General features: G+C 40.8%; 1 protein-coding gene across 1 annotated transcript; it reads left to right on the top strand.

The window, feature by feature from the left end:
• The first annotated feature begins 47,252 nt into the window (after positions 1-47,252).
• Positions 47,253-71,817, top strand: LOC147886864 (glucose-6-phosphate 1-dehydrogenase, cytoplasmic isoform-like). The gene is made up of 16 exons (XM_087394908.1): positions 47,253-47,824; positions 48,825-49,023; positions 49,131-49,216; positions 61,378-61,447; positions 61,568-61,754; positions 69,275-69,423; positions 69,530-69,598; positions 69,704-69,762; positions 69,947-69,983; positions 70,073-70,144; positions 70,243-70,390; positions 70,591-70,686; positions 70,797-70,867; positions 71,043-71,158; positions 71,252-71,297; positions 71,412-71,817. Exons 2-16 carry the CDS (start codon positions 48,847-48,849, stop codon positions 71,589-71,591), a joined length of 1,563 nt encoding a protein of 520 aa, XP_087251034.1. The 5' UTR covers positions 47,253-47,824; positions 48,825-48,846; the 3' UTR covers positions 71,592-71,817.
• Positions 71,818-72,089: the final 272 nt, after the last annotated feature.

The following is a 72,089-nucleotide window of genomic DNA, read 5'->3' as shown; positions in this document are numbered from 1 at the left end:
ATTTCCACATCCCTCATGGGTGCCTTATGCATCTTCTTCTCATTGAAGACCACATCATGACTATGTATGATCTTCTTTGCTTCTGGATCCCAGAGACGATAGCCCATCTCTCCACTTTCACCATAACCCAAAAAGATGCATTTCCTAAACTTAGGATCTAGCTTCTTTTGAAGCTCTTTTGGCACATGTGCATATGCCTCACACCCAAATATACGCAAATGAGAGTAAGAGGGCTTCTTGCCACTCCATGCCTCTTCAGGAATACCACCATCCAAACTCTTACTAGGTGATCTATTGATCACATGCACTGCAGTCTTCATTGCCTCAGCCCAAAAACCACCAGAAAGACTTGCATTGGAAAGCATGCATTGCAACCTTTCTTGAATGGTACAGTTCATCTTTTCTGCAACTGGATTTTGCTTTGGTGTACGAGGGGATGTGAGCTCCCTCTTAATCCCATGTGTTCATAGAAATGCTGAAAGTCATGAGAGAGGTACTCTCCACCATTGTCAGTCCATAGGCATTTAAGTGTTCTACCTGACTGATTCTCAACCAAGGCCAGCCATTTCTGAAATACCTGGAACACATCACTCTTCCGAGCTATAGCATAAGCCCACACTTTCCTAGTTGCATCATCAATGAATGTCACATAGTATTCAGGCCCGCCTAATGATCGTGTAGGCATGGGACCACATACCTCTGAATGCACCAAATCAATCATTTCAAACTCTTTCTTTCCCCTTCTTTTATGGGCTGATTTAGTCTGCTTCCCATAGAGACAGTGCTCACAAAATTCAAAATTAGAGAAACTCAAATGCGGTACATAACCCAAATGGCATAAGAGTTTCATTCCATTCTGGCTCATGTGCCCCAACCTGCAATGCCACAAAGAAGTGCTTGGCTGCTCGGTTATTGCTAATACATGATCAAATACCCCTAATACATGTAAGGGATACAAAGTCCCACACTTGGCACCCCTGGCCAAAAGCATAGAGCCCTTTTGAATTTTCCAACTCTGAAAGCCAAAAGTGGTGTGAAAACTAGCATCATCTAGCTGACCCACTGAAATAAGACTCTTGGTTAGCTTAGGCGCATGTCTCACATGTTTCAAAACAAATGCAGACCCATTTGCAAAAGAAAACTTTATGTCACCTGCTCCCACGATGTCACATGCATAGTCATTTCCAAGATGCACACAACCTGTCTTTCCACTGTCATAAGTGGAGAACCATTCCATATGGGGAGTAACATGGAATGAAGCACCAGAATCCAAAATCCAATCCTCGGAATATGCATCATCTGAAGTGGTAAGCAATTCTGCAGATAAACTAGACATGAAGAGAACGTCATTGTCACTATCATGTGTGGCTGCATTGATCTCCTCGATCTTCACTTTTCCTTTGTCCTCCCTTGGACTCTCTTCCTTTTGATTTGCACCCCAATTTGCATTCTTTTTCTTATCCTTTCGCTCTCTTTTCAGCTTGTAGCAATCCTTTTTCATATGGCCCTTCTTGCCACAATGGTAACACTCAATGTTCCCTGCCCTAGATTTGCTACGTGACTTCCCTCTTTCTTGGGACTTCCCCCTGAACTGTGATCTACCCCTTTGCACATTTAAGGCTGCATCCTACTTGTTGCCATCCATAGACTTCCGTCTAATCTCCTCAGCCAACAAGCTACCCACAACATCATCAAATTTCAGTACTCCACTAGGTGCAGAGTTACTGACAGCTGTATGGAAGGATCCCATGAGGATGGCAATGAACATAAGAGAAATATTGCCTTAGTCTCTGCATCAAAATTCATTTTCTGAACCTGAAGCTGGCTGAAAATAATATTGAATTCATTCAAGTGAGAAGCAATGGAGACCCCTTCCTTCATCTGCAGCTCAAACAACCTCTTCATGAGGTAAACTTTATTAGAGGCAGTTTCCTTCTCATAAGTGGCACACAGTTTCTTCCACAAATCTTCTGTAGTCTGCTCATTTACTACTGTGAAATAAACTGACTCTGCAAGATGAAGTCTAATAGTAGACTTTGCTAATGCATCCAACTCATTCCAATCATCCTCAGACACATCCACAGGCTTAGCTTCAATACCTGCCAAGGGTTTAATCTGCTTCTTTTGAATAAGCACATCCCTTATTTGTTCTTTTCACAAAGAAAAGTTTGTCCCATCAAACTTTTTAATGCTGAAAAACTCCTTTTCAGACATGGAAGAGGATGCCATGATGCAAATGAAACAAAATCCCAAATGCTAGTGCGTGCAAGAGAGAATCACACCAAATACCAGGTGCACCCAAATGTGTATGCCACAATAGAGTGAAATATCACCAAAACTCAAAGCTCAAAGCATCAAAAGATGCATCTGACTCATGTGCATATACTATGCATCCATATGAGCAAATCTAGCCCAAAAGAAAATGCCAATAAGTGCCAAATGACTCAAGCATAAACACCGTCCATTGGCATATGCATCAATAATATCTCATCCAAGAGAGCATAGCACTATCAGTGCATCACCTGCAATGTGTCAAAGCTATCCCTCAGCATAAAATAGCATCCATGTGCAAAGCGTCCATAAAAAATAGCATCCCACAAGGCAATTTGGGCCTATCAGCGCATCCAATAAGGACCGCAATGCATCCAAATGGCCTATGAATCATCCACTGCAACCCAATACATAACACGAATGAGTGCACGCTGCTCAAACTGCAACCAGAGTGATTTGCATAAGGTATGCTCAAGAAATCATAGTCCCACGGTAATGACCACTACTGAAAATAGAACCTGAGATGCCTCAAAACATGGGCGCCATTGCATAATCGGACTCAGCAAGAAAATCTGCAAATATCTCTCTTCTACCAGAACTCCAAAATCCCAACCGATGAGTGAGAAATGGGAGTCAACACTTATCCACTGCCATGTGGCATAAATCTAAGGTTTCAAAACCTTAGAATGAAAAATGCATAACAGAGAGACGAAATCGAATACACAGAGATCTATAACTCTGAAAATCCTCCACCGAATCGTGCAAGAACTGACAAGTAGGGGTTTTTGGGCATCCGGAACACAATGGGACAAACGGTTTTGGAAACCGTGGTCTCAATCACTGGGTCCAACACACAGACTGAAAAACATTTTTGGAAACAGAGCTATTTGTAAACTCCACTGGAGTGTGAATGATGAGCAACATAGAATTTTTAGGACCTCCTGAGTCCACTGGAACTGACAGATCTGCAAATGGTTGCTCCAAACTTGAGCTCCAACGCCCGGGCAAAAAACGCAGAAACTGACATAGTTAGTCAGAAATCCAATGAAATGATCCCAGATTCAAGAATGAAGGTGTTTCCAAGCTCTTGAAGTGAAGTGCACACCAAAAGCAAGCAATATTTGCCTCTACAAGTCAATACGGAGTCTCTGTCCTTTCCTACCCAGCACACTCCATCCAGACTGCAACCTGCCTGAAGACTACTACTACTGCCAGATCTCCAGGTTACCTAGAGTGCAAAGTTCAAGCTAGAGAAAGAGTAGGAGATTTACCAGTGCAACTCCATCAGCATGGAAAAGGAAAAAAAAGGTCAGAATTCTAGATTGGTTTCAATGTTTTTTAACATATATTTCTTCCATCCATTGGATTTTTGATGTCCAAATGTCTTCACTCAGCTCCATCCTTCTTGTTACATTTTCAATTTATACTATCCAAGAATGTGGTAAATCACCAAGGAATTAGATTGGAGATGAATATGAATAGAAACTAGAAATTTGCAACAAAATGCGAGGAGAGTGGTTTATAATTCTCTAAATAGCCCATATCACATTTTGCTACAAATTAATGTTGTTGACACATTCCTCATGAAAAGTTTCACTCAGCTCCATTATTTCTCTTCCATATGAGATCATAGTGTCCAGGAATCACTGAGATGAACCAAGTGCTTGATTTGACATGCACATGAACAGAACTTGAGAATTTGCAACAAAATGCGAGGAGAGTGGTTTATATATCTCTAAATAGCCCATATCGCATTTTGCTGCAAATTCCTGTTGTTGACACATTCCTCATGAAAAGTTTCACTCAGCTCCAGCATTTCTCTTGCATATGAGATCATAGTGTCCAGGAATCACTGAGATGAACCTAGTGTTTGATTTGACATGCACATGAACAGAACTGGAGAATTTGCAACAAAATGTGAGGAGAGTGCTTTATATATTCCAAATGGTCTCCCATCGCGTTTTGCTGCAAATTCCTGTGTCTGATTTGGTTCTCACTTCTACCTCATTAATTTGCTATCTTTAGCCCTGTGGAAATCTTTCTTGATGATGAGAAATGTTTTTGCTTTGGAACAGCTGGCTCCCAGGCCCCACCTTTTAAGAGGAAGCTGGACTTTTCTGCTGCTATTATTAGACCACAGCAATCACCAGGTGAGTCATGAGTTGTCATGAAGGAATTATCTAGTGATATACAATGCATTCACTGATTGCATATGTCAACATATAGAATTCATAGTATATAAGTTTTTGAACAGGCAAAAAGAAGAGACTGGAGTGCTGATTCTTCCATCAAAAAACAAATGGAACCAGAAGAGGACAATTCTCCAGATTTGCTCCTATTTGAGTTTCTTCATAAATGCAAGGCTCAGAGTAACTTCCATATATATCACAGTATTTTCAACATGGAGTTCACAATGAGCTCTGTACTGGAGCAGCACAAAGATTTTCTTTTAGACTATTGGGATACCTTCAAAGTGTAAAGAATAAGGGAGAGAGATAGGAGACTCAAGTTCAGCTTTCTTCACAACACACAAAAGAGAGAGGACACAAGGTTGGAGGGTGAAGCCTTTCTTCACTTTTGCACACAACAATCATACAATAGAAGAGGGAAATACCCTATATGTCAAACCCTAGAATACGTGGTTCATATGTGAACCCAAACCAAAAACATACGTGGTAGTCTAACTACACCACGAGTACAACTAACATAGGCGGTGACATAAATGATAGTCATCTAGGAGATATATCGGGGGTAGAGCTTGATATCTCAACACTCCCCCTCAAGCTCAAATCCATCTCACGTACACCAAGCAAGCTCCTAAATCTGCGAAGCTTCTCGATACCCAATGCCTTCGTAAAAATATCAGCCACCTGCTCCTCAGTGCTGACATAGACAAGATCAATCTCACCAGCTAGAACCTTCTCTCTCACAAAGTGATAATGCACCTCAATGTGCTTCGTTCTAGCATGATAAACTGGGTTATTAGCAAGCATAATGCTGCTAATGTTGTCACAACGAATGACAACTGTTGCGTGAATTGATTGTCCCATATCTGCAAGTAGCTTCCGTAACCAAGCTACCTCACATGCAGCCATTGCTGCACCCCCCTGTACTCAGCCTCTGTGCTCGACAAGGCAACTGTTGGCTGCTTCTTGCTGCTCCAACTGATGGCACCACTCCCAAGGGAAAACATAAAACCACTAGTAGATCTCCTGTCTGAGACACTACCAGCCTAGTCAGCATCTGTGTATCCATGTACCTGTAATGCACACCCAGCTTCATAAAATAGTCCATAATGCAATGTGGACTTCACATACCGCAGTATGCACCTAGCCGCATCCAAATGTGGCTTCCTCGGTGCCTGCATAAACTGACTCACCAGCCCCACAGCATAGCTCAAATCTGGTCTGGTTATAGTCATGTAAATCAAGCTACCTACTATGCGCCTGTACATAGTAATATCTTCAAGAAGCTCACCTGTCTCTGCATTGAGCTTCACATTCTGCTCCAATGGAACAGAGATAGGCTTACAGCCTGTCATCCCATATTTGGACAGCATGTCCAAACCGTATTGCCTTTGCAACAGCCATATCCCACTCGGGGATCTAATAACCTCAATGCCCAAGAAGTAACGCAGCTCTCCCAAATCCTTCATCTCAAATTTATGCTTCAACAGCAGCTTCACTTCATTAATGTCTGCATCACTATCACCTGTAATAATCAAGTCATCAACATAGATGACTACAAGCACAATCCCTCTGTTTGTCCTTTTCACATAAAGTGAAAAATCTGAATTGGAAATCTGAAATCCAATAGTGACAAGATATTGCCCTATCTTGTCTGACCATGCCCTCGGCGCCTGTTTTAAGCCATACAAGGCTTTGTGCAACCTGCATACAAAATCGGGGTGTGAATTATCCTCATAACCTTCTGGCTGCATCATATAAACCTCTTCCTGCAAATCACCATGCAAGAAGGCATTTTTCACATCCATCTGATGCAAAGACCATCCCTTTGCAGCAGCCATAGCAATTACTGCTCTCACGGTTGCCATCCTTGCAACTGGGCTGAAAGTTTCCTCATAGTCAATTCAATATGTCTGCGCAAAACCTTTGGCAACCAATCTTGCCTTGTACCTGCTAACAGACCCATCAGCATTGTGCTTTACTTTGTAAACCCACTTGCAGCCAATAGCCTTCTTATCATGAGGCAAAGGCATCAAATCCCAAGTGTGGTTTGCATCCAAGGCAGCCATCTCTTCATCCATAGCTGCTTCCCAATTTTTATGCCCTACTGCATCCTCAAAACATGTGGGCTTTGGCTCCTCTAGAACCTTGACCATATAAGCATAGTGATGTGCTGTATACCCATCATATCTCAGCCTGTCAACTGGATACTTAATACGAGTGGACCTCCGTACAACTGGATCAGTTGCAAGAGTCTTCAAATCATGCCTGCTTTTCCTTGCACCAGGTGTAACAACAGAAGGAATTCCAAGTTCCTCATCAAGGCTCATTTCAGAGCCGCTTGACTCTCCATCAACATGAGAGCTACCAGCAGACACATCAAACACTGGAGCATGGTCTACTTTTTCTTTTCCCTTATGTGATACCTGCACAACACTATCAGGGCTACCATGTGACGATTCACTAGATCTCAATCTCCCTGTCCATGCATTAGATCCACTAGTAGAGGACTCTCTGGGTCCACTCAAGGCTTGAGATTGCTGCTTTGCATTTATTGCAGCATTCCCATTTCCTGCATCTGCATCTCCTACCATAATAGTTGGTGCATACCAGCTGCTCATTTCATCAAAAACAACATCTCTGCTCACTTGCATTTTGCGGGTGGAAGGGTTATAACAGCGATACCCTTTCTGGTGCAGAGCATATCCAATAAAGATGCATTTTTCTGCCTTTGGATCCAGCTTTGTTCTCTTCTCATCAGGAACATGAACATAAGCTATGCAACCAAATACCTTCAAGTGAGAAATATCTGGTTTTTGGCCTGTATACATTTCTTCAGGCGTCATGCCATGGACAGCTGCAGTGGGGGTTCTGTTCATAATATAAATAGCAGTTGCTACTGCTTCAGCCCAAAAATAATCAGGCATGTTTTTCTCATTTAGGATCGCCCGTCCTACTTCTGCAATATGCCTGTTCTTCCTTTCTGCAACCCCATTCTGCTGAGGGGTAGACCTGCATGAGTACTTCCTTTGAATTCCCTGTTCTTTCAGATATTCACAAAATTCTTCTGAAAAGTACTCTCCCCCTCCATCAGATCTTAGCACTTTAATATGCACACCTTTCTCTTTTTCAACCATGGCCTTAAAAGCCTTGAAATGGCTGAACACTTCACTTTTGTGCTTCATAAAATAAATCCACACCTTCCTAGTGTAGTCATCAATAAACGTCACATAATAATGGCATCCACCAATAGAAGCAGTTTTGGTTGTCCAAACATCTAAATGGATCACTTCCAAAGGTCTTCTGCTCACCTTAGCATTCTTGGGAAATGCATGTCTGGCCTGCTTACCCATTTGGCATGCTTCACATACCTTTTGCATTCCCTCAACTCTAAATTTAGGCAAACCTGCAACAATGTTTTTCGTTTGCATAGATTTCAGCCTTTGTATATTCACGTGCCCAATGCGCTTGTGCCATATCTCAATATCTGCAATGACACCTCTCCCATGCGCAAACATAGCAGCTTTCACCTCAGGCATATCAACATCCAAGGTGAACATTCTACCATTTTTGTTGCCTTTCGCAACCAAGCGGCACTTATTTTTCAAGTCCTCAACAAAGCATCCATCAGGATTAAATCTAACCTGCAGACCTTGCTCAACCATCTGGCCAACTGAAACCAGGATCTTAGTGATTTTTGGAACATGAAGTACATCTGCCAAGTACTTCGTTTTGCCATCCTGCATAGCCAATGGCACTTTACCAACCTGCGTAATTGGGTGCGCAGTATCATCACCTGTTTCAACATAACCTGGCTTATCCAAATTTCTAACATCATGAAACCACTCACCATGACTGGTCATGTGGTTAGAGGTACCTGAATCAACATAGCAAACATCATTGCAAGCTGCAGCATCTCCTGACATGGAGTTAACCATATGCTACATCACAAAAAGGTGCTCATTTCTGTCGTCACCATGCCCACTTGATGATGCATAGTTGCTTTGCTGCAACTTCCCACTTTTGATGTCATTCTGCTTTTTATAGCATGTATTCTCCTTGTGTCCAGGCTTTCCACAATAATAGCATTCTGTGCTGCTATTTACTTGCTGGTTCCTTTGCCATGAACCACGGCCTCTTTGGCTCCCCCTGCCTCTAGAACTACCACGTCCTCCTCCATAGGATTGGTTTTCCTGTTGTTGCTGTTGGTTCTGATTTCCTGCACGGCCACCAAAACGGCCTCTTCCTCTACCCCTGCCTCTACCTGTATTCGAGTAGAAAGCAGTCTCTTGAGAAGTTGAGGTGGCTGAACCACCATTCCTTTGCTCTTCACTCAGCAAGAGAGCAATAAGTTCCTGAAAATCAGGAAATGTTTCACGGACTCCAATGGATGTCCGAAACTGTGCATAATCTTTCCCAAGACCATTCAAGGTCACGGACACTAAGTCCTCATCATCAACAGGTGCTCCAATGGAGGCAAGAGAATCTGCAAGGCCTTTCACCTTCAAGGAATACTCATTTATATTCATATTTTTCCTTTGCACATTGTGCAACTCCTGCTTTAGCTGCATCTTTCGTGCTTTGGTATTTGTGCTATACAGCTTCACCAATGTATCCCATGCCTCCTTAGGCGTCTCTACATCCTGTATATGCACAATCATAGAATCTGAAATGCTAACAGATAGCCAATACAAGCATTTTCTAGCTTTTTCATGCCATTCCTTAAAGGCCTTCAATTCAGCAGGAGTGGGAGCGGCACCCAAAACTGGTTCTGCAGTTTCACCACTGATGTAATCCCAAACTCCCTTTCCCATAAGGAAGTTTGTCATCCTGAACTTCCATGCTTGGAAGTTGTTCTTGTCAAGCTTCTCACTGACAATGGTAGACAGATTCTCAGACATTTTACAAATCACGAATTGCAACAGCAACCTGTAACACAGCAAATGCCTCACAAGGGCAAATAGCAAAACTTCTGCAAAAAGCCTCACAGGGGCAGATCTGCAACACTGACGAAAGTGGTATTTCACCACACAGTCACTTCCTAGTGACGATTTTGCATCAACAGGCAACAGGCATGAATCTGCAACTCCCAATATCTCTGCACACAGGCATACGATGCAATTTCTGTGGCACCTTTCCACCGACTAGCCGCGCAGTGGTCGCACAGCGAAAAACAGGGCCTTTTTCTGAGTGCCTGCGAAGAACTTCCGCCTTCAAAACGGGCCCCGAAACGGCCTCAAATCAAAAAAATAAAGTCACCGAGGGCTTTGCCCGTTTCCGCAGCATATACTGCGCTCTCGCCACACCGCGAAGGGCCTCTCAATCTGAAACAGTGCACTCCTGCACTTTTGGCTGTGCTACCTGCAGAGATTTGCTCCCAAGCTTGAAATAGGAAAGCAACACTGGTCCTCTTACCAGGACACAACAAACTTGGCTTGCTTTCTTGAGCTCCTTACCAAGAACAAGGCTCTGATACCATGTAAAGAATAAGGGAGAGAGATAGGAGACTCAAGTTCAGCTTTCTTCACAACACACAAAAGAGAGAGGACACAAGGTTGGAGGGTGAAGCCTTTCTTCACTTTTGCACACAACAATCATACAATAGAAGAGGGAAATACCCTATACGTCAAACCCTAGAATACGTGGTTCATATGTGAACCCAAACCAAAAACATACGTGGTAGTCTAACTACACCACGAGTACAACTAACATAGGCGGTGACATAAATGATAGTCATCCAGGAGATATATCGGGGGTAGAGCTTGAGATACAAGCAGAAGTCAAAGTATTTGATTTGAAGTACCTTCTCATTTTCATTAGCAACAAGCAGTTCATCTTTCCAAAGATTTATCTCTCTCCCCTCTTGTCCAGCCTCTTCTTTAGGCTTTTCTGTGTATAGTGCTGAGAGATTCATAGCTTCTTGTGTGAGCTGGAAGGCAGCTTCATATGGCTCTTGGAACTTTTCAGCCTCTTTGAAACAAAATGAAAGGGCCTCTACAGGATCAAAAATTGTTTCCAAAGCCAGTAGTGAATGGTCATCCTCTATGCCAACCTCCTTGTCAAGCCTTGAAGCCTGGGTAATAAGGGAAATGGCATAGTCCTCCCTCAAATTGAACATAAACTCTATATCATGGAGGAAAACATAATCCTTTCCACCAATCAACACACCTGGAAGCATGGGCACTGCATAGTTGCTGCTCTGAACATCAAAATCTTCAACTGGCTCTACTCCCCTCAGAGTTTTTGTCCTCAGTTGAACAAGGTCAAGAGCAGCCACTTGCAGCCCCTCATCCTGAAGGTTGATATCTTCTTCTTGCTCTGCCATTTCTGTGACCAAAGAAACATCCTCCTTTTCCTCTGCTTCAGATGTGTCTTCTTCTTCTATTTCCTGCCCTTGTTCATCCAAAGACTCCTGACTGAAGACAATGTACATAAGAAATGCCATGCTTTCCTCCAGCACTCTGCACTTTCTGGTGTGCAAAGTACAGTTGAATTTATATTGATCAGGCAGGCTGTCAAATCTTCTGTTCACATGGTACCTCAGCCTGTCATTGGAGACAATATGATTTATATGCACAAAAACCTTTTCTCCTTCCACAATTCTTCCTGCCTCTGTCAGTTCTTTGTGTTTGTTTTTGTAGGTTGTGTATTGTCTCACTCCAATCCTTTGATATGTGGCAGCTACAAATTGAGGATGACACATTCCTCCAGAGATCAAGTGGAAGCAGGTAGGTTGGGTTTCGCAAAATGTCAGGCCTAGCTCATTATATTCATGATCTAGGCAGTGCCAAGATCTTGATTTACCATAGGCAGTTGAGCAACAATGGAGAAGCCATTGTTTACTTCTTAAAATGTTTGTCCAGGGCTTTAGGTGGACATGTTCTTTCATGGCAAAAGGAAAAGATCATTTTGATAGAGAGGTTGTCTGCCATAGATATATTTGGAGATTATGTGAATAAGCAGGCCTCTAGGGCCACTTACTTTTTGTCTTACACTTCTTATGCATTAGCATGTGGTGTTAAGGAGCCCAAATATCTGGAGGGCTATGGAAAACACCAGCTCGTAAGGTTTCGAGAGCCACCCATGATTGCATCAGGCCACACAGTCCAAGAAGAGGAATAGGTGGAGAGAGCTGAAGAAAAGGATAAACAGATAGTCGACATCAAGCCAATAAAGAAGAAAAAGACTCCAATCAAGATCAAAAAGAGAGTTCCGATCGGCAGGCCTTGGGAGAAATAGGATTTAGTCATCAAATATAGCACAAACATTATATTAAATTTGAACTGATTTGTACAAAGTCTTTGATATCTGGTATGATCTTGTATAAATGATTAATAAGTTGATGATGAAATGATCTGTACATTTACATAGAGTGGTGTCGTTAAATATTAAACGAACAATATATTGAAATTGTGAACAAATTGTATTAAGTTTAGATCATATGTTTCACAAAAGAAATACTTTTCATGCATAACACCAAGAGTCACTTGTTCCACTAAAAAAATTTCTATTGAATGAGTTTGAAAACATGTGGACATAACACCAATAAGTTACAAATGAGTCCTGTTCATGTTTACTTGTCCATTTATGGTTTCTAAATATCTTCGATTCCCTCCATTGTCTATGTCTCTCTGCTGCAATTGAATTGTCTAGAGCTTGTCTTCGTCTTTGCTTTTGGGCTAGAAGAAAAGCAAGCTTGATTTTGGAGCTAGCAACTTTTCTTTTAGCATGCAACCTCTGTAGTATGCCTCGATAAAACCATTGGAAGACTTCCTTTAGACTATTTGCCTTCTGACTCCCTCCATAGTGTTGTGTGTGTCTAAAAAATGCATTACGTGCCATGTAGTGAGACTTCTCCATGACTTGGGTAGACCAAATAGCTGGGCATCCATACTTTTTGACAAAATAGGGAAGGTGGTTTTATATGATATGCTATAAGACATAAGAATGCATAGTAAGTAATAAAAAAAAGAGGATCACACTTAAGTAAAAGAAAAAGACGGAACCTTACCATGTAGTGAGTTATATTGCAGGCTGTCCACGCGTCTTTCATTGAATTCCCAAAATGTTTAATTGCCTCCTCAAAGTTCTTGTAATCACTCTTTGTCCATGTTACTTTGTCACAGAACATGAAGAGTTCATCAAGAGACCTCCACACCTCTGCCTTCCTGTTTCGTGCTTCCCCATCTGCCTCATGATCTTTCACAGCATTATGGACTTGCTTCCACAATCCATAATTAATCTTTTAAACTGTTCTACCTTTCCTTACTTGCTTACTGTGTTTGGGTCGAGACAAGAATCTTCTTTCCTTAACACCACCAATAGAGGGCTTGATTGGTACCTCCTTGCCATTGGTAGACTTTTTAAAATCCTTTGTGATTTGAACATCTCCTCCATGCAGTATATCGGATAACACTTTTTCCAATGCTTGAAGAGCATCCTTTCTATTTTTTTTGGGACGGAGTTTCCAAGCAAATCCAATATATAAAAATACCAATTTCTCAATAATTTGACATAGACCATGCAATGTGCAGATGTGAACATTACATAGTGGAATGTCCAGAATGGCCTTGAAGTTAGGGTCAACTTTATCTCTATTAGGTGCTCTCTTCCACCATTTTGAATCCATTACTTGAGCTGATTCTTTGCAGTAAAGACAAGGAGACTTTGAGTTGCCTCCTTTACTAATGTTATACATGCACTTAAGTGTTTTAAGATCCCCGGCCATGTGCCAGTCTACTTGAAAATCACCTTTTCCTGCAACATGGAGATTCTTGCCTTGCACTTGTCTTTTGATTATTCTTGGTATTTCTGTGTGGTGAAACACCCAATCTAGTGTTTCATGGTCTTTGGTCTTCACCTGCCAGATTATAGAAAACAAAAGTATTACTATAACAGATTTGAAAACAATGACCAAAATCAAGTATAAAACAAAAGGGCTTGAAAAATCAGTACAAGACCATGAATTAGACACGGATTCCGAATCGGGAGACTCAACTCGCGAACGAGAAACTGTCTAAGTCTTAAGCGACCGAGAAGTTCATCACCAGGGTGAAGAATCTGCGTGATCAGATGACTACGATTGGCATCACCATCAAAGAAGAACGGAGTAAAGAAAGAGTCCAGCAACAGTGCACAGGTAGTACTAGTAGAGCTATTCGTAGCAATTGAGGAGATTTTCATGGACGCAGTTCATGTACCTGTGGATGAACCTTGGATCATTGACAGTGGTGCATCATGCCACATGACTAGTCGAAAGGATTGGTATACCTCTCTATAGCCGGTAGGGAATGACATCCTGGTAGCAGTCGGCAATGATGCAAAATGTCTAGCAAAAGGAAAGGTACGATTGCTCTTAAGTCAGATGGAGTTATGAAACAGTTGTCCGATGTTCTTTATGTGCCAGATATCAAGAGGAACTTGTCCGTTTCTGCGATCATGGATCGGGACCTCAAAGTTTAATTCGATAAGAATGGAGCACAGATCTTGGATCTTCAAGGGAAGGTCATTGGTAAAGGTACACGGTGCAACAACGTCTACGAACTCTCAGCTTTTAGTGCTCGAGCCGATGTGAAGAACACTAAGTTGTGGCATGAGAGTTTTGGTCATCTAAAGCTTAGTTCTTTGAAGGAGATGCATAAAAGTGGAATGATTGCAAACCTACCAGAAATTTCAGATCTGCCCGATGTATGTGAAGCTTGCATGATGGGCAAGCAGCATTGGCAGCCCTTTCCTAAAGAGGCCATCAGGGCAAAGGCTCCTCTAGAGCTCATTCACACGGACCTCTACAGAAAGATGGAGATGGAAGCTTTGGGTGGTTCCTACTACTTCATGATGCTGATCGACGACTACAGTAGAAGGATATGGATATACTTCCTGAAGACTAAAGATGAGGCTTTTAGTAAGTTCAAGGAATGGCATGTAATGGTCGAGAAAGAATCGGGGAGGAAGGTGAAGAAATTGAGATCAGACAGAGGTGGAGAGTTCACATCAACTAAATTCGAGAGTTATTGCAAAAGTCATGGGATCAAGAGGTAGAAACCCCCGCCACATACATCACAACAAAATGGAGTAGCAGAACACAAGATGCGCGTCATCTGTGAACTGGGCAGGAGTATGATGAAAGGGAAAGATTTGCCAAAGTATTTCTGGGCTGAAGCATGTAACACTATAGTTTACATTCTGAATCGTAGCTACACAAAGGCTGTGAATGGTATGACTCCACTGCAAGCCTTTTCTGGTAAGAAACCTTCAGCTGCACCTTTTCTAGTAAGAAACCTTCAGCTGCACATTTTAGAGTTTTTGGATGTGACTGTTTTTTGCATGTCCCTGATGCTAAGAGGACCAAATGGGAACCGAAGAGCCGGAAGTGTATTTTCTTAGGCTACAGTGAAGAGGAAAAGGGTTACCGTCTCTATAACCCTGATACCAAGAAGGTAATTGTAAGTCGCGATGTGGTCTTCTCAGAATAGCTGCATCAATTGGAGGAGGATGCTTCCTTCCCAGACAACCAGGACTAGGATATCCATCCAGTACCATCACCAATAGTAGACCAAACTCCCTCAATGGTGCTTGGGAGGATTCAAGATAAAGAAGATGAAGAAGAGCCTGCATAACCACAACGGCAATGGCCATTCTCGAAGTGGGTAAAGTAGCTTTTGGATGACAGAGAACCTCCAACCATTGAGGAGGAACCATCCAAACACCGCCGGTCCAAGAGATTAGAGGAGCAAAGAAGGACGCAGGAACACTTGGTCAACTACACTTTGATGACTGAGGTGATCCATGCTGATGAACCCAAGTGTCTTGAAGAGGCACAGGGTGATGATAGGTGGATGGAGCCTATGCAGTCGGAGTATGGCTCCATAATGAAGAAAAACACTTGGGACCTTGTGGATCGACCACCAAAACGCAAGGTAATCGGAACCAAGTGGGTGTACAAGACCAAGTACAAGCCGAATGGCACATTGGATAAGTACAAGGCTTGGATCGTGGCAAAAGGATTCGCACAGGTACATGGTTTTGATTATCATGATACTTTTTCTCCCACATCTCGACTGACCACAATCCGCAGTGTTTTGGCCTTAGCAACACAAGGAAGTTGGCTCGTATTTTAGATGGATGTAAAATCTGCCTTTCTGAATGGAGATCTCAAGGAGGAGGTATACGTGGAACAACTAGCAGGTTTTGAGATCCCCGGTTCAGAAGGAAAAGTCTGTAAACTGAAGAAGGCACTTTACAAGCTGAAACAGGCCCCACGAGCGTGGTACCAGCGAATTGATGACTACTTTCTACAAAACAGGTTTAGGAGGAGCCCATCTGATGCAAATTTGTATATCTTGAGAGAAGGAGGTAGGTGTATGATCATGGTCCTTTATGTGGATGACCTTGTCATAACAGGGAACCATGAAGAGAAGATCTTGCAGACAAAGCATTTGCTAGGAAGAGAGTTTGAAATGACACAGACCTCGGACTGATGCATTTCTATTTTGGGATTGAAGTTTATGGCAAGAGCCGAAACAGATCTTCATTTCATAGCTGAAGTATGCTGGAGAGATACTGAAGGCATTTGGCATGGCTGAGTGCAAGACAGTTGGTACCCCTATGGAGGTTGACGTGAAGCTCTCAAACGAGGATTCATCACCATTGGTGGATGAAGCGAAGTACAGAAGGCTTGTGGGCAGCTTGATTTACTTGTGCAACACACGACCGGACATTAGCTTTTTGACTGGTGTACTAAGCAGGTTTTCCAATAAGCCCCGAGAGAACCATTGGAGGGTAGGGATGCGGGTGCTGAAATACATCAAAGGCACACTTGATTATGGCATCACCTATACCAAGGGCAACATCTTGACCGATTCTGTGACTTGGAATGGGCAAGAGACGTGGACAGCAGGAGGTCAGTGACAGGTTATTGTTTCTCACTTGGATCTGGAGCTGTGTCATGGGTCAGCAAGAAGCAACCTATAGTTGCTCTTTGTTCTACCGAGGCTGAGTACAGATCAACATGCTTTGCTTCTTGCAAGGCAGTGTGGTTGAGGAGGATTTTGGGGGACATGGGTGCAGTGCAGAACAAGCCTACGCAGTTATCATATGACAATCAGAGTTGCATGGCGATTGCAAAGAACCCTGTGTTCCACTTTCACACAAAACACATTGAGATTCAGTATCACTTTGTACGCGAGCTCATCATGGATAGAGAGGTCGACTTGGTGTACTGTCTGGCTACAGAGAATGCTGCGGACATCTTCACGAAGGCTCTGGGAAGAGACTTGCTGGAGAGGCATCTTCATCGACTCGACATTGGTCCAAAAAAGTAAGTTCACTTGTGGGTGGACAGAGCATTTCTCGTGTAACTATGCGGGAACCAGCTAATTCTACTTGTAAGCCCCCCATATAAGGAGAAGGCATTTGAGTAGCTCAGTTATCCGATAGGTCCTGATTTGGACACCACATGGGGGCCATGTGTGGCCTGATGGCTGGACGGAGTTGGCACACTGCCAACTAGGCTACATGCAAGTGCAGGAAGGCATCCCATGATTGACCGCACTGAGGGTAGACAGAGCATTTCTTGGGGCAGCCCACTTTCGGGTTGCGAGGCCTATTTGGAGCCCCAGATGATCTCGGATGGCTGTGGGCCAAACGGAGACCATAGGTTAGTTGCTCTATTTTACACACCGGTTCTATCGTGTGGTCGATGGCCTATTTCGGCCCCCAGTCGACCATTTTGGGCGAACTGGGTCGATCACCCAATTGAGCCCAATTGACTACGACTAGTGGCTATATAAGAGCAAGCCCGTGAAGCCCATATCATCACTAGCTACAGCAACCCTAATTCCTTAGCATCCAGCCTCCGTCCTCTACTGTTTCTAGATCGACATCGAAGCTTCTTTAAAAGGAGCGCACGGCTGGGAGGCAGCACCATCTATTGTATCCATTCTACAGTAATCAAATTTTTTATTCTCCATACTATCTGTTTTCTCTCTTGTGTATGAGATCCTATTATCTGTTGAGCACAGACGTATTGTTTTCTTATAGAAATAACATCACCCCCACTAAGAAGATCCAAGGAAATATCTTCCACCAATGAGTCCATCTCATCATCCACAACATCTGCATCATGCACATCAGTAGTCGTGTCTTCTGTGCTAGCAGGAACATCCATCTCTGATTTATCCCCACTTTGATCTCCCGCCTCCAGTTCCTCTTGAACCTTTCTGGTCCTCTTTTCCCCTTTTTTTAAGGAGGTGTCTGGGATTTCTCTTTGCCCCTCCCTCTCATCTTGGTAGGGCTCACACTTTCTCCTGTTTCCATCTGCACACACGAAGCTCGGTTATGTTAGTCAAATAGTATAATAACACGGGTATACCAGTAACATCTCATAGTAACATCCATGTTAATTCGTAAGTATACTAACTATATGTGAGTAAAGTAAGTAGACTACTGACTAGTCACTATTTTGTTAGTGTGGATTTGTTAGTATTGTGACATCTAACACTACTCTGATATATCATAACTACATATGTAAGTATAACTAGTTAATATACTATTTATAGTCCACTAACATATACGTAACCACTAGAATATATTTACATCTAAGAAATATACAAACATACAACTAACATATACACAGCTCAGACTAGTTAATAGACTAGTAAAAGTTTACTAATATATAACTAGTTATAGCTATAATGTACTAAGCTGAAACTAGTAATAGTTATAGGGAATTGAACTGGATGGAATTTGCTCAACAATTCAGCCAATATGAGGGAGGAACTATTCCAAAAAATAGCAAACAAAAGAGATTTTGAAGTGGCTTCTAGCCACATAGGCTGCTCTTGAGAGCCCCATGAAATGGGGCAAAGCATGCTCCCAGGGGGCCGTGAGCCCGGCAGCTCATGAAATGGGGCAAAGCATGCTCCCAGGGGGCCGCGATATCACGGCCCCCTGGGAGCATGCTTTGCCCCATTTCATGGGGCTCTCAAGAGCATGCTTTGCCCCATTTTATGGGTTGCTGGGCTGCTCATGGGAGCCCCATGAAATGGGGCAAAGCATGCTCCTAGGGGGCCACGATATCGCGGCCCCCTGGGAGCATGCTTTGCCCCATTTCATGGGGCTCTCAAGAGTAGCCCTCTAGGACCATGGAATCATTATGGGTCTCCAGTTACCCACTTTGATTCTACTCTGTCTCTTCGAAAAGAGCTTGATGAACCCTAAATTTGTGTCTTTTGAGAAGGAGACTGCATCCCACCACTGCCATGTTGATCAACTCTTAGCCCATGACGTCCCAAAACTCTTTGAAGAATTCCATGGTCAGACCATCTGAAAGCATCAAAGGATGAAGGAAGGGGAGACGCTTTAGGCCTTTCGTAGCCCCTTGATTTGGGCCAAACATGACTTCTAGGAGGCCATGATATCGCGGCCTCCTAGGAGCCATGTTTGCCTCAAATCAAGGTAACCTCAAAGCCTCAAAGGATAAAGGAAGGGAGAAGCGCTTTAAGCCTTTGGTAGCCCCTTGATTCGAGAGTTCAAGAATGAGAAGCCTACCTGAAGCTCGTCAACCTGAAGCTTCTCTGAAGAATCTTCTCTGAATAGCTTGTCTGAGTAGCTCATCGACTTGATGTAGAATGGAAATTGTTTCACTGCAAGCTTCTCCATCAAATGAACCATGTAATTCACATTCTTGATTATCGCAATTGACCATAGGCACACATGAAAGTGCTCAAACATTCTATCCAAGAATTGAACACATCCATTTCGAAGCACAATCCATGTTCTCTTATAAATATGTATGCTTTTGTGTTTATCGAAAGGTTTAGTGGACTTGAGGAGCAAAATTCCATTTAGGTCAAGTATAAGTAATTTTTTTGTTCTCATAGATGGAGAACATTGAATGTATTCCATTGACTCATCTGATTTTTCCCTATTTGGTATTTCTATATGTAGGGGATTTCCATTTGTATCATGGCATGCAAAGTATCAAGGTGTGAAGTTAGAATTCAATGAATGTTGTCCATGCTTACATTTAAAAATGTGAGCTTAAATCTACATTATATTCTCTCATTTACATTGACAATGGTAACCTAAGTATTTTTGTGTATTAGATTATATCTCCAATCTTCACATGGGTCTCATCATCGAAGGATACAATTTGTATTTATACTAAAAAGCATTGATCATAATCCAAATGCAAATCCGACATTACATTTCCATACACAAATCAAAAGTGAATTGTATGTTATATTTCCAAACAAAAGATTGGCTTTACAACTGATCTCAACATCTTATAGTCCACCAAGTGGGAGATGTTAAGATCGATTATAAAATCAATATTCGTCTTTCATCTTACTCTCATGCTCTTTGTGTGGGAGTTCATAAGATCAATTCTAAAACCGTTCTTAGCCTCTCATGCTGAAAGCCAAGATCGGATTCAAAACTAATCATATCCTCTCATCGTTGGTAAAGGATGACATACTAAGTTCAATAATCGTTCTGATTTACCTAATAATATAGCAATTACAAAATCTACATGAACAATTCAATTTTGGAAGCATTAATCAGTTTCAAATATGCACTACAATCCAAAAGATATATTTACATAAATGCCTCTAAAATCACTAAAGATTTATGACTTTTGACTTGCTTTTTTGGATGCGAATATCTGCTAGGCCATTTTCTCAATATCCTCAAGGGTTTGTTGGTCTTGTACATCCGCTGGTCCTGCCAATTGTTGCTAAGTTGAAGTCTACATGTTTGCACCATGTGATTCCTCTTGGATGAAGAAATGGATGCCTTGGAAGCAAATGCTACATGGGAATTGGTAACTTTGCCTAAAGACAAGAATGTAATTGGCTGCGAGTGGGTTTATAAGGTGAAGCACAATGCAAATGGTTCTGTGAATAGATACAAGGCAAGATTAGTTGTCAAGGGGTATCCATAGACATATCGCATTGATTATGAAGAAACATTCAGTCTGGTTGCAAGGATGGCAACCGTAAGAGCAGTCATTGCTATGGCTGCATCAAAGGGATGGTCTTTACATCAGATGGATGTAAAGAATGCTTTCTTGCATGGTGATTTGCAAGAAGAGGTCTATAGGGAGCAGCCACCAGGTTATGTTCATGCTGTCATCCTTAGTTTGTTTGCAGGTTGAAGAAAGCCTTGTATGGCTTGAAGCAAGCACCCAAAGCATAGTCTGATAAGATAGGACAGTATCTTGTCACTATTGGCTTGTAGATTTCCAAGGTAGATTTCTCACTTTATGTAAGAAAAACAAAGAAAGGCATTATGATGCTTGTCATTTATGTTGATGATTTGATCATCACAGGTGACAGTGATGAAGATATTCTTCATGTGAAAATGCTATTGAAGCAGAAGTTTGAGATGAAGGATTTGGGATATGGCTCTTGCAGGGGCATTATGGATTGGACATATTGTCCAAATATGGGATGACAGGATGTAAGCCTATTTCAGTTCCTTTGGAGCAGAATGTGAAGTTGAGCGCAGATGAAGGTGAGCTTTTTGGAAGACCCTACTATGTACAGATGCATAGTAGGAAGTTTGATTTATATGACTATTACCAGGCCAAATTTGAGCTATGCTGTTGGGTTGGTAAGTCAGTTTATGCAGGCTCCAAGGAAACTGCTCCAAGGAAACTGCATTTGGATGCGACTAGATACATACTGAGGTATGTGAAGTCCACATTGCAGTATGGACTATTTTATGAGAATGGGGTTTAGATACAATTGCATGGATACACTGATGCTGATTAGGCTGGTAGTATTTCTGATAGATGATCTACAAGTGGATATATGTTCTCTTTTGGGAGTGCTGCAGTCACTTGGAGCAGCAAGAAATAGCCTACAGTTGCCTTGTCAAGCACAAAGGCTGAGTACAGGGGTGCAGGCATGGCTGCATGTGAGGCAGCTTGGTTGCATAAGCTACTTTATGATATGCATCAGTCTACAAATGGGCAAGTTGTCGTTTATTATGACAACATGAGTTAGTACACACTTAGCAAATAACCCAGTCTATCATGCTAGAGCAAAGCACATTGAGATGCATTATCACTATGTGTGGGAGAAGGTTCTAGTAGGTTTTATTGATCTAGTTTATGTCAGCATAGAGGATTCGGTAGTTGACATATTCACAAAGGCATTGGGTGCAGAGAAGCTGCGCAAGTTCAGATACTTGCTTAGTGTGCAAGAATTTAGACTGAGCTCAAGGGGGAGTGTTGAGATATCGAGCTCAATTTAGATATGCACAGGTGACCATTGTGCATTTATGTCACCGACTTGTTAGCTGCAAATGCGGTTGGTACAGTGCCCGTGAATACTAGCTGCATGACAACTATCTTTATATACTCTAGTTAGTGGCTCAGTTAGTATGCCACCTTAGTTAGCTGAGTTTGGATTGAGACCCACACATAGGGTTCACCTATTCTTTTATACTAAGAGAGTTCTTTTGGCTTTCACAATTAAGAAGAGGAAAACTATTTTCAGCCTCCACCTTTGTGTATATTCCCCCATTGTGTATGTGAGAAAGCCGTAAGTGAGACTCCTTCCTTCTCTCCCACTCTCTTCACAGGTAGGCCATGAAGGTTGTAGTCTAGCAAAGGGTTCATGAAGGAAATTATATTCTATATAGCCAGGACTTGAAACTGGTCTATACCTTCATGAATACTAAAAAATAATTTCTATTTTGATGCCATAGGCATTCCCACCTAAAATTGCCCCTATTTTTGAACCAATTTGCTAAGCGAGGAATGATTTGAATGGGGGTGACATTATGGTGAAAGGGCCATTCGTTAATCAAGATACTACACTCCAATGAATTGTTATTTTTGAGACATATAGTGCCAAACCATTTGCACTGGTCAATACCTTTCCTCCAAAATATAATCAGCTTTGGTAGCAGTACCAAATGACATATTTGGGAAGGAAATTTTGAAAGGGGAAGAACTACAACTCAGATTTACCATGTGTGAAATTAAGAACACCTTATTGCTCAATGGAAACCAAGAGAGGATGCCCCATGGTTAGTTAAAAGGTAATTTGGTAGCCTATTTATAGCCTCAGTAGGAAAAATTGAATTTATGATTTGAAAAATACAAGAAAATTAGACAAATTACTCGATAGGGAGAATAAATTGGGCAAAAAAACTCTAACATTTCATGCTTTTTTCATAAAACAAAGCATTGTCCAAACGTATTTGTATGAATAAGTGAATATTCATACAAATACTTATTATTTGTATGATTAACATGTATTGGTTTGAATAGTTCTTCTATTCTTCTATTTAAGGTTGCAATATGCCATTTTGTTTATCTCATTCTTGGTTCTCTAGCTGAAGAGAATAGATCAAAGAAGGAAGACCCTCTGATGTTGTAAAAGCAATCTGAAAGGTCTGCACCAAGATGGATTTGTTTTTGTATGTGTGAATTCATTGGCCTCTTTGTTGAGTGCCTAAGATCTCTTTTATGAGTTGTGATTGAGGGTTGGTTTGCTTGTTGAGAGCCTTAGGTCTTGTGTGTGAATTGTGATTGTGGGTTTTCATATTTGAATTTTGATGGTGGGTTTGTTTGTCTTATTGATTTGTTTGTTGCTTCGGTTTTTTTACTTGGCAAAAGTGTGTAGAGTTACCCTTTGAAAATAAAACTCATAAGTATTGCATGAATTAAAATTGTTACTTCTTTGTTTGGGTTAATTGAAATATTTAACATTCTTACATTTTCTATTGAAACAAGATTTAATATTCTTTCAATAGAATGTGAATGAATGATCTATAATTTACATTCATCCATTCTTACACTTTCTTTTAAAAGAGTACTGTATACTTGTATTGGTAGGTAGGTGGAGACACGGAAGCAAGAAATAGATAGATAGGAGTATTCATCTGAATACATGCTGAAAATGAAGCTGGAGCTTGCTTATAGTAGTTTTATTCATATTGAATATACTGTTCTATTTGTAGGAATACTTTTATTTGTACAAATGTATTTGTACAAATAAAATAGGATAATTTAGCTACTACATTTTAAATAAGTAAAAATTCAGCTTTGACCCATCTTTTTGAATTTAAAAAAATCTAGACGAATTAATGCACCGTAGTTTATAGCACAATCACTCTCATTTTGCTTGAAAGGCTTGACTCCTAGTCAACTTAAAGCCTCTACATAATAGCAAACTATTAAGAGAAAGCATGCTATTGCAGCTCAATCTAAAGAAAATCCCTAGAAGGTTATCTAGAGTCACATCCATTTAAGGGAAAGGTGGTATAGTACTTACATAAACCATTTTTAGTCTTCCTACTAGTAGTGATAATGGATTATCCCTACACTTGTTGAATTTATCTTTCACTTTAAGAAAGCACCATTCTAGTCAACCCCAAAACCAAGTGCGCAACCCAAATATTTAAAAGCCATTCCAATAGGTTTTTGTTTGAACTAAAAATGCAAAAGCAAATCATGAGCCACTCCCATGTCTAATATTAGCATTGTTGTCTTGGTGGTTGCAGTAACTCAAGAGAAAAATTGCAGCAAACGAGGAAAAATTTTCCATAAGTTTGTCAAGATTCTCAAATTTAGCTACATGTACGTTAGTATTATCATTAACAAAACCTATAATGAAAAATGTTTATCATCAAGTAACTTTAACCCTGTAAGGAGACTCCATGAGAATGAAAATCAAGCTATCTCAATAAAGTTTCAGTGATTGTGGCAAACAAAAATGGTGCTAGATGGCAGCCTTGATGCACATAACATTGCAATAAATAGCTATCATAGAAATAGCCATTTATTGATAAAATTTTAGTAGCATTGGAAAACAAAGTTTAGGTCATGTTAAGTTTTAGTAGCATTGGAAAACAAAGTTTAGGTCATGTTGAAAAATCCCTAACCAATCCAAGTTTGAGCATGACTTTAAGCCAACTAACATGGTTGTACACCTTCATCAGATCAAGATTTAATAGTACAAGTTGCTTATTTTGTATACGTATAGATTTCATGGGGCGAGAAGAAGATTATATATATATATATATTACCTTGTAGATGCTACAATCATGAAGAAACCCACACTAACAAGGATGGAGGGACTTGGCAAGGATTATTTTTACCCTCATTGCCATTTCTTTGGCCATAATTTTGTAGGCTCCATTTAATGTATTGAGGGGTCGCCAATTGCTTAGAGATAGTCTATTCATCACTGACTTAGGAACCAATTTAATGACATAGTCATGGATGTTTTTATCAAAGCTACACTTTTATATTAGGATTAAATCTTATCAAAATTTTATCAAGCTACTTTTTTTAAGTTTCATAATATTGACAAAACATAGTATGATTTTATATTTTTCTTTTGAATTTCCAAGTCAAAGTGAAAATTTTAAAGTTCTCACATAAAAGTTTCAAATCTTAGCGAATGTTTCAAATTTTAATTTTTATTCAGGTCTATAAACTTTTAATGCCAATATTAAGTTTCACTTCTTATTGAAACTGACATGAAAATTTCATATATGGACACCGTGATTGATCAAATAAGACAAAAAACCCATTAATTATCAATGGTTTAAATGTCTTTGCCACATAGCTACCAATTATCAATGGTTTAAATGTCTTTGCCACATAGCTACCAATAGTGCTACTAGAAAATCAATTGGAATGCCATGAGGTTCTAGTGATTTCTTTGTTGCCAGATATTCGACAACATAATGCAGTGCAGGCTCGATGAAATGCCATTGAAGCTAAATTTGTTCTTCTTGAGTAACAATAGAATTAGTGGGTTCTAAGAAATGAGCTCCTCTAAGATCATAATCTTCAGTAGATTTAGGCCAAGCACCAACAATTTTGAAATAATGCTAAATCAATATACATGCAATTTTAGGGTCATCAGTCACCTCTTGACCTTGTTCTTTGTGGATTACTTAGATATTTTCCTTGAATTGTTTCTCCATGTTAACATGTTTGAAGAAAAATTCTGAGGGATGATCTCTGAGGTCAAGCCATTTAAGGCCCAATTGAATTCAAGCTGCAATCTATGTTCAATTTCTATGAGTGTTCAATGGCTTTCAAAAGTGGAGGAAAAAATAGGTCATGCGGACACTATTGGATTATAGCTAGAGTGGAAGTGAAAATGATGGTCGCAGGCCCAAGGAAATCTTATGATATCAAGTGAGTGTATAATAGGGGTTTTTTTGAGATGAGACGTAAGCTTATACATTAAACACCATATAGTAATTTTGGGAAAATCTCGATATTTTGGGAAAATGAAATTGGGAGAGAGAACCTTACACTCTTTCAATTTTGGATCCCTTCCTCATACTCTTCTCATCTTTCTAATCCATCTTCATCTTGGCTCAGCCATAATGGATCTCTTATTTCATACATAGTCACACTGTGGATCTTTGGTTTGTTGTCGTGTCCATTATTTCATTAATTTTGGGAACCAGTTGTTGCATCTTCTTAGACTAAGAATGTTAAATTCTATTAATTTTGGTTTTTTAATTTTACATTGATTAATTTAGAGTGTTTCATTAATTTTGGGAATGATGCATATGATCTTTCTTTATCTCACTGATGTCATTTTAATGGGAAAATAAGTGAGATGTTTCATTAACTTTGGGAATGAAGTATTTGTTGTGTAAACTCAAAAATCTTGTTCAATTGCAACATGATTGCACAAGCCACCTCCCAGCCACCTATAATAACTCACCTTAAATTATTTAGTATTTGACAATGAAAACTTGAAAAGCATTTCAATGCACAATGAAAACCTCAAATTCATTGCCATACAAGAGAGTTAACTTTGTTGAATTATCAACACATTTATATAATAGTTGGTGTAAAGATATAAATGTCATTTGTTTAAAGCAATGACGAAAGTGAAGCTAAGCTTGTTTTTATCATCATCGTGACATTGTCAATGGTAATTATTATGCATTCAACCAATAGGAAGACAATGAGTTGAAGCTAAGCTTGTGATTACCATCATGGCATTGTCAATGTTAATTGTTACACATTCAACCAATAGGAAGTCAATGAGCTGAACTACTCAATACAAGCCTGTCAAGAAGGTCCACTTTTTTGTTAAAAGAAATGATTCTTCAAAATTTAAAGATGTGGGCCATGTAACAGGAGTAAATAATGGTATAGTGGGTTAAGAAGGTGATGAGGCCATCTTCATCCAAGTCAACTTGAAAGTCTACTACCTATCACCAACACATTATGATGAATCAAAACATAAGAAGGACAAGAAGGATTCCATGGAAAAAATGGGTTGGAATATTGTGATTGATGAAAACACAAGTCCGGACATGATTGTTAACACTATCAACACAATCAGTCAGATCATTAAAATGCCAATAAATAGGTGAGGGTAATATAAAACAAGCAAATACTATGAGGAGATACATGAAAGAGCCTTGATGACTATCACTGAAGTAGAGCCATTGAGGATAGCGCCATCAAAAGAGGACATTATTGGTTGGAAGGAGAAAGGAGAGGGGATACACAATTTTTAATAGTACTATCCTTTTGGTCTAGATGGGCTCTCAATCCCTGTTTTAAATTGTACACAAGCACCAATTGATTACATGTATAGGCCCCTAGTGGAACAACACGTTTGTAATTTGGTCAAAGAATTTTGCATGAACCAAGACACTGCTCCACAAAAGTAGATGTGATGCCTTATGATCCAAACACTAATTTGCCACTAACCAATGTGATGTTTAAAGACATACACACCTATGCTTATTGGGTGCTATCAGGCCAAAACTCAATTAAAGCAGCTAAAATTTTGCAACTGAGTGATTTTCCAGCAGTTAAAGAAATCAAAGCTGTTTATGCAAGAAGAACTGCAAGAATAGTATTGAATTGTCGAAAGCATGTGTCGGCTGATTTCACGAAAGGCAACTGAGGAACTTGAAAAGAACATTAAGGATACGCCTTATGAAGAGCAATTGAAGCAGCTATGGAGTAAGTGGGTTGCATTTGGGAAACCAAAGAAGCCTAAAGCTAGAGCCGCTAAAGGACACCAATCACGAAAAGAATGGGATATAAGCATTTCTTCTATAATTCTATTTTTAAAAGTTGCTATCTTTGTGATATTATTTATCAACTGTACAAGATTGATTTTAAAACCGATCTCGAGAGAAGTATGTGATTCCATGTTATTGTTCCTGCTTTCTCTTCCTTGTGTAAGCTCAATTTTAAAACTCATCTTGAGAGCAGTGTGCCATATATGCTATATTGGTGTTATGTAGGACTTTATTAATACTGTGCATTTGTCTTTTGGAAAGAGTTTCAACCAAAAATATGTTCATATGATTATATGTTCAGATGATCTCTCGCAAGGATGGATGGATATCATCCATAGATATGTTAAGGGAAATTTGCCAAATCAAAAGGGTCAAGTATCAGTCCAAGAGGAGATGAGAACAACACAAAATCCTATTTTTGGTAAAGAGGGAGAAATCAATCCAGCAAAGGGCACTAAAAGACTAGGACCGACAATGTTCCGCTGTTTGTTGGGCATAGAGGACTCTATGATATCCACTTTACGGCATAAAATCTTAGAGAAAAATGTGATCTTATATGGTTCCAAGTCATCAAGCATGGGATGAAAGTGTTGGGAAATGAAAAGTGACAAAGTCCTTCAGCCAGAGATTGCTACTTTCCTCAAGGCAAAGTCACAAGACAATCTAGGTAAGAGTTGGGAGGAGATGAAACTATTTATGACATCACTAATGATAGGTATTAGGCTATATTTGGATATTGCAACGAGTGGTTGAAAGACCGCTTAAATCCCAGCAAGATGATAGATGCAATGCTACCTCAAACTACTTTGACATTACTTACTTGGATACATGACTCTAAATTTGGTACCTCCAGTCAAAGTGTGAAAGAAATGCCATGGAAGACCATAAATGTGGGAGGCAAGTTAAAGGGACTAGAGAGTGTGAACAAATACACAGAAGAACGATGAATTAGAGTAGTTGTTCTTGATAGAAATGAACCGCTGGAGCAAGAGTGGAACATGTCTTTCTTTGAAATATTCTTTGTAATGCTAAATGAAATAACACATGAAGCACCTGAATATGGATTACTTGCCTTTATTTCGGTAAAAAGTGTATCATATTTGTTGGAAGCAATCAAAGGCTTACAATTGCAATTCAAGTATCAAGTGGGTGCGTATGACACAAAGTCTTGCTTTGTTTAAAGATGCTCTTGGAGATTTGGTTGTTTCATGTGTGGTTTACAAAGAATCTTGTGATGCAATGATAAATCAACTAAAGAAGAATTCGACCAAGCCATCTGTATGTTTTGGATTATATGACCAGGATTCTAAGAAAGGTGAAGATACTAATGAGGAGGAATCCCCCAAGCATTTGTAGAATGCAAACTTTATCTCTTCTTTCATTGAGTACTTCTGTCGGCTAGATCAATGTGTTGTTGATGCCATAATAGTTCCACTGTGGTTATTGCAACTTGCTCCAGTGTGGCTACTCTCTACATCCCCTTAGCTTGGAGAGCTGCCTCATTATCTTCTTCACCGTGGCTACTCTCTGCCCCTTCCTTCCTACACTTGCAGTGGCCTCATCCTTCTCTCGTGCATGCAAGGCCCTCGCTACTACCTCCTCTACCTTAGCTTCTACACCCAAGAAATTTCTCATGTTGCACTACCTTTGCTGCATCGGTGGCATTCTCTTGTAGAAAAGTCACCTTGTGAGACATCTTCTTATTGTGTTTCTCAAAAATCCCTTTGAGGGTAGATGTCATCAAGTGCATTGCAACTTGACTGAGTTGATAATTTGGATTTGCATCCATGCAATTCTTCAAGTTGGTTATCATGCTCTTGGAGATCACCCTTGAGAAAGAGACATCATGTCCTTTCAGTTTCTCTACTGTTGCTTGAACCTGCTCTCATCAGCCATGCCTGTGGTGGCTAAGATTCCTCCAGGCGGGTTGTTAATTACTAGCCACCACAATGGCCTACAATTACTCACCTTCCAGTTACCACCACCGAGCTTGCATGATCAGTAGAGTGCAATTAATTACCAGTCACTGGGCTTGCATGCTCCATAGAGTGCAATTAATTACCAAGATGATGGCATATGCTTCATGATTACCAGCCACATGTAATTAATTGCCACTATCATTGGTAGTGAGGTGGCACCTATGATTCCACCAGGCAGGTAATTAATTACCAACCACCATAATGGCTTGCAATGGATACGGCTCATGATTAAATTTTAACGACACCCTCCTCTAATTTTCCTTAATTAAGACAATGGTCTAAAATGTCTCATGATTATTTGGATGGCACACCAGGCCTCCACGTGAAAAGGGAGAAGAAGAAGATGATCCCCAATGACTCGAACTTTGATTAATACAAGGTCTGTGGCATTTAGCATTTGGCTACTTTGCTTAAAAATGGCTCATGATTATTTGGATGGCACTTGGATTTTGATTATTAAGGTAGTAGTCATGATTATTTGGATGGCACATCGGGCCTCTAGTTACCACAATGGCTCAAACTTTGTAATATATAAGGTCCATGGCATTTGGAATTTGGCATTTGCTACTTTGCTCTCATCAACACTTGCTCTACTACTTTGCTCCATGCACCTCCTCTAGCTCTCTTCCGCCCCCTGCTACTTTGCTTCACACTCCCTTCTCCAACTCTCATCACTCATTTGCTCTACTCTACTACTCACCCACTCTTTTCACCATGCCTGTTACTACTATCATACCTCGATGCAATGTGATCCCAATCTTATATGCCTTCTCATATAAGGTGATTGTGTTGCACTCTTTAAGACTGGAAATGCTCGCTCTTATAGAATCTCTTTGTTCCCTCAATCGATTCCCCCCACATCTGCATGTCACCATCTTGAATGGCATGTACACTCTGGCATCTATATGGCTATGCTCTATGGATTCCCTGGAGATGTTGACAAAGGGCTAAGGATTTTCATAGTAGAGTACTCTCATCTTATTGGGGGGGTCATCATCTGAGTCCTAGTAATGTGCATGGGGGTATTCGGCCTCTCCATCATCTCCTCCATTGGCTCCCAAAAAAATTTGACTATAGCAAGCTGGGCTGGCAGCAATACTGAGTTATATCAATATCATCTTGCCATCAACAATTAGCAATATTGAGTTGTACACATATCATCTTGCACAACGAGGCTCATAACCACTTAGCCTAATGGCTAGATGTAATCCTTGGCCTCTAAGGATCTTAATGATCTTTTGGCTCATTGGATGTAATCTTTTAGCCTCTAAGGCTCTCAATAATTGTTGAGTTTTTATAAATGTAACCTCTTTTGTTCAATTTTTGCTCCATGAGTCTCTTAGTAAATAATTGTTGGTTAATTTTTATATAAACCACTCATGCTCGCTCTTGTAGAATCTCTTCATTCCCTCGATTGATTCCCCCAACATCGCACGTTATGACCGTGAATGGAATGCACACCTTTGTCCTCTATATGATTGTGCTCTATGGATTCCTTGAAGACGTTGATGAAGGGCTAAGGATTCTCATAGCTTCTCCATTTTCTAAGGCTCTCAGTGATCTTTTGGCTCACTGGATGTAATCTTTTGGTCTCTAAGGCTCTCAGCACAATTGCTAAGTTTTTATAAATTTAATCTCTTTTGTTCAATTTTTGCTCCATGAGGCTAGTTCTATAACTTTTGTCAATTCTTATATAAACCACTCAGCAATGGATGAGTGGTTACACTCACTAGATGTAATCTTTTGGCCTAGGCTCTCACCAATTGTGCTCACCAATTGTGCTAAGTTTTTATAAATGTAAGATCTTTTGTTCAATTTTTGCTCCATGTGGCTCTCAGTGTAAATTGTTGTTAATTTTTATCTAACCTATTATTGGATATAAATGTAATATCTTTTGCTCAATTTTTACTCAATGAATTTTAGTTCATTATCTAGATGGCACCACCGGTCACCACGGTAGCTTGGATTACTTTTGCCCGCATTTAGGATTTATTGCAACCAACAAGGACTAAATTACCAATAAAGTAGGACTACATTTTCCTTGGTTTAGGACCAAAATAACACTAAAATAGCTCCAACAACCCACCACGATGGTTGCATGGAGAGACATCTAGGAAAATACAACTAAACTTTTAGAAAATGCAATTGACAATATGGCCCTTGAGGGGTCTCCTCTAGGGGCAAGGGCCATATCTGACATGCATTACACAATATCCAGCATGCCACTAGATAGATATAGCATGCTGATATGGCCCTTGCCCCTAGAGGGGACCCCTCAAGGGCCATATCGACAATTGCATTTTCCTTGGTTGAACAAGGAAATACATTTTCCTTGGTGCACTAATATATAGTTAAGTCCAAGAACCAGCATGGTGGTTATCATAGATCTCCTTCTGTTTATGAGCGTGATGGACATCATAGATCTCCTTCGGTAATAAGTAAAAATTGGTAACTCCATAACTCCAAGAACCAACATGGTGGTTGCTTTGCAAACCTTGAATTTCATGATCCACATGGGTGCACTGCTCGGTGACAGGTGGCAAAGCTACGGCAAAAGGTTGTGTGATGACACCTGCAGTTAGGCCAGAGACAACATTACATAAAGTAGGGCAGAGCTGCCTTGTGTCGATCTCTGCTATGTTCAGAATGATAGATTGCATCTCATTATTACGTTAAGAACTAGTGCGGTGGTTGCTCCAAATATTTTCATGATCTGCATGGGCGCGTTGCCCGGTGACAGGTGGCAAAGCTGTAAAAAAAGGATGCAATTTCACTAATGTATGCTTCAAGAATGAAAAAGATTTATAATCCTTCATAGGTATATTAATGATAAATCAATTTAATCCAAGACTGGTTTAAGCCATAATTAAATCACTTACATAGAATTATAATACTAGAATATTTTTAAATCTTCTAAAATATCATACTAAAATATATTTAAATGAAATACTTTTTAATATATTTCAATTACTTTGCTATATTTTAATGAATAAAAAATATTTATATATGTAAATATATAACTATATAATATATTTAAATTTTGTTTTAGTATTCTATAAATATCTCATTTATTAAAATATATGAAGTACATTTTAATTATTGATATACATTTTGATATGGAGATATTTAAATATAAAATATATTTAAAATATGTTTTAGTATAATCATGTTTATTATTAAATATACTTGATACTAAGCCAATAATATATTTTAGCTTTCATAATAGATAGTAAATAAAGAAATAAATGAAATCTTTCACCCCATGAAGAGAGACCAAGATCGGTTTTAAAGCTGACCTTGACTTCATCCTATAGAGGACACGATGGAGGCTATGATCGATTTTAACACCGATCTCAAACTTTCATCCTCCATCAAGCATGAGAGATGAAGATTGGTTGCAAATTGATCTTGAACTTTCATCCTCCATCATGCATGAGAGTCCAAGATTGGTTTCAAACTAATCTTAAACTTTCCCATGATGAGAGACTAAGATCGATTTTTAAATCGATCTTGGCTTGATCCTCCATAGAACATGATGGAGGCCATGATCGGTTTTAAAGCCGATCTTAAACTTTCATCCTCCATCCGATATGAGAGATCAAGATCGGTTTCAAACTTTTATCCTCCATCGTGCATCAGAGTCAAATATTGGTTTCAAAATTGATCTCAAACTTTTCCATGATGAGAGACCAAGATTAGTTTTTAAAACCGATCTTGGCTTGATCCTCTACGGGACATGATGGAGGCCATGATTGGTTTTAAACCCGATCTCAAACTTGCATCCTCCATCTAGCATGAGAGATCCAGATCGATTTCAAAAATGATCTTGAACTTTTATCCTCCACTGCACCTAAAAGTCCAAGCTTGATTTAAAACTAATCTTAAACTTTCCCATGATGAGAGACCAACATCAGTTTGAAAACCGATCTTGGCCTCATCCTTCATAGGACATGATGGAGGCCATGATCGGATCTCAAACTTTCATCCTCGCTTGGACATGAGAGATTTTGAAACAAATCTTAAACTTTCATCCTCCATTGGCCATGAGGGACTTGTGAAAAGCAAGAGATCAAGGAGGCTCAAAGTACACTGAATAAGACATGAGAGGGAGTTAGCAAATGTATATATTTTGCAATGTGTGTTCGATAATACATGATAGGCTTCTTATATAGAGAGAGCCTTTAGAATAGTCAACACCTATGGGATTCTCTGATCCACATATCTCCTTGTGGAGGTCCTCGATCCACATCCTCACATCATGTAGTCTGCATCCTAGGGTGGCTACTTTAATACATTCCTATACCATACCTTAGCCTCTAATTATGTGCACATGGTACCATATCTCAACACCTCCCCTTGGTGCCATGATCCTTTGGCTACTGCAACATGGTCAAATGTGAGTTACAAGATCAAATCCTTTGCTAGGTGCTTATATGGCTACTCTCATGTGGTCAAGTTTAATTTACAAATGTGTGGGCTAAAGATGGCAAGGCTTTTTCTTCTCAATACATGTTGTTCTTGTCATTCTGCTCATGGCTTGATGGTGACTCCACGTAGTTGACATGCTTGTAGTTCAATCTAGAATCTTCTTCCTTGTGTCCCAGCCTCTTGCAATGGTGACACTTTCGTTTGTTCTTTAGTCTGCAATCACTTTGATAGTGACCCATCCTTCCGCAATGGTAACACTTCATTGATGTTTTACTGAAAACAATGCTTGTTCTTCATTATTACTGTTGTGTGTTGATGTTGATGTCGATGTCGAAGCCTTCAACTCTCTTTCTTTTTCAAGAAAAGAGGATACACATTCCTCAAACTTTGGATTTGGGAGATTCTTCAAAGTGGTTGTCAGTATGCTGTACTCTGCAGACATGCTTTTAAGGAGGATTGCAAGTGCATCCTTTTCTCCCACTTTTGCATTTATGCCTTCTAGTTGGGTCATAATGCCTTTGATTTTGTTGACAAATTGTGCCATGGATTCATTGAAGCTCATGTACAAACCATAGAATTCAATCTTAAGATGAATTTCTTGGTTTTTGGCTTTTGCACCAAACACTGTGTTCAACTCATCCCATCATCTTTGGCATGATCCTTAGAGTCTATATGATGAATTATGTTTGGACCTAAGTTCAAACCAATGAGTAATAGTGCTGCTTCATCTTTTTCCTTCCAGGCTTCATTTGGTACAATGGGTCTTCTTTTACAGTCTTCCAAATCTTTTGTGCATCAAGAGATACCTCATTTGTGTAGACCACATGTGAAATCCTTCTCCAGTGAACTTCTCAATAGTTGGGGTGCATATTGCCATTGCAAAGGTCTTACCAATTGAAGATACTTTCAAATCTAGCAGTGTCTAATTGCACACACAAAATTGACTTGACAAGCGCATAGAGCTTTAAAAAGTGATCACTTTTCCTTTTTGGAGCACATGCAAGTTCTTTTTGGATTGAAAGTTATAGCCTGTCGAAGTTTTTATGAAGACAGAGTGGGCATAATGATGTGGTAGAGGCTGTTCACATGCAGCTTACAAATTGTGCTTAGGTGGCACTATGCCACATAATAATCTTTTAATTCAATTGAGTTAACCAAGGATAACCAAATTTAACCATGGTCCAAGAAACTAAACTTAACCCCACTAGCTTAACCACCCCGATTAATCTTAACCATGTACTCAACAAGGTTCAAGACATTCAACCATGGTTATTTTTTATCTTTGCAACGTGTCACTCCATTGAGAACCTTATGAAACCTTGTGAAAGCATTTTGGCTCATTGGGCACCTGGATGTGAGCACAAAAGCTTTTGTCATTCGGGTTGTCGGTTGTGTAGAGGCTGTTGTGATGAAGACCGAACTAAGTCTTGTTGGCTGAAGGGTCACCACTTCTTGGAGGTCGAAGGAAACTCCCAAAGAGGTAAGAGAAGCCAAAGCTTGTTGTTGTAAAGTGTGAGGAAGAAGAGAAAAGCTGCTCTTAATTGCATAAGCCTGACAAAACTCAGAAGTCTGACTACCAAAGCCTTGGAATCCCTCAAAGAACACTAGAGACTTGAACTTGTCTCATCTCTAACCTCTCCCAATGAGCTGTGAAAATAATGTAGAGTACATGGTGGAGAACTCGTCTCCCTCGTAGATCATGGAGATTAAGGGTTGAGGAACTAAGGGTTTAGGGGGAGCATAGGAGTGTGAGAGGAAGAAGGTGTAAGAGCATCGGGGAAAGAAGAGAGAGGAGGGAGGAGGAGGGGGACGAGGAGAAGGGAGGAGGTGGAGGATGGAAATTCTCTCTCAAACATGAACGGAATTGGGAGCACCTGGTGTTTAGATACCATGTGAAAAGCAAGCAATCAAGGAGGCTCAAAGTAGATTAAATAAGACATGAGAGGGAGATAGCAAATTTATATCTCTTCCAATGTGTGTTCAGCAATACATGATAGGCTTCTTATATAGAGAGAGCCCTTAGAATAGTCAACACTTGTGGGATCCTAATCCACATCTCTCCTTGTGGATGTCCTTGATCCACATCCTCACATCATGTAGTCCACATCCTAGGGTGGCTACTTTAATACATTCCTATACCATACCTTAGCCTCTAATTATGTGCACATTGCACCATATCTCAACAGGACTAAGATCAGTTTTAAAACCATTCTTGAACTTTATCCACCATCTTGGCATGAGGAAGTAAGATCAATTTTAAAACCATTCTTGAACTTTTATCCTCTATCAGGAATGAGACAGCAAGATCAGTTTTTAAATTGATCTTATTCTCCATTGGGCATGATAGACCAAGATCCATTCTAAATCTAGTCTTGAACTTTTATCCTTCACCATGCATGAGAGTCCGCTATCAGTTTTAGAACCAAGCTTGGCCTCATCCTCCACAAGACATGAGAGTCCATAAGTTCGGTTTAAAAACCAATCTTAAACTTTCATCCTCCATCAGGCATGAGAGACAAAGATCGATTTTAAAACCACTCTTGTACTTTTATCCCCGAACCCCCATTAGGCATGAGAGTCTAAGATCAATTTTAAGACCGATGTTCCTATCATCCTCTACCAAGCTTGGCCAAGCTACTCTCTTTTAAAACACATCTTGATGAAAGATGAGAAGTATCACTCAGACCAATCCATATCAACAAGAGAGAGAGAGAGAGAGACACACACACAAAGAGAGAGAGAGAGAGAGACAGACACAAACAGAGAGAGAGAGAGAGAGAGAGAGAGAGAGAGAGAGAGAGAGAGAGATAAGAGGATAATTTTGTACACATGAACATTCTGTAGGAAATATGCTCAACAATCATGATATCATGGAATTTGGTATTAGTGGCACTACTATTGCATGTCGTACAGTATTCAACTATGATGCAAGTGGCTTGTGTGAGGGTGTGCAAATTATGTCTTCATGTGTTAGTCAATATTTGTTGTAATGCAAACATTGAACTTTTGCCATTTCCAACAATATACATGCAAACTTGGAGATGAAGTGGGAAGCACTATTAGTGGGAAATGAAAGACTTAAAGCTCTATGATATGGATAGCATTGAAGAGGAGGATGAGGTGCGTGTACAAAATATTAGTTTACAACCTAATAGATCAGATGGATATGATGTATGGGAGACATGGACATTGGAAAGAGTGCTTCTGTGGGGAAAGGATAAGACACAAACACCTAAAACAAGGGTAGTGTTTTTAGTACAACCTTATGAGGTTGTAAACTTCCAAGAGTTGAAAATGATATAGGAGTGATAGTTGAAGATAATATACCACACTCGGAGAATTTGAGTAGAGAGAAGGTTAAAGTCTATGTTCCAATTCTAGAGACATGGCCTACAGATCAGATCATATTTGGGATGGCTTACTGTTACAACGCTTGGTCTGTGAAGCATGCATGGATGAATTGTTGGGAAATTCCAAAGCACAAGATGGGAGTGGTAGTACTTGCTTGAATGTCGAATCACTTCGCACAAAAAGAAAATATCATATGGTCAATTGCAAGCCTCGAGAGGAAATTGAATCAATTTGAAGAAGATGTACATGTACAAAGATGTTCAACAAGTGGCACTTAAGATTGTTGCAAGTTGAAGTGTTGCTAGATTATAGATCATGGTTTGGTTTTGCAAATGAGAGTAGAGTTTTGGAGCATGAACTTGGAGAATCTAATGGCTATATCTTCAGTAGCTTCACTAATGGTGTACGGATAGATTCAAAAGATGTTGTGTCACACTTTTTAAGCTTTAACATGTTGCAAGGCATGATATAAATTGCATGAAATTTATAAAATTTCATTCTATATGTAACATAATGCTAGATGCACAAAGGCCATACATGGAAAAAAAGGCAACATTAGAAAAGGATGGGATCACTTGGAGATGGAATTAGCAGAAGATAGCCATACCGAGGCTCAAAGTTAGAGCAAACGATATTGATAATCCTACCAAATGCTAGTATCACTAACTAGAATGCTAACACATGTACATGGACAAGAAGCATACAAGCATTTCCTTCTTTTGTTGGCTTGTAGACCCAAAATTTGCCGTGATGTCATTAGCACTATAGCTTTAAAACTTGGAAAGAGTTCATGAGTATGGTGATCTTGTACATAGTGCTTTCAATACTTCAAGCCAGCTCCTCAATTGTGAAACCTTGAGGAACAGCCAAAGATATCCATCTATCAATGGATGAAAATTCAAATCCTTATGCTCAATAGATGCTTGCGAGTACATATAACACATTCACTTGAGCTTTCAAAAATCTTCCACCTTTCCTTTTGTTGCAATTAAACAATTGTGGATTAGAGAACAAAAGCAGATATGTTTTTGACCTATCCTTACTAGTGGCTAGGTAGGTTTCTTTCATGATAGAGATGGGTTTATTAATGGTTGGTCATGCCCATGAAGACATTGATACATTGTTTAGCCATTTTTTGGAGCAGTTGAGAACAAGTCATTCTCTCACTCTAGCACATCTTATGAAAAACTTCAACAAGTGCACAAGCTCAAGGCCTACCCCTTTTATGATGACAAGGTTCTAGACTTCAAAGGGTTTATTGATGGTTACTTGTGTGAATCCCAAGATAAACTTATTGGACATTCAAAGCCATTGCATTTTCACTCTTTCATGCAAGGTGACATTCCAGTAATGTAGTGCAAAATGAATCACACACAAGATCATTGGATGCCAAAGGGTGTTGGCATAGAGTTTTGGAAAAGAGATACTTTTGGAAAACCTTTGTTGCCAGTTGGGGAACCAACAAAGCTTCCAATGTGTGTACTTAAAAGATAGTGCTCAAGTGGTGAATGGAACAAAGGACTATATAAAATATTGGGACAAGCATCGAATTGACAAAGGCTAACTAGAACCTTATTCTATATACATAATGAAAGTGATACAATATTGGGAAAACATTATCAAGGCATAGCCCCATCGTGGGTTGATGGAGAGCGTTGAAGAGGCGATGAAGATGGCTGGAGGTAGTTTATGTTTAAGGCTTCCGTCGAGCCCGTTGGCTGTGTCCTGCGTTGAAGAGTGGCTGGAGGAGCATCTTGTTGGAGAAGTCCATGGGAGCCCATAGGTTGTAAGAGATCCGCCACTTTTAGAGCCTTAGAACTGCAAGGTTGTAAGAGCCGATTCACTGGCTCGAGTCGTTGAAGGTGGGTTGCCAGTAGGCGAATGTCGTTGGAGTCAGTTGGAGCGGCTTGGCAGCTCAGGAGCCCGTTGGCTAGCGAGCTCGGTGCATTGTAGAATGGCAGTCGGACTAGGCATGCATTGCAATAGGTCACAGGTTGCGGCGGCTATTGGTTGCCTTAGTTGTAGATGGCTATAGAAGTCGTCGGCGGTGTTAGATGGCACATACGGGCTAAGCTGCAGATTGGTGGAGAAGCCACGTTGGAGCTGCCTTGGCTGTGCTCATTTTCAATTGTGGCTGGCACTAGCGCTCTGTGAGGCTTAGTTGCTTGTGCTCGAGTAGTTGGTTATTCGATGAGCTGAGAGCCAGGTCGCGGGTGGCTTGAGGGCTGCTATAGATGTGTTGGAGAACTACCTGCTGGAGTTGGCTACAGGATGTAGAAGTAGAGGCCGCTTACTGCACATAAGTTGGCTTTGGAGCCAATGAGAGAAGTGCTTGCCTTTGATGGAGGCTGTAGGTAGAAGTCGAGTTCGAGCTTCTTCTTACTATCAGTGGAGGAGATGAAGAACCAAGAGCCAAGAACTATAGTGGATGCGGCCTCAAAGCATCTCTCTCTTTCAATTTCACAGAGAGAATAGACTTTCTCCCTCTCTTAAACAATATAAAATGAATCTCTTTCTCTCCCACAGCAAAACAAGATCTCTCTCTCTCATGGAATAAGCTGAAAAACTGTCTCTCTTTCTCTCCCTAAGAAGAAGAGATAAATGGAAATCTCTCATGAAAGTGTAGACGGAAATTCTCACTCTATAGAAGTGAATGGCACTCTCAATTAATGGAATTTTTCTCACGGAATAGAACACTCGATCTCTCAATCAATCTCAATCTGTCAAGGATCACAATGCCTCAGTGGAAGGCAAGGGAGCTCTGATACCATGACAAAATATGAAGAGGGGAGAGGAGAAGAGTGGAGATGAGGAGAGAGGGCACAGCTAGAGAGCACACCACAAATGACTAACTGTACACTAGATTTAGTTGAAAAAATAGAATATATACAAACCCATTTAGGGTTAGGGTTAGGGGATCTAACCCTTTCCTTTATAGCACTCTATAAGGTTAGTGCTATGCACATATGATCACATGATGGTGCTATGCACATGTGATCACATGATGTTGAGCGTGAACTCTCAATAGTAGAGGCAATAAAACCCATATGGCATGCCATCTATAAATTAGACATGAAAGGGCCAAGCATGTGAAATGCCTACTTTGGTTCAATGGACTACTGCATTCAAGGAAGATGCAGGTGTAGGTGAGATTCATTACTCATTGAGAAAATGCTAATTACTAAAGAAATTTGTGCAAAAACAGTGGACTCAAGCTCACAACTAGCTCCACTATGCTGGCCATTTGTTGAATCCTACTTGTTGGGAATATCAGCCTAAAATTGGAGTAACATCTTATAGAGACTTTAATATCCTCTAGGATTAGCATGACATTACATCAAAAGTGAATAGCATTATAATACCAAAGGCAGAGTTGCATGAAAAGAACTACCAAAATCTTAGAGTATTTGTTAACAAACACCTTCTATCCTCCTTAAACATCATGAGAATATGCTCCTCATATAAATTTAGGTGAAAAAACTTTCAATTTTTTCCCTTTTTCTTGCAAGAATACGACCATGTAGAGTTACTTCAAAATATGGCCGCCTACATGCTTTAAAATGGAGGAGAGTCTTGTGGTGCTTCATGTGGAGATTCTGATTGTTTTGGTGTAAATTGAATCTCCTCTTCTTGAACTACAAATGTTGATTAAATTTCCTTTTCTTGAATTGAAGGTATAGAGTGAATCTCCTCTTCTTGAATTGCATGTATAGACTAAATCTCGTCCACTTGAATTGTAAGTAGAGCCTATCCTTTTCTTGAATTGTAGGGTGCTCCCTAATAGTAGAGCAATTAGGTTTTGAGCTCTCACTGCCGTAAATGCATGTAGATCTATCTCTATATATGTTGACAGTGATGGATGTGTGTTCAAATCAAAAAGGCAGTTAAGGAGCAACATGCGATTGTACACTCTCTACCCACAATTGTGGCCATCTTTTTGCCACTACTTGGCATTTAATGAACTCCATTCTATTGAATAAGTCACCTTTTTGTCGGTGTGTGATTACCTCAATGTGGTAGATATTAGCTTTCTTGTGGACTTGCCCATAAAAGGGTATAATAGAACTTAGCATGGGTATTGTTTAGGCTAGTTAACATGGACATTGCATAGGATGAATAGCATGTAATTAATAGTGCTTTAAGTGTACACTTACTGTAGCACCGTGCGATGAAAGCCTGCCATTGAATTGCAAAAGGAACATTCACATAGTATCACCATGCATGATAGCCTGCCATTGAATTCAGAGGGAACATAGATTGGCTTCAACATCCAAACATTACAAACTCCAATGTGAGCTGCACCACCAATGAAGAAACAATTATTATTTGAGTCAGTTGTCAATACAACAAAGACGTTACTTACTTCTTGCAATATGCCATAAAGATAACTCGCACGTCGTTGAAATTTATAGGTTGCAACCATATACAGACATATGTTATGGTCTTTTTGTTATAGATAAGTACCTTTGAAAGGAGAGAATCAAGCATACATACATGGCTTTGTACTGATATAGGTAACTGTGTTATGACCACACTTCGCAAGAAATAAATGAGCATAAGCTCATTAGCTTTTCTAATCAATTATTGAATTATCAAGACACAGGAAAGTTTGTATCAAACCTTAGAATGCCCATCTTTACTTTGTCATTAACCTCCTTATAGGATTAGAGATGGTTAGAATCTCCTCTTTATCAAATGGAAAAAATTGAAGGTGTTGTTCAATGACAACCATCAAATCGAATTAGCTCTCCATTTCCTCCAATGCAACCATGTTTAATCTTGGTGATAGCCAAACTCCTATACTTGTCTCTCCTCCTCTCTTCCTCTTCACTTCTTCTCTCCTCCTCCTCATAGATTCTTTGGTCTTAGATCATGCAATTAGATCTTGTGGCATGTGGGAGAATCCCTCCTTTCATAGGTACAATGCTTCTTATGAGCAAGAGGCTAAAAGAGGGCCAAAAAGGCAAGTCGTGGAACACATAGATAATATGATGTGCATGGGTCTAAGTTTTGGATCTCTTGGAAGGACTAGAACTGGCCCACTATGCCTCTATAATGACTATTATGTCAGTTCTATAAGCTATAAATAAACTTTGCCCTCATTGTCCTGCAAAAAAAAGAAAAAAGAAAAAAGTGGTGTATGACAGAATTTAATCTTATAAAAAAGAGATGGAAAAATCTGCATGGCTGCAATTTCAAAGTTTATGTCATAAGCATTATGGACTCTTACTTCGATGATTATTTTAACCCTTCTTTTGATGCTTATGTGGTGTGAAAGTCTAGCACGTGTTTCTATTCTTTTGTTGATGCTTGTCAATTTTGCTAAAAAAGCATCAATACAAAGCCTCGAAAAAGGCCCCATATTGTGGCGGTGTATGAAACCAAATTATTTGCTGTAACACTTCTTTTTTCTACTTTAGAAAAAAAAAAACTCCAAAGTTCAAACTAAAAAGCATGGAGACCATGATTTATTTGGTTGAGTTGTGTTCCCCAATGCCCCAAAGCTTGATTTTTGGTAGGACCAAGGCTTATGTTTGCTTTTGGAGAATTTAAAGGGTAGGGCCATTTTTTCTTTTTCTTTTTGAAATCTGCATTATTATTTTGTCATAAAAAATACTTTTTAAAGGTAGTATTTGCTTTATCCAAAACAACACATCCATTTATTTTTAAGAAACAACATATAGATGCATGATGCTTAGCATAATATACAATTTTTTGTCCTTGTCCTACATTATAAACCTTAGGTGTGCCTTTAACATTAGCCTTTAGGTTTTCATGTTAAAACTCAAACGATATTTTGCGTGTTGTATGGTAAGGGAATTTAAGGGAGAAAACGTTTATTTAGATGTACCTTGGCGTTTGGAGGTGATATTCACACATGTATTCGATCATGTAGTACTCAAGCCATGTTAAGGTATAGTATTGATGATGTGGAAAGACATAAAGATAGTAGTTATGGACATCTCACCTACTTAGGTACACTAATATTCTCACCAACTATATTTGTCAAAATATTGTAACCTTCCATCACAACAACGAGATGGGATTGGAAAAAAGTCACATTCAAAGAACTAGAAAGAATGTGAATAAAGAAAGAAGGATGAAAGAAATAAGAAATAAGATAGTGGTGGAAGCTTGACATTTGAATATATTTAAGTAAAGAAAGATTTCGGTACTATAAACTCTAGATAACCATAGAACCCTTAAATATATACACTCTAGATAAATATAGAACCTTGAAAAGATTCCATTTGGCATAAAAGGATAATATTTATTTAGAAACATTTTGTCTCTCTCACAATGTCTTTATGTTGCTCATCATATGATAATGGAACTCATTATGTCTTTTGGAAGGCCATATGGATGCATGATATTGGCATAATATCCATGTTTTTGTCCTTGTCCTACATTTGAAACCTAGGCGAGCTTTTAATATTAGTTTCATAAAATTTTCATGTTACAATTCTATAAACTGAATCCAACTCTTGTATGTTATGTGTTGTGGAGACTAAGGGTGAAAACATTCATCTAGGTTCCACACTAGGATTAGGAGATGATGCTCACACATGGATTCAATCATATAGTACACAAGCCATGTTAAGATATGCTAGTGACGACATGTAAAAAGACATAGAAATGGTAGTGATGGAGAGTCTCACCTACTAAGGTACTCTAATGTAATCATAATCTATATCTATAAAAAATATCATATACTTCCATTACAAGGCAATAGAACTAAGAAAAGTTCACATTAAAAGAATTAGAAAGAACATGACTATGGAAGGAAAAATGAAAGAAATAAGATAGTGGTGGAAGGTTGATGCTTGAGTATGTTGAGTAAAGAAAATTTTGTAGTCCTATAAACATTGAGGGTTTCATGTACAAATGCAAAAAATCAAGATACATGGAGAGAGGTGTGCAATGAATGGGTTACAACTTGCAAGCAAGGAAGATATAAGATAGAGGGAAGAAAGGATTGGTGTCCTTAAAGTGAAACCATGTTCTCTTGTACGGAAAACTCAAATTGTGACCACTTGCATAAGAAGACTTCCACCTTTCTCAACACAAATCCTCCATCAATTGATTTTTATTTTCCTTTTTGTCATATTTTGGATGAGATGAGAGCTACCTACTAAGCTATAGACGGCTTTTCATAGTCATGATTGGTACACATTGTCCACATTATCCTATCAGGCTAGAGCTACCCCGGAACAATACGAACACACACACTTGAAGATGATGGGATGCACTATTGGTTGATACTTTGAGCACACATGTCTTTAAGATGGAGCTAGATTGGCTTGCCAAGAGTAGTCTTGACCTTTAGCCAGCATTTCCTATGCAGATATTGTGTGAGATACAAAATTAGAAGAATCTAGTTGATCATAGCTAGTGCGATTGGACATTAAAAGTGACAAAGTGCAACTCAATATTTGTCATATCTTGATTCTTAACTCCCATTGGGAGCACTAAGTTTAAACATTAGTCAAGCAAAACTATTGGTAGTAGATATTGAAATGCATGTCAAATCTTGTCATACTTTACCTACTAAGGAAGAAAAAAAAGACTAAACTTAGTGAAGCAAAATATCTTCTTCTTTGTTGAATTGAATATCGATCTAACCATGAAGTTGCACGCAATGAGAAAAAGAGAGAGAGAGAGAGAGAGAGAGAGAGAGAGAGAGAGAGAGAGAGAGAGTCTATTAAGTTATGTTAAAGACTGATGGGTCTATGAGATTGATAGAAAACCTGATACAATGAGCAAAAGGATGGACCTACTAAGCGAGCATCCTAACCCATGATAGAGAAACCTGTGTACACATAGTCAAAGATATCATCATACATGTCACCCTAGTCATAAAACATAAAACATCCTTGGCATCAACGTCCCCATGGAATATGTAGTCTAATCAAACGTCAAGATACACCCGATGATCGACTAGGTAGTGTAGGCAAGAAGCCCGTGATAGATCTTTGTCTACTATCTGGATGAGAGTTCTGTCGTGCCCTCTTGGTAGCTATCCGAGGGTGGCTGGCGAGCTCCACGGTAACCCCCGTTGATTGTACCCCAGGTCACAGAGAGAGAGAGAGAGGAGAGAGAGAGAGAGAGAGAGAGAGAGAGAGAGAGAGAGGGAGGGAGGGAGGGAGGGACGGAGGGAGGGAGGGAGAGAGAGAGAGAGAGAGAGAGAGAGAGAGAGATTGCTAGGAGAAAAATTTGTACTATGTGTTGTATTGAAGAGAGAGAGAGAGAGAGAGAGAGAGAGAGAGAGAGAGAGAGAGAGAGAGAGAGAGAGATTGCTAGGAGAAAAATTTGTACTATGTGTTGTATTGAAGAAACACACTTTTTTGGCCACTAAGATACACTTTTGGGATGAGTAATGATGATTGATGGGATTTTTATGGAAAGAGAGATAGAGAGAGAGAGAGAGACGATTGGGGGGGCGAGGTCAGTTTCACTTTGTATAAAGATTGTGCTTACAAATTATAAGAAGTAGGAAAGTGAAGGAGGACTCCTTTTCCACTCAAAAAATGGTGAGCGAGTGGGGGACTCTCCCACCTTTCCTACTATCAAAGGCTTGGGGAGTTCAAAGGTGTTAACTTTGAGCAATTCGGGTAGGTACATTTGGTGGAGTCCAATTATGATTATGGAGATTTTTCGATCAAACAACCCCAATTAAAGTCCTAGCAACCCAAGCCTTTAACAAAGATCAAGAAGAAATTTTTATCTAGCATTGCCTCAAGGAATATGTGAGAATATTGAAGAATAAAGGTGTGTAGAGAGTGTGAAAGAGGAAGATTTTTTAGCTAGGACTTCCTTAGGGAATATGTGAAGAAGAATGAAATTTCTAGCCAACATTCATGAGGATTTAGCTCTATGGTTATGGTGATAAAAATTCATGTCTTGATTTATACGTGCACTATTTAGTGTGATTTATAAGGAAAGGTTCATGTCGATCTTTCTCTTCCACTTTCCTCTTTTAAGATATAGTTGCACTCAAAAGAGTTTCATAAGGGACTTGTAGTTGCGTTAGTGGGTTGGTAGAGCTATGAGGAGTAAAGACTTATGAGAAATACCCCCTCATAGCTTCCTTGAAGATAGAGCCTCAAGGGGAGATGCTATTGCCATGGAAAGGTTTGATTCTTTCTTTTGGGTACTTGCTAGGTTGTATTGGGGAATGTGTCGAGGGAGGCCTTTTCGGAACCTTGAAAGTGGTGAGCGGCTAGCGGCCACCCATGAGCAACTTTTTGGGCACATTTCGACCAAGAAAGGCCCACATGGAGCCGAAAATAGAGGGACTTATGAAATTCAATCATCGAAAATAAGGCCGCCACATTCCTTTTTAAATCTAGTGTGGGTGTTAAGGACAAGAATCCTTTAAGGCTGGGTTCACACCAGCCCGCCTGTTGTGAAGAAGAAACTACGCCAGAATTAACAAGCATATGTGATTGATCGCCGAGAATAGGGCCGCAACAAAATGTAAGGTGGTGAAGACGGAAGGATGAGTCACCACCAAGTTTAGACCCTAGGGAGGAACAAAATATGCGAGGGCATTATGCGAGAGAAGGAAGAGAAGATAGAGACATTTCTAATGCAGACAAAAATTTAAGAAAAAAAAGAGCACACATGGTGGTGTGCATGTGCATCATCCTCTTCATCACATTTTGGTCACTCCCAAGATTTCTCCTCAACCACGACTGCTACTATATTCTAAATCTCTCTCTCTCTCTCTCTTTTTGCTGCAATTGTCAACAGCCCAATAGTACTGAGAGACTGTGTTTGCGTGTGTGCACTCTGTGTGGTGATTTGGGCTCCCACCTTGCACCGTTTGTTGAAGCCCAGTTGTCACAGCTTCGGTGCACCATTGCCTTGCACTCTATTCTACAGGGAATACATTAGAAACTCGCCATGTGCTTTGCAAAGTGAAAGTACTCGACAAGTTTGGAACCACCTCCATCCTCTTTGCACCTCTCTTTTTCCCATCTCTCTTAGTCTCTCTCTCTCTCTCTCACACACACACACTTTCTCTTTGTCTGTGTCAAAAGGAGGTGCAAGATGAATACGGGCAACCCACTTCACCCTCCTTCCCCTGCTCCTTTGTCCCATTGCCTTGACACCTTTTGCCACCTTCCCCCATTGACCAGCCCCTCCAAATTCCACTGTTGAGCATCTACATCCTCTTGGGTTGCTGTGAGAGATTGGATTCTCTCTCTCTCTCTCTCTCTCTCTCTCTCTCTCTGTGTCTCTGTCTCTGTCTCTCTTTGTCTCTCCCATTCACCTATCTACATATCCATGTGCCTTTGTGACCATTCTCTGCAGGAATAGCTCCCTTCTCTCACCGATCTGCTTCATCTCTCTCCTTTTATCTCCTTCAGCTGCAGCCAGTTTTCTCACAACCCATCATCTCTTCTAACAACTCCAATTGCTCCAACCAGTCCTAAGCACTCCAACACCTCAATTTGCTTCTTCCCCTCATCGCCCAACTCCCCCAAACAGCCTCTGCTCCCTTCACCTCCCCCACAGCGAGTCTCTCTCTCTCTGTATCGGCTTTGCATCCACAACGGAAGCGCAATCCAAAAGGTGCCAGCTCTCTACTTCTCCTCCGTTTTTGCTCTCATAGCAGCATAATTCTTCTCGATCGGAGCTCTTTCATGCCCATGGGTACGACGTCGTGTTGTTTCTATCAGCCCATGTCGATCGTTCGTGCTTTTATTCGTGTCCGTCATGGTCGCTGGATCAACCGTTCAAGTTCCCGAACGCCCCTTGAAAATTGCGTTGCGCTTAATCTTCTGATCGCAAAACGTACGCGTGTGAACCATTTAGTATTCTCTCATTGGCAGAATTTCCATCCAGCACGCATTGCTACTTTGGCCTGAGACATCGGAATGCGACCCCCTCATTCGTCGTTGAACGGATCTCATCAGGAGATTTTTTGACACCTACGTTCAAGCTTCGGCGTTTTTAAGCCCATTCAATACGGGAGAACAGTTCGTTGCCTCTGCAGTCAGTAGATCATCTCGCCGATTTGAACGGAATCGTAATCCACCAACTCGGAGTAGTGATACGGTGACTGCCAGTATTCTCTTTCTATGATTGTAACCAGCCGCAATAGAAAACGCACGACAACAGAGGGCTGTCTTTGGACTACAAATCATTCAGCTATTTATTCTTTCAAATTGTGAAACATCCTCCTCTACGGCCACTTCAAAGCGCGTTTTCCCCGTCATGCTTGTTCAGTTTCCATTATCCATGTATGCTAGAGATAGCCGTAAGCTTTATGGACAGCTGTCATCTCACATAAAACGATATTTAAGTCTCCACTTGAGTACATATGGGTGTGCTGACAGCAAAAGCCTTATCAATCTTAATTTGATTATTGACATAATGCTATAGGGAAGTGAGATATTTGATCCTTGAGATAATGCTATAGGGAGTGAGATTTAAGTAAACAAATTATAGTTGGTGCTCTCATGTGGTCCAGTTTGGGATGCCTGTTCCTCTTTTACTGCAGTTTCTGTTCAAATTTTGGCTGTCCTTCTCTTGTACTTTGCATCTACTAACACGTTTGCTTTGCAAACAGAGCTTTTGGTACCGTGGCCAAAATGACTCCAACGCCAGAGACAATTGCTCCGCCACTCCACTGTGAAAGTTTTAAAGAGGGACGACATACCCCTCAAAAGGTTTCTGAGGGTGGTTGCCTTTCAATAGTAGTTTTTGGTGCCTCCGGGGATCTTGCTAAGAAGAAGACTTTCCCTGCGTTATTCAATTTGTATCGCCAGGTGAATCCTCTAATTTCCTATTTGAGGGAAACTTTACAACAAAGCAGAAAATATATCGGGTCCCTTTAGTGGTGCTGCCTATGGTTTAATCCGTGTGTGACGTGCAGGGTTTTTTGCCATCCGGCCAGGTGCACATATTTGGGTATGCTAGATCAGCTCTGACAGATGAAGCTCTCCGAGATCGGTTGCGTGGGTAGGATTCTTGATACCCTTACATGTATTCTATTCAATGAACAATCACAGATGCCACACAACACTCTGTATGTCCAGTGAATTTCAGGAGTGGCCCATCTTACAGGGAAGTGTTTTTTTTCTCTGTTTGAGTGTCTTCTGTTATTTCCTTGCATGTAGACACTCGTCAGCAGTAGTCATGTTAAGCCCAGGTAAATAGTCACTTTTCAACCAATCTATGGCTCTTATTTCCTCAAAATATAGCAATGATAGAGGAGCTTGCTCTATTCACTCCTCAAGTCACTGAAAATAATATAATTACAGGCAAAAAATGATGCATGAGGAGCCACAGCAAACACAAGATGAAGAGATGCCTTGTGCCTTAGAAGCTGTTTCCCCAAACATAGATAAACAACCGAAGAAGATCTATTGGGATGGACAAGGCAAAAGAAAATAAACCTAGCCATTATCCTCTGAAAAATGAAGTTTAGATGGCTCTTGTAGATCTAAAACCGACCATGAGCTTTTCAGAAAAGTAGAGGCAACCTCTACCTGAATCTCAGCGAATGTGGGGGCTGACAACTTTACTATTCGTGAAAGGAATAACTGACAAACACACTGAATTCCCATATCAAATAACCAAGGGAGAGTCAGAAAGGCTAGAATGGAAGGAGGTGGAAAAAGGTAGTTCAGCCCCTAAAAAAGAATTTTTCTCGATGCTTTAGAGGAAGATAAGAGTAGGAACAACAAAGCCTCAAATGTACTTTTCAGAGGACTGGCAGTGGTTGACATCCCGATGGGCGATGCTGAAGCCTTGATTAACAAGATGGGTATTAATCTGACTTTTGAGACAGCCTGGAGGAGAGTGGGAAAAGCATCCATACTTCCTAGAGTCTATAACCTATTATATTGAAGAAGGAGAAGGATATGCGTTCAGAATTGGATTGAAGAAGGATATGACCCATTAGATTGAAGAAGGAGAAGGTTATGCATTCAGAGTGAGAACCTGAAAACTCTCAGTACAAAGACCTTTGTATAAATGGATGCTTATGTATGTGTGGGTGTGTGGATCATAGTTAGGGGAAACGGAAACAGGGAAATGGGGAATGGAAACGGAAATGAAAACGTTTTAGGGTTTCTAGGAGGGCTGAAATGGGGAAACACCACGTCATCAGGGGGGTTTAGAAACAAGAATTTTAAGCTGAGGACACACAGAGAGGACTGAAGAGTGGAGGCTGAGCTATGAAGGAGGGCCGAAGGGAAGTGGATGATGGAGGGAGGCTGAAGCACCTGCAAGAGAGAAAGGACTCCTAGGGAGTGAATGGGGCTAGAAAACCCTCAAAACTTCAAGAGTGTGAGGCTGAAGGGGTGGAGGGAGTGAAAGATTGCAGTGGAGGCCAAAAACGAAAATGCAGAGCGAAAGAATACCCGTTGGGAGCCTTTGTTACTTGAAACGGCCCATTTCAGGGCCTAGAAACGTGTTTCAGCCAACCCTTTCAGGGGGCTGAAACGTTTCAGCCCTGAAACAGTGTTTCTGGCTGGGGCTTTTTCTGAAACATGTTTCAGCGTAACTATGGTGTGGATATGTATGTGTGAGAGCATATTGGGAGAGATTTAGATGCTCGTTTGGGAGACACTAAAATGAAATCGTTTAGACTTCACAAGCAGTTGTAGCTTGAATTAAGAGATTTTGGACTACTTTTTGATTAGCTTTCTCCTTTAATGCTAGCCTTCATCATGGCTGAGTTTGTCCTTCACCTCCGGAGTGCCGACAGAAACTTAGTACGAAGACTTTGTATAAAAGGATGCTCAAGTATGTGTAGGTGTGTGGATTTGTATGTGTGAGAGCATATTTTTATACTATGCTCTACACCCACTGTTGGGCGTTGATGACGTCAGTGGGGATGTCATAGTAACTAGTCCCTGCTATGCATGATGGAGTTTATGGTTTTTAATCTTATGAGTGACTATCGTGAGATTGAAACTGCACTATGTTGTGTTTTTAGAGGATGAGTTTGGGAATGTTCCTGGATTCATCTAGGTTATGTATGTGTGAGAGTATATGCTTATACTATGGTCTAAACCTACCCTTGGGCATTGATGATGTCGGTGGGGATATCGTAGTAGCTGGGCCCTAAAACGCGTTTCAGTGTAACTATAGTGTGGATATATATGTGTGAGAGCATATGCTTATACTATGGTCTAAGCCTACCCTTGGGCATTGATGATGTCAGTGGGGATATCATAGTAGCTAGTCCCTGCTATTCGTGATGGATATTATTCAATCTTGTGAGGGATTGTCATTAGTTTGAAACTGCACTAGGTGTTGTGTTTTTCGAAGATGAGTTTGGGCATATTCTTAAATTCATCTAGATATATACCTATTTGAGTGTCTTTTGCTACTTCCTTGCATGTAGGCGCTCATTTGCAGTAATCATGTTTAGCCTAGGTAACTAGCTTCTTTTCAAACAAACCGCACACGTTCCTTAAAATATATAAATGATAGAGGAACTTGGTCCTTTTAAAATAGTAGAATTGCAAAAAATGATGCATGAGGAGCCAGAACAAGCACAAGAGATGCCTTGTGCCGTTTCCCCAAACATAGATAAACAACTGATGAAGTTGTTTATCTAATATGGGATTCTCCACACATCTTTTACTTTTTAAAAGAAATTTCATACTATCTTTAGGGAATCCATTCCTCCTCTCTGTCTCTTCATTCATCCATGTGAAACAAAGAGGGAGTGCCGTTTGGGAAATGAAACAAACTATTATTGACATAGGTTGTGTTTTTAGAGGATGAGTTTGGGAATGTTCCTGGATTCATCTAGGTATATGCTTCTGCTGTATTAGCGGACATGCAATTTCACCTTGTGAAGTTTTTGTCCAAGTTGCGGCCTGCTGGTATTGCGATAATTCTTTCTATCTTAAATGGTGTATTGCCCTATCAGCTAGAATTAGATGCTCGTTTGGGAGAGACTAAGATGAAATCGTTTAGACTTCACAAGCAGTTGTAGCTTGAATGAAGAGATTTTGGACTACTTTTTAATTAGCCTTCTCCTTTAGTGCTAGCCTTCGTCATGGTTGAGTCTGCCCTTCACCTCCGGAGTGCCGACAGAAACTCAATACGAAGACTTAATATAAATGGATGCTCAAGTATGTGTGGGTGTGTGGATTTGTATGTGTGAGAGCATATTTTTATACTATAGTCTACCCCCACTGTTGGGCGCTGATGATGTCAGTGGGGATGTCATAGTAGCTAGTCCCTGCTATGTGTGATGGAGTTTATGGTTTTCAATCTTATGAGTGACTATCGTGAGATTGAAACTATACTATGTTGTGTTTTTAGAGGATGAGTTTTGGAATGTTCCTGGATTCATCTAGGTATATATTATTGACATAGGTGTGTTTTTTTGGTTAGGTGTGTGCTTGCATTCTTTTTTTTCTAATTTTTGAAATGTGACATTGTTAGTGCCTGAAGAAATCAGTGCCATATATGTTGGCGAACTTAGCCTCATGTCACTTTCAGGGTTGAGAAATTCTCAACTGATGAAAAATGCGTTTCTTGTGGTTGAATGAGCTTGTGGTTGTGTTGAATAAGATTTGAAGGACTCTATATGATCAGCGTAAGCCATCATTATTGGTTCAATTACCCTTGGCTTGATAGGAACTTCGAGATTGTGACAGCATTACAAAGGTTATGGCATGAATGGACACTCAAGAAATGATGGTTGAGCCATTTTATGTTTTTAGTTGAGCCTTAGCCTTGGGGGACAAAATAGGGTCTCAAGATATTGTGTATAAAATGAAGGCATATTGACGTACCCCGATTTGTTTCGCAATGAGATGTTGCAATTTTTGAGGTGCTGCAATGTCGCTTTGTCCTGCATTGTAGTCGCCATCTTCGGGGCTTTGGGTATGTTTAGGATCCTTGAATGTAGAATTAAAATACAAAGTGGGGAGCTTCATAGCCCATTTTTCTTTTACTTCTTAGATTTGTTCTACTTTTGGAGTCCATGTACTCTTAGGTACCTGTTTAGCGGACTTCTGCTATGTGAGTGTGTGTAAATGCAAATATAATTTTCTTTTTTATTACAAAGTAAGGGTAATAATTGTTTCCTTTGTGCTTGCATTGGTGTTTTATTTGTTTCTTTGGTTCCTTGTGTTAGCACATTAGTTGTTGTTTCTTTCTTCTTCTTTTACAAATAAAAAATTTCAGGGTTAGGTTGGGTTGTGATGGGAATTTATCCTAATTTAATTCTCTGTCTCTCTCTGTGTCTCTCTCTCTCTCTCTATGCTTTTCTTCTTTTAATTTTCTGCTAGTTTCTCTCTTTTTGCTTTCAAAGTTTTTGTTATTTGGTTGTGCTTTCAAAGCTTAGTAAACACTTGGTTTATCCAAGAGAGTCCGGAATCTTTCGAACTCCAAACGGCAGCTTATGCTTGGGTACTGATGAGAACATAAGTGTAGCTTTGCTTACTAAGTTCTTTTACTTCTTTTTAATTCGCATTCTTTAAAACCTTCTCTCTTGTTCTTTGGCTTGTTCTATAATTTTTTTAATAAACACAATTAATTTGTAAGATTCGATATATTCTAGCCTTATGAAGGTATATAACTTGTAAGAAATCCTAGATTTACTATATTTAGAAATGTGCTAAGGAACAGAAAGGAGACTGAAATAGCAGAGAACAAGGAATATTTGTATTGCTTGAGTGTCTGTAGTGTGTCATCCATACAGTTGGGCCTCTCTTATATAGAGAGTGAAGAGTCACATATGAAAAGGTGTGTACTCCAAAGTGTATGTGCATGAAGAGGTGTGTACCCCTTGTGAAGGGTGTGACCCTTGATGAGAGGGTACATTACAATGGGAGTGTCTCTTCCATAGAATGTCTCTTGTGAAGGGTTGTGCCTCATAGGAAGTGTCCCGTCGAAAGGGCATACCCTTCCACAAGTGTCCATTTATCAAACCATCCATAAGTCTAAGATATAGAGAAAGGAATACGTCACAGATCGTGACATCCCCTCCCACTCAAAATAAGACCCTGGTGGAGATAATGAACTGATGTAGAAAAAGCTGATGCTAGAGTTAACCTGCTGAGAGCATCTGCAACTACATTGCGTAGTCCTAGAATGTACTCAATGGTCATGTGAAAGTTGGCCAGAAACTCAACCCAGCGTGCTTGTCGAGCGTTCATGACTGGCTGAGTAAAGATATACTTTAGAGAGTGATGGTCTGTCTTGACCACCGAGTCGGCTCCCATGAGATAATGTTTGCAAGAGCGATAAGCATGTACAACGGCAAGAAACTCCTTATCATAAACCGGGTATCGGGTTTGGATATCGGAATGTTTATGGCTGTCAAAAGCTATTAATAACTCTACCTTCTTGCATCAAGACTGCTCCTGTAGCGATGTCGGAAGCGTCAGTCATGACCTCAAATGGAAGGTTTGGGTTAGCAATAGCCATAACTGGTGTGGTAGTGAGTGCTTGCTTGAGTTGTTGGAAGCTATACTCTGTTTCGGGAAGCCATTGAAAAACTGTTGTACCTTCCAATAAGTCGGACATAGGAGCTGCGATTTCGGAAAACTGATAGACCTTTGTATGGTAGAAGTTTGCCAATCCGAGAAAAGAGCGGACATCATGAACATTCTTAGGAGTAGGCCAGTTGCGGATTACCTCGACCTTCTTGGGATCCACAGAGATGCCTTGAGCTGAAATAACATGTCCCAAATATTCGAATTGGGTCTTGAAGAACTCACTCTTCTCAACGTTGATGTAGAGAGAATTTGCGCGGAGAACTACAAAAACTTGGTGAAGATGTTGTTTATGCTTATGTAGGGATCTGCTGAAAACGAGGATGTCATCGAGGTAAATGATGACGAACTTATCGAGAAAAGGCCTGAAGATGTCGTTCATTAATGTCATGAATGTGGCCGGGGCATTGTTTAATCCAAAAGGCATGACCAAACATTCATAGTGTCCATACTTTGTTTGAAAAGCTGTCTTATACTCATTGCCTTCTCGTATGCGAATTTAATGATAACCTGAACGAAGATCAATCTTTGAGAATTGTGTTGCGTGTAGAAGTTGATCGAAGAGATCATCGATGCGCGGTCACCTGTCTTTGGATTTCTTCATTTTGAGTGTAAGAAACCCAATAAGGAGGTTTCGACAGTGGATTACTGTGGGGAATAAGTTCTATTGGGTGATCCACTAGTCGTTGAGGTGGTAATTGCTTTGGCAATTCCTATGGAAAAATATCCAGGTAGGGCTGGAAAAAAGGTTGGTTGAGATATTCAGGAGGATCCTTTGTTGGTGTCTCCTCTACTACCGTAATCAACAGAAGTGAAGTTTTTACTTGACGTTTACGAACCCACTTCTTTACTTGCAGGGCAGAGGCAATTGGGGTTAAAGGAGAGTCCCTAGAACCAATTAGCTCAATAAGTTTTCCCTGGTGGACAAACTGGATAGTATGGCTACAAAATCTGATTGATGGATCATAGTCGTAGAGCCATTGTTGTCCAAGTATGACATCGTACCGAGAAAGAGGCATGATGTCGAAGTTCAACTTATCCGTATAATGTTGGATGCGAAAAGATAAGTTTTTGATCCTGGTGTTGCACAAGAAGGTAGTTCCATTTGCGAGTTCAATCTGATAGTTTATGGGACTAGGACGGGTGGTCAACCGAAGTTTGTCGACCATAGAACTAGCTAGGAAGTTATGAGAGCAGCCATTGTTGATGAGGATAGTGACCGTTGTTCCACGAATCGATCCTTGGACACAAAGTACTTGAGTGGCCAGGGAAGGTTTAGGGTTGCTGGCAAGACTCATGTGGATGGTATTCGCCATTCGAACAGCTTTGCCTTTCTTGTCTTGTGCTGGGGTAGCATCTTCTGTTTGGGAAGTGCTAGGTTCCATATTGGAATTTTGCTTTGGTCGCTTGGGACAATCGAACCATCTATGGTCGTATATACAAATGGTACAAAGTCCTTTTGTGATGGAGTTGTTCTTCTTGTCAGTGGCTGCACCTTTATGTTGGGGATGATGGTCATGACTTTGTGAAGAAGAAGAGGCGCGATCCTTGGAGGAGTGCTTCTGTTGGGATCCAGCATACGATTTCTAAGACTTGTGGGGATCTTGAGACTGTCGTTGACCTTGATTACCCGAGTTTTTTCTAAACTTGGGGTTATCTTGAGGGCGAGCACCTTTGGCCATAGTAGAGTTCTATGTTCTATTAGCACTCTGCTTTCCTGTGTTTTGGAAATCGGTAATGCGCTCTGCGTAAGCAATAGCGCGAGCTGTGGTGGTGATGTTTGCTTTGAGGAAATCAATGTGTAACGAGGGGTTTAGGCCTGAGATGAAAGCATGAAGGCAATCATCATCAGTTAAACCATCAATCTCCAGCACCAATGTGGTGAACTGAGAGATTAGGAAGACAGGGAGCCTGTTTGCTCCAACTGTCTGAGTTTTGAACGTGCTTGGAAGTCCGTATTGGCAGGTATGAACTGCTTACAGAGCACGTGTTCAAAACGTTCCCAAGTTAACACACTTTTGTCGTCCTTTAAGCGTCGTTGCCACCATAGGAAAGCTGTATTCTTGAGGAGGGAGGCTGCCAAGGCAATCTTTTTGCCTTCAGTGAGGTCAACAGTATCAAAAGTACATGTGCAGTTTTGCGAGCCATTGGTCAACTGTTCAGCGATTTCATTAACCAGTGTAGGCTTCCGGAAGTTTAATGTCAAGTCTTTTAGTTTTGGAAGCTTGGAGTAAGCGGTAGAGGGCATGGAGTTCAGTGTTTTCTACCTCAGGTGGGAACGAGTCCACATAGTCGTCTGGTGGCGTCACGTCATCCTCTGTATGTGTGGTACTGCGAGAATCTTGGAGTTGTTGGACTTTCTAGACCAAGTCGGAGATGTTGTCTTGAAGCTGAGAAATTTGAAGTTGAAGTAGTGCTTCACCTTGTAAGCTGACTTCAGGGGTATTTTTTGGACTTGAGTCGCTGATCTCCGGAGAAGTTGCATGCGAGCGTTGCAACATATCTGAGGTTCCTGTGAGAAGAGCATGAACCTGCGCTCTAGTTTGTACCATTCCTGGAAGAAGATCCGGGCTGCTCCCTGAGGTTGCTTATGTTGGAGGGGGCAGGCGAGGCAGGATGGAACCACCTGTGGAAATCTGGTAAAGGAGGTCCTGTCTGAGGTAACACTGGTGATGCCGAAGTGGGTGTTACTGCTTGTGAGAGAATAGGGGTAGGTTGCAGAGTCCACGGATCTGAGAAGGGATAAGGAGTTGCTGTCGGGAGTGGAGGATATCCAGGAGAAGGAGTACCTTCATAGTGTAAATATTATCTTGGGGAAGGTACAACCTGTGCAGGAGGATATCTGGGAGCTGAAAGAGGTGGAGAGTACCCTGGAGATGCTGAAGCTAAGGGGTAAAAGTCTCTCCAAAGATGGACAGCAAACTCGTGAGGAATATCGGGTTCTGGTATCTACGTGTCTCGTGGAACACAACCTGGACTGTGCTGAGGAAGTAATGTAATTGAGGTGCCTCACGTAGAAGGTATAGGATGTGGTGTAAGTCACTGGAAGGGCACGTGACACAGAAGACCCATGATGCAAAAGCTCTGAAATGGGCTGGTTGTGCAATCTGAACACGATATTGTGTGATAGATGGTGCCCGAGGTGTCCTTGAAGGGACTGGGGAATTACGAGGGGTTTCCATGCTTTAAGGAGGAGGCTTTCATTTGCTGTAATTTGATAATGAGCGCCAAATAACAATATGAAAGAGAATCCTTAGAAATAGAATGGAAAGAATCCACCTGGCATAGATTAGATCTGCCAATTAGTTGCGTAGAAAAGGCCTGCAGATCACTGTCCGGAGGTCCATGTTGCTGTCCTTGCAAGTCCACGTGGATGTGTGAACAAGAAACAGGTGCCTGGCGAGACTTTCGAGCCAAATGGACGTTGGCAGAGGCGTTTCTCAGATTGCGTGAGATCTAGCGCACTTCTCCTGCGTTAAAATCCGTGGCCTGATTAAGGTGGCCTGCGTTGAAACCTGTGGGGTATTAGAAGCAGGACCAAACCTGGCTAGACGAAAATAGAGGGCAGCAAAGAGCTGCTGTTCACAGGCTAAAAGTGGCGTGATGAGCAGCAGGGGCCAGGCTAGTTTGATTCGAGATCAAAAGGGCAGCAAGGGCTGCTGGTCACAGATAATCATGGCAATGAACCAACAAGAACTGGCTGCTGCAGAACGATCTAGCGTATGCCAGATGGAAGCCTAACGAAAGTGCAGCCTGCTTGAAAAGGAGAAGGCGGAAATCACGTACGGCTGTTTTGGAGCGGAATAGGCAGACGTGAAATCGCGATTGAATTTCACCCTTTTTCCTTGCTGGTTGGTAGTTGCCAGAAAATTAAAACGTGGGTTTAATGAACCCTTGGGTAGTCTAGGGTTAGGCCTTGGGTGTAGGGCTGGTTGCCCTTTTTAGGCCCTCTAGGTACCCTTTTGTAAGTTGGTGCTTGGTGCCAAAGGGTGTGCCTATTCCCTTGGAATAGGTGTACCATTTCATGAAGGGGTGTGACCTTGTTTTAAAAAGGGGTGTCCCCACACGAAAGGACGTCTTTTTTTTCACGATGGGGTGTGTCCCTTGGGTGAGGAGTCAGAAACTCTCCATCAAAAGGTGTGTCCGATGGTGGAAAAGGTGCGTCCCTTGGTTTTGGGACAGCCCAAGCACATCAAAAGACACAATTTTTGTCGTGTCCATTCACATCAACTCGTGATGTGAGGAAGATGGAGAAGTCACTAATGACTTTAGGTGGGGTTGGCGCAAAAAAATTTTACGCTCATTCTCTCCATCTCTTCCATGCACAACGTGCGTGGATATCCTTCTAGCGGAAAGAGATGTATCAGATAGGCGCTAGAAGGTGGGGGGCATTTCCTACAGGCAGGAGCGAAATTTGCTCTGATACCACTATAAGAAATCCTAGATTTACTATATTTAGAAATGTGCTAAGGAACAGAAAGGAGACTGAAATAGCAGAGAACAAGGAATATTTGTATTGCTTGAGTGTCTGTAGTGTGTCATCCATACAGTTGGGCTTCTCTTATATAGAGAGTGAAGAGTCACACATGAAAAGGTGTGTACTCCAAAGTGTATGTGCATGAAGAGGTGTGTCCCTTGTGAAGGGTGTGACCCTTGATGAGAGGGTACATTACAATGGGAGTGTCTCTTCCATAGAATTGTCTCTTGTGAAGGGTTGTGCCTCATAGGAAGTGTCCCGTCGAAAGGGCATACCCTTCCACAAGTGTCCATTCATCAAACCATCCATAAGTCTAAGATATAGAGAAAGGAATACGTCACAGATCGTGACATAACTGATGAAGTTCTATTGGGAATGACAAGGCAAAACATAATAACCCTAGCCATTATCTTCTGCAAAATGAAGTTTAGATGGTGGTTGTTATTTCCGTAAACCGACCATGAGCTTTACAGAAAACTGGAGGCAACCTCTACCTGATATGGGGGTTAACAACTTTTAAGTGCAATGGCATCCACATTTCCTGGAGTGTATAACCCATTAGATTGAAGAACAATAAGGATATGCCGTCAGAATTTCAACCTGAAAACACTGACAATGGTGTGATGAGATATAGGTTCTACGAATCTATCTGCTAACCAGGTATGTTATTCAACATGTTAATGATGGGTAAGTGGGACAGGGTTTTATTGTAAGAAAGAATGGCTGCTGGGAATTGGTTTGCTGGTCTTCAATGATGTAGTTACTATCATGTTAAGGCCATGTATGTATATACTTTGTAAATAACATTTGCTTCCCTGGTCAGAAGGACGTTTGAATATAAGCATGACAGACGAGCCCCTATTACCAGATCAGAAATGAATTACAGTTGAAGGGAATGCATCAACGACAGGAAGTGCCTCCTGTAGCAGAAAATGCCTGCCAAAAGAAACAATAGCAAAGAATTGGCAGGAAGAAAAAGATATAAGGTGTTGCCTAATATGCCAAAAAATTCAGGGTCTCTTTATGATAGCTGGTCTTATTGTAGATGAGCATGTTTGATATGCAGAGAAGGTAAGATGATACTCAGAAATGCAAAGAGAGGCAATCACCAGGACATCGATTGCCAGAAATAAAATCTGTGAAAGGAAACACAATAGCGAACAATTGAAGTGCCTCTCATTGGCTGCAAGGCCTTGGCCAATATGCCCAAACAATCAGGTTGTCTATCCTGAAGATTGTGAGAATTCTTTCGAAAAACAACAAGACTTCTCTATTAAAATGGAGGCAACCTCTGTCCAAACATGTCTTAGAATATCCTTTGTTTCAATACTGTACTCCTAGTATTAGTGGGCCTGGCACTTGAGTATGCCTGAGAGCACTAACAGACCGACTTCCTATATTGAAAAGGTAAAGGGAAATTGGCACCAGAAATGTAACCAGGAAAATATACACCACATTCAGGTGCCACCAGTTTAGATGTCAAGCGAGTATACCAATCATCATATTGAGAAGATGTAGGTGTGGAGGAGGATTTTGAAAAGATATATTTTGCAGTTTTGTGCCACGCAACTACTTAATCTGCAAATGGACGAATTTCCTTCCGTCTATCAGAACTTCCAGATACAGCTCTGTTAGGCATATTATTCTTTCATGAAGAAAGGTGACATCTGGATAAAAGTGGGCACCTCTCAGAGCCGTTCTTCCCCCACCTGTCTCCCTTTTTATACATATGCACTCCTGAATCAAAATCATTCTCAAATATGAGAACGTATATTCAACAAATAGGTGCCCTGAAAGTCCCACTTTCTACAAGGCCACCACTAGTTTTGAATTTAAGGCACAAGGGAATCGGCCAAGAGAAATGAAACCTGAGCAATTGTGGAAACGTTGCAACTAGGCTAGGGAAAAGTGGTCAAAGAGGAAGTGTTTGAGAGAATTCTATGAAGTGTGATAGCCTGGTAGATAATTTTGAGTGTCAACAGGTTATGTGAGATATTGAATATACAAATTTCCATATTTTTTTTGGTGTTCCATCTTGTTAAAGTTTGATGTGAAAAAGCTGATGTTCCAATCGGCTTGTGCAGAAATGTAATACTGGAGTTTCTTGCATGAATTTGTAAGCACACATTATCGCTATCTTGTTCTTATTGTTGCTCTGCTTTTTTGGCAAATAGGTACCTGAAAGCAGGAAAGACAGACCCAAATCAAGATCCTGCAACTGTTGTAAATATGTTCCTAAACCTGGTATGCCTTATAAAGTTCTTCTCTCAAAGTAGATTTTCATGTGGGCATGTGATTGATCGATATCCTTATGGAACGGTGTCTGGACTGTTGACCCATCTGATATCTTTATGCAATGTGTAGGTTACTTATGTGTCAGGTCCATATGACACTGAAGCGGGATTCATAAAGCTGGAAGAGGTGCTCAGCCGACATGAGGAGCTAAAACCGGGCAAAATTGGCTCTATTCGCAGGCTATTCTACCTTGCCTTGCCTCCATCTGTTTACCCCGTTGTGAGTACAATGATCAAAAGATGTTGCATGAATAAGCGTAAGTCCCTGTTCACCTCAGGCTTCCTTTTATCAGTCCACTACCTCTTTCCATTTATTGGCAATCTCATACGCAATCTTATAGAGCGGTGACCACCCCACCTTCCCATATATCAGTGATAAATATCATCATTACTGGCAGAAGCTTCAAAAGAAGAAAAGATAATTACAGAAACTAATTTTATGCAGTTCTCTTTCCACCTTAGGAGGTGACTGTATGGTTGGTACATGTGGCTGTTTCTTCTCGCAAACCTCATATTGGCTATGGTACTGTCTGTCGGATATGGTCTGGAATACGTACATTGCAATGTTTTCAATGATTTCATGTGCTGTAGTGAACAATGTAGAGAAATTGCATACCCTGGGATCACTTTCTGACTGCTATGAGAATCAATCAACTGCTGTGAGGTCTTGGCTAAGCAATTGGAGCTTGGTCCCAATATTACCTGCCATATAGCAAGCCAAACACTTGTCCATCCACCTCTGCATCAGAGCTGTGTAACTCTGAATTGGTGCAAGAATTTCTGTCTGCATACACCGCATGCCTCCAATCTCCGGCCTCATCCTCATCTCCTTTGGTGATGATTGTTTCATGAATCAAGAAACTGTGGCTGTCATCTACAGTCTCCAAAGAATCAGGATCTGTAGGCTCCATGGACCACCTTTCCATGTTGACATGTACATGGTCACTCCATTGTCTCCATACCTTACCTCAAATTTGTAGTGAGGGACCACTAGGAAGGCTTCTGTACTGGACCCTTCCTCCTCAATCTGGTCCTTCTCCTTTTCATTTGCCTTCTTCTTCTTGCACTCTCTTGCATAGTGTTTATGCTTGTCATAGTAGAAGCACTTTTTGTTTTTGCTGCTCCCAACCATCTAAAGAGTGCCCACCTCATCTGAAGAATCCCCATTAGTGATTGCCCTTGCTGGGCTTACCCTTGTCTTTGGCCCTGCCATTGCTTGAAACAGTGAAGCCCTTCTCATGACCAGCTTTCCATACATCTCTCTGGCTTCCTCCTGCAGTATTAGCAATGGATCCAATTCTGGCTTGGTTCACTCTATGGTCATTACGTTTGTAACCAACCCTCTGAAGCTCCATGTTGAGCACGAGCATGGCTAACTGGTTTGTGTCCACTTTCTGCCAAGGCAAATCCCAAACCAGCTATGGTTTCATGAGATAATCATGCATGGACTCTTCTTCATTGTCATCGTAAACAATTAATCCTTGTCGAGTTATCCATCTCATACTTACCCTTTAGGATAGTCCATGCCTCTAAAGCAGTGTCCACCATCTGAATGCGGGGGATCGTTCCAATTTCCATCCGAGGTTGTTCCAATAATCATAGACAACACCCTGGAAGCTTTGTCACTCCACTCTTCCACTAGAACAAGGTCTGTAGGCATCACTATCTTCCGTATGGTATGCATGGTGTCTTGGGGTACATAAGAAAACACCCTGCAACCAAACTCAACATATGGCACAGTTGTCTGAATTGGAATCACCTTTCTTCTCGCAAAGGACCTTCTCCTTTAATCATTGGAGTAGATCACTAAGGCGATATTGTGGGCTCTGATACCATGTTAGAAATATGAAGGGAATGTTTGCTCAAGGCACATTCTTGCAGCGGAATGTTCCACATATCACACCATCTTAGATCCTCCTCAAAAGTAGAATACAGCCACACGAGTCTGGAGAAATGTAGACTGGAAAAAAAAATGTATATCATTCTCCAATGTTGTGGACGGCGGATCACAGATCAAAACTGACCCCAGCATGTTCTCCACATAGGCAGCCATGTGGCTGGTTTGTCTATAGACCAAGGCTGCTCCAAACCAAGTGCCCAAAGTTGGCTGATGCCTACAATAGTGCTGTCCTCCTCTTCGCACTTGACCTTGTAGATGGGGCTTGTGTAGCAATTGGAGGATAGGCCCTTTGTGTTTCCCCACTTCCAGATCGTAGGATGACCAGTCCAGAAAGCTGGCCGACGTGCCACCCAACCTGGGCCCTTATGCTGGTCCTTAAGTCTTCTCCAACTGATCCACCTGTGGTGGGGTATAGTCAGACCCTGGCCAATCTCTGTTCAGATCTAATCCAGGCCCACCTATAGGCCTGTAGCCTATAACAACGCTACACATAAGCTCCATTCCACCCCTTTTGTGGCTCTTGGACTGCTGTTTGATGGGCTGTTTGCAGACCAGTCCCATGTGGCTTCCTTTCCCCCAACCTAGGCATCCAAGCAAACCCAATAAGGATCTCCATGCACAGCCCATCCATGGGCTTGTGTGCACCTCTTGGTCGGGTATTGCATCTGCCCATATGGCAGGCATGATTGCTGCTAACGTGACAGATCACATGCAGCCTCATAGGGTCATACCCTAACCTTGTGCATGTGCCAATCCCAATTGACCCTCTCACATGGGCTCATTTATGGGGAATAGACCCAAATACTCCAAAAGCTATCGAGAAGTTTTGGTTTGTCACATGGTCCACTAGGCTGGAAAAGCCCTGTACTAATAAATTCAGGCTGTCAGACTACTAGCTTTAGCGTATAATAATGCAAAATGAGATAACCACTACTCAAAACTAAAAACAGTAGTAAAGCACTTCTAATTGGGCTAGAGGAAGGTCACCAAAGAATGTGATCCTGGAGAGATCGATGCAAGGAGCAACGGAAGAAATCAGAAACATCAAATTGAGGTGCTCGTACAATTGAATGTTACGAGCATGATAACAACCACAAAGCACAGTAACATGGTCACGCACACACATTTTTTTGGGGGGTAAAATCCATGTATGTTTATATTATAAAGGGTAGTCCTCAAAGTGGAGACATGCAAATACAATATCAGAAGATTTCATTGTAAGACAAGTAATATCAGACCCATGAGAAAAAAGATCAAAGTCGTGCCTCTTTGGGTGAATGCCGAAGAGCCAAGAAAGCTTGCCAAAGCAAGCAGTAGGAAACCGGGCCCGGAGATGCTGTTGAAGAAAGAGTAGAAAGTCACGAGAGACAGGGCAATGCTAGAAAACATGGAGCAAGGTTCCCTCGGAGCGAGACATCTGTGACAAATAGTGGGAGCAATATGCCACGTGCCAAAAGGTGGCCAAAGGGAGTAACGCCTAGCTTCACTCGCCATAGAGAAACCTATTGACGAAGAGGAAGTTTGCAGGATCAAAACTACAATCTTTTATGCCACGACTTGACATTACGATTCATGGACCAAAGCTGATTTCCTCGATGAGGCATCAAAACCCTGTATAAACTGTTAGGAAATGGAGTCAATTTGAGTGACTTTTAGTGTGTTCTAGAGTAGTACTATACTACTTTATATCCTATAGTGCCACGTGTCACTATGGGACTTATTCCTTATACATTTGACACTTAGAGTGTGTGTGCCTATCCTATAAAGGCATTGTACTTTCATTGTTATAATCATCAAGCCTTATGCCTTTCTTGATCATGTAAGTACTTTGCTTGGTTGTATATTTCTTTCATTATTTCATTTCCTTTATGCTTTTCTAGTCTGCTTTTACTTTCCATTCCATTCCATTCCATGTCTTGCATCTTCATATGGTATTAGAGCTAGACTATCTTCCAAGAGATTGAGGTAAGAGATTGAGGACATTGAAGCCTCTCTCCCTCATTCCCCTTGGAGGAATGGCTTCTCCAATTCCATATTGAGCTCTACTCCCTCCACCCTGAGCCTCACCAACAATGGCAACTCAACTCAAGGCTCGTGGAAACTCCAACGGTGTGAGGCAGCTCAACTCCATTCGTGGCAGCCCCGTGCTTCGCTCCTAGGCGCCATTCTCTTGGCCTAGTGCTCCGCTCGTAGCAAGCAGCAAGCTCATCATTTCTTGCTGCTTCTTTGTCCGTACCAGTAGTACGAACAGCCGTACAATAGTACAGACTGTTGTGCCGTACTCTCTGACCGTACAGCTTGCCCGCTCCTCTTCTCTACCCGCTGCTGTTCTGCCCGCCATTCCTTCCTCTCCTACATCTCCATTGTGCCCGCCATATTTTCCTTGCCCGCCATTTCTCCAATTTCTTCCCATTTCTTCCTTTGTCCGCCTTTTTTTTTCCATTTCTTCCTCAGTCCTCCATTTCTCCCTCAACTCGCTTGTGCCCTTCATTCTATCCATCACTCTTCTCTCTCCTAACTGCCAGCTTTATGGGTTCACTTTTCACCAACTCTCTTCTTGTGGATAAATTCAAGGGGGACGGATTTCCTACATGGCAAACAAAAGTGCAACTCCTTCTCATGAAGGAGAATGTTTGGGATGTCATCAAAGATGATGAAGCACTTGAGGCATCAACGGAGCCTCAAACACGAAAGATTTGGAAGCAACACAATTCGAGGGCCATCGCAATCATTAGGCTTTGCCTAGATGATTCATTGATTCATCACATCGACTTCAAATCCAAGGCAAAGAAGATTTGGGCACGCCTCGAGAATATATTTGGTAACAAGATCACCAACTCCAAGGTATTTCTGAAAATGCAATTTTATAAGCTGAAAATGGAAGAGTCTGATACTTTGAGTGCACATATAGCAAAAATTCAATCCTTAGTTCAACAACTCTCCAATTTGAAGTGTTGCGCGGATGACGAGGACAAAATGGCTGTCGTGATGACAAGTATGGAAGGGATTTCTTATTTTGAGAATGCTCTTGAAGTACTTCGCATTGCATTGACTACATTCGAAGATATGATGTCTCTTTTGCTTGAAAAGGATTGTCGCAACAAAGATCCTATTCAGCGGATACTACACAGACTCTTGCCTCCACCAACAAATGGAGACCTATACCGGCACGAGGAAAGACATTCAAGCCATTTAAGTGCACTTACTGCAACAAGCTCGGTCATACGGAGGACAGGTATTACCAGAAGCTTGCTCAACAACAATCGAAGGATCATGCGAGTTGGGTGGCATCTGCCACTAGTGATGATGCAGACGAAGATGACCTGCCGACACAGGATCATGCTCTTATAGTTTGTCTCCCGCATCTAGAGGATGATGGAGATCATGATTTTGCTTTCTAAAGCATAATATATTTGGGTACTCTTCCCTGGGGGTGTTTCCAAAAAATGAATGCAATAAATCATGTGTGTTGAGTCAATAAAGGTCCTTTGCCTTGGATAGTCCCCCTAAAATGATGTATTTCTTTCATATTTCTAGTGTGTGGCTCCATGTTTCTCATTAGTCTTTGGAGCCAGGAGGGGATGCACTGTGGGAGCCATGTGTTTTTTGGCTTTGATAGGTCTATTTGTTGGTGCATTGGTCTCCTAGATCTCTGAGTTGATCATGCATCCATGCATGATGAGCCTCTGAGCCATGCTAGATGAGATTTCTATGTTATGCTCACTAGCCTCTGAGCCATGCTTACTTGCCTCTAAGATTGTGTGGGAGTCAGTCTAGTTCTAGACGGGCATGCACATTTTTTATGACCATCATTGTCATGTTCTGTTCTTGGTTTCATTCCAGTAGTCCCTCACCTTTCGTCCATGGGAGGGTGTTAGGAAATGGAGTCAATTTGAGTGACTTTTAGTGTGTTTTAGAGTAGTACTATACTACTTTATATCCTAGAGTACCACGTGTCACTATGGGACTTATCCCATATACATTTGATACTTAGAGTGTGTGTGCCTATCCTATAAAGACATTGTACTGTCATTGTTATAATCATCAAGCCTTATGCCTTTCTTGATCATTTAAGTACTTTGCTTGGTTGTATATTTCTTTCATTATTTCATTTCCTTTATGCTTTTCTAGTCTTGCTTTTCCTTTCCATTCCATTCCATGTCTTGCATCTTCATAAACTGGCCATGGAGATATCAGCCAGGCAAAAGGGGCGATTGGCGGAATTGTGGCGATGAAAGGTCCAATCAGTAAGACGATACATAAGCTTCAGTTTTGGTAATGGTAAAAAACTATGAAGTACTCGAGAAAGATAGCGCCAAAGGGGTCGATAATGCATGCCCAATGCATACTAGCTGGCCACCAAAGGGAAGGATAGTAAAGTATTATCAGCACGAAGCACATCACCAACCAACCTAATCCCTTTGGACGAAATAAAATAAGAGCGCTTGGGACCCTACAAGGCAAGGGGTCAATCAAACACCTTAGACCAGTGCAGACTCTCACAGCAGGCAAGGGATTTCGATTGAGAGAGTCGTGACCATGCCATTTAAGATGAGGAAATTCTTTTCAGGCTGAGAAAATTTTAGAAACAAAAGGGCAGAATCAATTGTGCATCAATATAGCCCAAAATGAAGTCCTATTGAGTAAGATGCCTGTTCCCAAAAAGCATGAGTATTCAACTTTGACAATAGGTGATGCATCATTGCAGCCCAAGGCTGATTACCCTGAAATTCCAGCATCATCTTCCCAAAATATGAATGTGAATATTTAATACATTCAAACAACCATGCATCTTTGGTGAATAGAGTTGCTCTATAGAGAGTAATCTAATACTCTCATGGCCATGCTTTGAGTGCCAGAAAGTCTCCGTAAGAGTGGACATGAAAGAAATATCTTAGTTATCAAACATCATCAAAGGCAAAGACTGAATATAAGCCACCAAATTTGATTCTACAATACAAAGTGGAACATGAAGAGGCCGAGTGGCTAGCTTCCAATATTGCAGCTTCTTCTTTGAGCCTTGCAAGCACCTAATCTGTTTGCTAACGGCAAGTGACCATCCATCCCAGGGGATAACCAAGATGATGAACTCTGGCCACGGAGAGCTATGCCAATCTTTGGCATGCAAGGGCGGAACTTGGATTTTTGAAATTTCACCTGCAAGCCAACAGCCAATCCATACAGGGATAAAGCACTCATGAGTTGCGAAAGATCCCTCTCAGTATTCTTTGGAGTGAAGAAGAAGGAATCATCAGCATAAGCTTGTGTGATCATGGGCTTTCGTTCATGTAGCTCCAGACCATGCATATCATTTAATATCCACAAGATGATCAACATAACAAAGCATGAGATGGGTAGCAATGGCATAGAGCAATGCACTAGGAGGACATCCTCGTCTCATTGAGCGATGTAAAGTCCACTGATCAGAAATGTCCCCAGATAAATACAGGCTGCTTTACTGTCACTGTACAGCCAATAAATAACATATGCATTTTGTCTCCAAATCCCAAAGTTTGCATGGTTTGAGAGATGAAGTCCCATTGTACAATATCAAAAGCTTTCGTGATGTCACACACACACTTTTTTTTGGGTGAAATCCATTGAAGATTATATTACAAGAAACAGTCCCAAAAGCTGGGACCTCCAGTTGCGAGCATCAGAAGATATCATTATATGACAAGAAAGCAAGATAATCTAAATCCCGCGCACGTGACAATCATAAAGCGATGTCTCACTCACTCTCTCTCTCTCACACACACAAACACACACACACATGTTATGTACTTGTTTGACATAAATATCCGTTTCATTGCTCGTTCTTTCACTGATCACTTTTATAATCTCTTTTGCATGCTTGACATTATTCGTGATATTCAGGTGGTTGGAATCGAGTGGTAATTGAAAAACCCTTTGGGAAAGATTTAGCTTCTTCAGACGAATTAAGTGAGCAGTTGGGCAAACTTTTCACTGAGGAGGAAATCTATCGTATTGATCATTATTTAGGGAAGGAAATTGTTCAAAACCTGGTATGGCTCTCTGGCATTGCTTGATTAAATTATAGAACTCAAGATTTAAAATTTTCAAATGTTGAGCGTTGACACAACACATTGATTTCTTTATTAATGACTGCAGCTTGTAATGCGGTTTGCTAATCGCTTTTTTTTACCACTTTGGAATCGTGATAACATTGACAACATTCAGGTAATTTTGGAACAAGATGCATTGGGATTGCCTTCCTGCAATATATATGGAATGTAGGGTAGGGTTTTGTGTCTTAGATTTACTGATTACAACAATTTAGTGCAGATAGTCTTTAAAGAGGATTTTGGAACAGAAGGGCGGGGAGGCTATTTTGATGAATATGGGTATATTCTCTGGTCCATCTACTAAAACTTTAGTATATTGTGGAAAATATCTAATGGCTATAAAGAGACTGCCTCTTGGCTCACTACCAAGCAATGGGTTGGCAAGACTTCGCATTCTGTGCTTCTGTATTGAAAGATGCATAGAGTTGACAAATTTTTCTAAATGCATGTGTTTGCTTTGTAGCATCATTCGTGACATCATTCAGAATCACCTAATGCAGGTAAGATTCTTTTTTTCCTTGACTCATGTTCTGAGCCTCGTTTATTTTTAATCTTAAGACATGCTGATGGTCAAACTACTGATAGGCAGGTTCTTTGTTTGGTGGCTATGGAGAAACCTATATCTTTGAACCCGGAGGACATCAGAGATGAGAAAGTAAAGGTAGGCATTAGTCTGGCTACATGCAGCGTTTTCTCTGACCAGGAAGAGCACTGACTCCTTAAAAAAGTTCTCCCAAGGACTAATGCTCTTTTGAACAGGTACTAAAATCGGTTCAACCCATTAAAAATGATGAAGTAGTCCTTGGACAGTATGATGGCTACTTAGATGACCCAACAGTTCCAAAGGGTTCCAGCACTCCAACTTTTGCAACAATTATATTGCACATTCATAATGAACGGTGGGATGGTAGGTTATTTCCCAGCATTTAATGCAGCAATTTCCTTTTATATAGTGCTCTGTATTCTTTAGCTATCATGTCTAAGAGAAAAGAAAGAAAGAAAGAAAGATATATTAATGTCTGCAAGAGGCCTCGCGGGCCTATGAGAGGGAGTGTCGTTCATACGCTAGTTGCTGATATACATTTTTATGCATCGTTTGACTTCCAGGTGTTCCGTTTATTTTGAAAGCTGGGAAAGCTTTAGACAGTAGAAAAGCAGAAATCCGAGTGCAGTTCAAGGATGTACCCGGGGATATCTACAAATGTACTGACATAATTTTGAAACCAACCATTCCTGAACCATATTTGATATATTTAAATGACTAACTTACTCCCCGTTTCCAACACTAATTGTTTCAGGAATGATGTTTCCAGGCCAGAAGCAAGGGAGAAACGAGTTTGTCATGAGATTACAACCATCCGAGGCCATGTACATGAAACTCACGGTATTTTTCTCTTTGTACTGGACAATTATACATTCAATATGCTCGACTAAAAACCTTCAACTATTGATTGGCATGAAGAAACTACTATCATTCATAACCATCTACATGTGGCCTGTTGACAAGATCATCAAACACAGAAGTTTCCTACAACAGACCATCTTCCACGTGATTGCAGGTGAAGCAGCCTGGATTGGAAATGTCTGCAACTCAAAGTGAACTTGATTTATCCTATCGTCAGCGTTACCAAGATATCGTTATCCCAGAGGCCTATGAACGGCTGCTTCTTGACACGTAAGTTGAAGTACGCACTGATGTTGTAAGTTGTGGACCAATCTAATTGGCTCAGAATCTCATTTTCTTCTTAATATTTGATTGTGAGAGCAGGATTCGTGGAGACCAGCAACACTTTGTTCGAAGGGATGAATTGAGGGTACCTACTGAAAACTGAACACGCACATGCACACATACGTGCACTGACACTGAAGATCATTTTCATGAATGGGCCCCATTTTCAACTATTCGTGTTTGTGTCTCCTCTTTTTAGGCGGCCTGGGAGATATTTACGCCACTCTTGCACAGCATTGACAGAGGAGAATTTAAGCCATTGGTCTACAAAAAAGGTAGCAGAGGACCACCAGAAGCAGATGAACTCACAGAGAGTGCTGGCTATGTCCGAACTCATGGTTACGTCTGGATTCCCCCTTCACTCAAGTCTGGAATATGAAGTGCAAACACAAATGAAGCACACTGTTCTGTGATAGACCAAAGAAGGTTTGGGCCATCAGCAAGGTATGAGGTCTATACAAGCTAGAAAATTATATGTTAGTCTTTTGAATATCTGGTTAACTTGACATGATTCACATTCATGTTCAAATGTAATCTTGTAACAACCATATCGCATTATAACCCTCGCTGGCTACCCTTTTGAGTATACTTTCTTTGCTTGTACATATCCAGCAATCGTTTGCTCAATATGAACTGTTAAAATGTCAGAGCACCCATGCATAGAGGTTCTACAGTTTAAATGCCCATGTGAGTCCCATTGTAATGGTTTATGTTGCAAGATACCATCAGAAAAGATGCTGCACCATGTCTCACACCTCTAATGTAAATCACAATTTCATGCCGGTGCATGTCTCACACCTCTAATATAAATCACAATTTCATGCTCTTGTAATTCATGTCATCTTTGACTAAACATCCATCCTCAAAGGTCTCAAAG

Source organism: Dipteris shenzhenensis, chromosome 23 (genome assembly GCF_047967505.1).
Source record: "Dipteris shenzhenensis isolate YYH24624 ecotype China chromosome 23, Dip_SZ_1.0, whole genome shotgun sequence".
NCBI classification, from domain to species: domain Eukaryota; kingdom Viridiplantae; phylum Streptophyta; class Polypodiopsida; order Gleicheniales; family Dipteridaceae; genus Dipteris; species Dipteris shenzhenensis.
The sequence above is the reverse complement of the archived record's forward strand: the minus strand, read 5'-3'. Positions and strand labels throughout refer to the sequence as shown.

Coding starts and splice junctions, on each gene's coding strand:
- LOC147886864 (XM_087394908.1), top strand. CDS start 48,847: ATGACTCCAACGCCAGAGACAATTGCTCCGCCACTCCACTGTGAAAGT. Junction 69,599..69,703: donor ATAACATTGACAACATTCAG/GTAATTTTGGAA, acceptor AATTTAGTGCAG/ATAGTCTTTAAAGAGGATTT. Junction 70,868..71,042: donor CCATGTACATGAAACTCACG/GTATTTTTCTCT, acceptor ACGTGATTGCAG/GTGAAGCAGCCTGGATTGGA.